This window comes from Lontra canadensis, unplaced genomic scaffold (assembly GCF_010015895.1).
Source record: "Lontra canadensis isolate GAN:19392208 unplaced genomic scaffold, GSC_riverotter_1.0 scaffold34, whole genome shotgun sequence".
In the NCBI taxonomy this organism is placed as follows: domain Eukaryota; kingdom Metazoa; phylum Chordata; class Mammalia; order Carnivora; family Mustelidae; genus Lontra; species Lontra canadensis.
The window spans coordinates 16,819,719-16,891,807 of NW_022631028.1; the positions used below are offsets into that span (position 1 = coordinate 16,819,719).

Genomic DNA, 72,089 nt, shown 5'->3' on the forward strand with positions numbered 1-72,089 from the left:
TGGTAGTGCAGTTTCCTTGCTCTCTGTCGGATCAGTCACTCTGAGGAAACTCACTGCCATGTCAGCAGGACACTCAAGTGACACTCCATTACTGTGGAGGCCCATCCAGTGAGGAAGGCGGCCTCCAGCCAACAGCCATATGAGTGACCTACTTTGGAGGCCAATCCCCCACCTGTTCTAGGCTTCAGGTGACTGCAGCTCCTGCCAACATCCTGCCTGCCACCCAGCTAGTACGTGGTGCACAAACTGGGAAATAGTCAATGTTTGTTTTGAGCTGTTGTGTTTTGGGTAATTTTTTATGCAGTGACAGAAAACCAATGCAGTCATCTTCACAGGTTTCTCCTCAGCATTGCTGCCTTCAGTGGCAGGGCAGTTGAAAGAGTCTTTGATGCATTAAAAAAAAAAAAAAAAAAGGTGCTATTCCTTTTTCCTTTTGGTGACCCACGGGTGTGATTTATTTTCTTTCTTTCTTTCCTTCCTTTCCTCCCTCCCTTCCTCCCTCCCCCCCTTTTTTTTTTTTAAGTTTTATTAATTTATTTTAGAGTGAGAGAGAGAGAATGAGTAGAAGCGGGGATCTCAAGCAGACTTCACATTGAGAACAGAGCCTGATGTGGGACTCAATCTCGTGACCCTCAGATCATGACCTGAGCTGAAACCAAGAGTCGGACTAGCCAACTGCACCACCCAGGCACCCTGGTGTGATTTCTAATGAAAGATAATGTCAAAGATTTTAATATATATGATAGCAACTTTACATTCCACTTCAGAATTGGTCTTCGTTTCTCTAAGGAAGAATGCTCTCACTAAGACAATGCAGTTGAATGCCAATCCAAAGGATTTCATAGTTCCCCTCGAGTGAACCAGAACTCTGAGAAAAGGCTAATAGTTATGTCTTAGGTGGAAGTTTGCAAGGTGGATACTGTTACTAGATTTGGAGATTACAAAAAAACAAACAAACAAACAAACAAAAAAAACCACCCAAAACAAAACCAATGAGGTTTCAGTTTCAGTAAACATTTAACAAAAACTTGATTACTCAATTAATTGAACTTTGTAGATAACAAATAGATCTGATTAAAATGTTGAACATGAAGAAATGGTTTTATGGTATATCAAGTAATACCTTGATGAGTTATTATGCAAATGTTAAAATTTCTAATGTGAAAAAATATAGCAACCTAGGAAAATGTGTGAAAATCATGCTAAATGAATAGGCTGAGAATAAAATTCTGGCCATATTAAGACTGTATTTTTTCGTTATTAAATATAAATATGGGTAAGGATGAAAAAGTAAAATTAAAGAGCTAATTTATTAGAGTAGCAGAATTCTACATGTTTGAACCTTGTACCTTTATTTTTTATTTTATTTTATTTTATTTTTTTAGATTTTTGTTTATTTATTTGACAGAGATCACAAGCAGGCAGAGGCAGGCAGAGAGAGAGGGGGGAAGCAGGCTCCCCACTGAGCAGAGAGCCTGATGCGGGGTTCAATCCCAGGGTCTTGGGATCATGACCTGAGCCAAAGGCAGAGGCTTTAACCCACTGAGTCACCCAGGCACCCCTGAACCTTGTACCTTTAATATCATTTGTATACTTTGAAAATATTGCGGGTGCCTGGGTGGCTCAGGTGGTTAAGTGTCTGACTCTTGATTTTGGCTCTGGTCCTGATCTCAATCTCTCGTGAGATTGAGCCCCATGTTGGGCTCCAAGCTGGTCATGGAACCTGCTTGAAAGTCTCTCAATCCTTATCCCTCTGCTCCTCCCCTATCTTCTTTCTCTCTCTGAAAAAAATATTGCATTCAAATTGGACTTCATTTTCCAGATGTGCACTCATCGGTAGGACCATTGCTTGTATTAATCTTAAAACTATAGTTAGATTAATGCAGTGTGAGTTTGGGATTCCTTGCTTTGCTACAAATTGTATGTATTTTGGGCATTTATATCCTTGGGTTACATTTCTGAAATTTAATGATGGGATTAAAGGGGCATGAATATTTTCATGTGTGTGAAATCTACTGCTTTGGCAAAAGGATTGAGTTTATTATTTTAAAAGTTTTTCGGTCTGGACTTTTCTAGATTTCTATTATCCTCAAGATTATGGCCACCATCAAGAACCAACTATGCTGCTATTAACGTAATATTTTTTCTTTATGTCGAGTAAGATGTTCACATGTTGTTGCCCCTTGATACCTCAGACATTGATAATCCATTGTGAAAACCCAGGTGATGATTTGGGATGTGGTCCCAAAATCTTTGTCCTCACAGGACTCCAGGGAACCACTTTTCCACGGAACCACTTTTTTCAAACTCTCTTCCAAAGGTAGCCATGAGAGTAGATGCCAATGAAATCTTAATGGATTGAGATAAATGAGCTTTTCTGTTAACCTTTAGTTCTGAGATAATCTGGTATTAAGCACTTTATGAAATGCAAGTGGAAATCTTTTATAAAAAGTTAACTGTATCTGGGTTATTTCCAAGTGAGGTCATCTTAGGTTGGCTTTATACCATTTGTCAAAGATCTTTGTATCTGCTCATTCATTGCTTTTTCAGTCAAGATGACTGCCTCTGTGCTAAATTTTCTCACAGTGCTTTGGAATGAAAATTTTGTCTGAGAAGTAGATTGGATTATTTCTCTCTGGATTCTTTGTTCTCTCCCAGTAAGATCATACTATATCTATCTGCACCTTTGCCACATAACTTTGGTGTCTCCTCAGAATGAGAGAAGAATGTTCTCCCATTGCGTCAATAGTAAACATGGCCATGTGACTTGCTTTGGTCTATAGAACTAAAAGAGAAGGTGAGAGAATGTGCCAGTAAGCAGAGCTTCAAATATACATGTGTAGCTTGGTTTGGCCTCTTGTGTTAGAACACATTTTGGGTAGCTGGTTCCAGGGGAATAAGGTGACATCAGGACGTGATCAGAATGTCGTTGACAACCGGAGGCAAATGTGGCCAAGCTCAGTAGACCCAGTCTACCTAGCAGACCCACAAGTGAGAAAAAAATGCTTATTTTTTTAGCTGATGAATTTAGGGTCTCTTTCTTACACAGCTACATTGCAGCAAAAGCTGACAAATACATTCACTAAATTCAGTTCTCTGAAAAGTGCAGTTTCTGTGCAAGACATCAAAGGGAGAAGTAAAAGAAATAGCCCTCAAAGAATTTTCAGAGGGAAATTATCAGAGGGAAAGAGGGAAAAGAGGAAGAGATGGAAGCCTGTTAACAAATAGGATAGAGATGGGAGTACTTGATTAAGGGGAGACCAATAGTAAGCTCTTACTGGATAAATAAATGTCTGTAGACAAAAAATGCAACTATAAGACTTTTCTTATGAGTATCCCTGGGCCTGCACTTGAAATATGAAGATCATACCAGTGTTTTCTTTCTACCAGCCTGAATATCCCAGGGAATATTGTCCTTGAGAGGTAGTCCCATCTCTACCTGTTGCTGATAGGATCCAGTGGCCAGTTGCTTCTCTAATAACGTACCTGAAATGCTGTTCCCAAATATGTCTTTAGAAATTAGTGTTATCCTGGGGCATCTGGGTGGCCCAGTTGTTTAAGCATCTGCCTTTGGCTCAGTTCATGATCCTAGGGTGCTGGGATTAAACCCGGCATCAGGCTCCTTACTTGGTAGGGAGCCTGCTTCTCCCTCTCCCTCCGCCTGCTGCTCCCCTGCTTTGCCCTCTCTCTCTCTCTGTGTCAAATAAATAAATCTTTAAAAAAAAAAAATTAGGGTTGTCCTAATAGGATAGAAAACTAGAAGAAAAAAAAAATATGCCATCTCTATTAATAGCAAGAAGGCAGTTTGGGTCCTGCTTGTTGTGGTTTTACATAGTACTCTATCTATCTTGAGTTGTCTAAATTTCATTCACTCAAAATTGTGGTCTATCATATAGTACCTGTGTTATTATCAGACATAATTTTCCCTTTGCACTGAATCATGACTTATGTTTTATTTAAGAGTAAATTTACTTTGCATTTTGGAAGAGGAAGTCCAGGCCCACTGTCTTTTTTTTTTTTTAATATTTAATTAACATATAATGTATTATTAGTCCCAGGAGTACAGGTCTGTGAATCGCCAGGTTTACACACTTCACAGCACTCACCATTGCACATACCTTCCCCAACGTCCATAACCCCACCACCCTTTCCCTAACCCCCTCCCCTCGGCAACCCTCAGTTTGTTTTGTGACATTAAGAGTCTCTTATGGTTTGTCTCCTTTCCAATTCCATCTTGTTTCATTTTTTCTTTTCCTACCCCCCCAGCCCCCACCACGTTGCCTCTCAACTTCCTCGTATCAGGGAGATCATGTGAAAATTGTCTTCCTCTGATTGACTTATTTCGCTCAGCATAATACTCTCTAGTTCTATCCACATTGTCTCAAATGGCAAGACTTCATTTCTTTTGATGGCTGCATAGTATTCCATTGTATATATGTACCACATCTTCTGTATCCATTCATCTGTTGATGGACGTCTAGGTTCTTTCCATACTTTGGCTATTGTGGACATTGCTGCTATAAACACTCAGGGGCACGTGTCCCTTCGGAGCACCATGTTTGTATCTTTAGGGTAAATACCCAGTAGTGCAATCGCTGGGTCATAGGGTAGCTCTATTTTCAACGTTTTGAGGAAACTTCATGCTGTTTTCCAGAAGGCCCACTGTCTTTTGTAAAGGCAGCCAGCTGTCCTCTAGTATTTTGATCTGTCTGTCCATGGTGTAGAATTGTTTCTGGCGTTATTCCATCAGGGACCACATTTCCCAGATTCCATTCTTTCTAGATGTGGCCCAAAGACTAGATCTCGCCAGTCAAGTGTGAGTGGAAGTGCAGTGTCCCTGCTGGGCCCACAGTGGTAAGAAGTGTGTGTATATCATACACACATTTACTCCTTTAGCCCGCTGGAAGGGGGACCCCAGGAACTTCGAGGAGATGGCAGAGCTATAGGTGGAAGTAGCTTGTTTTCCTAATTCACCAGGCGATGAGAAAAGGCCAACAATCCGGACTGCCCTCCACAGACTTTACCTGGGCAAGATGTGAACTTCTGTTAGGCTCAGGCTCCTGCTTTCTCAAGCTCATCTGTCAGAGCGGCAGCATCACCCTTATGACAACAGCTACAAAAATACTTAGTGAAAACGATGGGAACTTCATTCTCATGTCACCTTTCACCTCAGGTGCCACCCCTAGTGGTGCACGCCAGTATTGCACACTGGGGCTTGGTTGCACAGGTATGATGTCACCTGAGTGCTATTTTCTTTCTTGTTCCTTGGCTCTTGCTGCCAGTCCGTGGGAGTATGCATTATGGTTTTTTTTTTTTTTTCTTTTTTTAATGTTTGTGACCCACTGTTGAGATGTTGCTGACCTTGAAATGCTACCAAATCATGTCAGCGTTCCTTCTGATTCTCGGGAGGACAGCAGTCAAAGCACAAACACTCTGTTATTAATAAAAGGGAGTGACTGACAGGTCAAGTGAGACATGTTTCTCCTCAGCATGCTTTCAAAGTGTCACATTATTTAATTGAAAGGCTCTAGCTCGGCGTGCTTCCAAAGTGCTCGCCCGTTCTACGACCAAGCTGTGGTCACTGCTTCTGACCCAACATGCTCACCCAGGGGGACCTCCAGAAGGATTCTTCTAGACCCGCTCTGCTATTTCGTTTATGTTCCTATTGCGACTTTCAGAAAGGTACCTGAGGAGAAGGATTAAGGGCTGGGAATTTCTCTGTCGGGGTTACATGGCCTGTTAGGGTTAGTCACATTAATGGTGTAACATAAAAGTCCTTTTCAGTTTTCTGGTTGGGGGCCACCTTTTATAATGCATTCAGGATTACGCTGCTTCTCTCTTGTTGGCCTGTGCTCCTTGGGGGGCCGTTAAAGTCTCTTCCACTAAGTTGATGGGAGAGTGAAAGGGGGTTGTGGGTGGGAGGCCTCCTTCACAGTGATTTCATGATGAAGTTTTCGTAAAATAGTCCCTTAAAAGCCAATGTAGGCAGGTAATCAAGATGTACTTAGACTGTCTGGTAAATCCCCCCTTCACTTCCCTGTATTGCCATGACAGGATTTATGGTACAGCCCAAGTTCTGTGGGACCTGTTTCCAGCTGTTCTGTTATTCCAGAGGCCTCTCTGACTTTTTTCTTTTCCTTTTAAAGATTTTTATTTATTTATTTATTTGACACAGAGAGAAAGAGAGAGAGAGAGAGAGAGAGAGAGAGAGAGAGAAAGGCAGCCAGATGGAGAGAGGCAGCCAGATGGGGAGAAGTAGGCTCCCCACTTAGAGGGAGCCTGAAATGGGGCTTGATCCCAGGACCCTGGGATTATGGCCTGAGCCGAAGGCAGACGCTTAACCAACTGAGCCACACAGGTGCCCCCGACTTTTTAGTTTCATTATGAGACTGAGGCTGATGGGTTCTAGTGAACTGAGCCTTAGCTGAGACAATTATGATACAGGAAGTGCTTGCTTATTTTATTAACAATGGCCAATTACTTTGTTCAGTTGAACACTCAGAATGAATCTCTAATATGCACACACGTAGCCCATGATTGCCCTGGGCTCGTTACAACATGCTTTCTCATACAGGTGACACCAGGCTGCAGTTTTCTCTGTGCATAGGACATAGCATCTGCTTTTAGTGCTGAAGTTGGTGATTGGGGGTCAGTTAAAATAGGCTGTTGAGTGCTTGGTGGGGAGAGTCTTATGGGGGCCACATTTCCTACTGAGTTTTCTTCTATTAGAATTCTTCAGAGCTGAAAAATGAGAGAGGACCTGAGGTGTGAGTCTATAATACCTAAGCTCTTTGATGTTTGCTGAGATGCCACCGTAGCCTTGCGCATATGACCCCTTCATACCTGAAGGTTCTGAGATATACAAAAAATATATGTTCAAAGAATATTCTGTGTTTGTTTCTGAGATATACAAAAAAATGTATGTTCAAAGCGTATGTGTTCTGAGATACACAAAAAATATATGTTCAAAGCATATTCTGTGTTTGTTTCCGGACAAAGTGCTCCTTCCTTAGCTTGGGACCTTGTTGGTCTTTCTAGAGGCCTTTCTGACTCTTTTAGTTGAAAGAGCTTATTGGTGTAGATCATGGATTCTGAAACCACTCAGCCAGACTAAGGTCAAGGTACTGCTTACTGCTAGGATTTGGGACAAGTTTTTTTTTTTTTTTTTTTTTTTTTTTAACTTCGTGAACATCTTTCCCTTCCCTTTAAACTTCTTGAGATACGTTTCCTTATCAGCAGAGTGGAGACTGTAATATCTATCTTTCAAGGTTGTCCATGCAAAGCATGTCGCATATATTGGGCAGTGACGACATGTAGCATTATTATCGGTCGTGTTCTTGTCTGACTCATGATAGATCTCATGGCTGAGACTTCTTTTGGTTGGAATTTCATCTCTCTGCTATCATTCCAGGAATTCACAGTGTTAGGTTGGTGCTTTCTTGAATCAACCCAGAATATGGAATTTTCTTTCTCAATCACTCCCTCATTAGGACACTTGTTGATGGTGGTTAAAAAATAATGAAACCAATACCGAGCACTCTTCCCCCCAGTTTTATGGAGATATAATTGACATATAACATTGAATTAGTTGAAGGTGTGCAACATACTGATTTGATGTATGTGTATATTGCAAAATGACCATCATACTGTGTAGTTAACATCCATTACCTCCTGTAGAAACAATTTTTTCTTGTGGTGAGAACTTTTAAGATCTAGTGAAAGAATGGGTAGGAGTCATAAACCAGTTCTTGGTCTTCAAAAACCATCTTGCCTTTTCATCTCCTTGGCTGTCATGGTGAAGCCTGTACTGTATCAATCAGGAGACCCAAAGCATTCCAGGTGTCTCAGACTGAGAGGTGACAACCCAGGGGGTTGGTTTGGTGGTGGTGGAAGAATGAAAGAAGAAGGGGACATCTAAGTATCACGAAGTGGTAGCTGCACGAAGTGGTCACCATTCTAGGGGAAAAGTAATGCTACCAAGAGCTAGGTGCATTAGGGGGAGTGAGTGGCATGGTGCTTAGGGCTTGGTACTCAGACTTGGTGCTTGCCGTGTATCTGGTACTCAGCCCCCTTGGGGGGTCCCAGAGTGGGAATATTGTGGGTCTGCTGCCCTGAATTCTCAAAGACACAGGAGCTATCTGATGTTGTTGGAATAAGGTCAGTATGAGCTGAATATTGGAGGGAGTCACCGGCAATTCTCCAGTCCCTCCACCGCAGAGCCTAACTGTAGGTCGTCAGCAAGGGCACCTAAGAAACATTTGCAGACTCCCAGACCAACATCACACCGCAGAATGGAAAAACTGAGTTTGAGCTAAGCAGAAAAGGAAAATACCAGGCATAATCACCATTTTCATGGCTGACCTGTAGGTCCCAGGTGGATGTGATGGTAGGCATGTATTTTGAAGGTGTAAGTGGGCAGCTACCTGCAAAGAGAATGACCCTAGCCAGGGTAAATGCAGAGGGATTGACACCGTGCATCCGGATAACTCATCTTGTAATGATGGGTATGATTACAGCCAAATGCAGTCTTTCCACAGTGGTGGTCTTTTGTCTGTGTGCTCTTAGAGATGGAGGAGCACGTCAGCCTGCTGGGTCACTTCCTAGAGTAATTAGCTCTACCAAGCAGTTTTTCCTTTTAGCCACAAGTCATCCTAGTGCAAGTATAAGAAACTCTGTGGCTAGCCCATGTTCAATTTCCTGGGAGACTTTCCTTCCATGTGACTTATCCATTTATTTTTGTGAGAAAACGCTTTAGGTGGAGGAGGGGCTTGGCCCTGAAGAGGGGAGGGGAGAGAGCCTACCACTTGAAATGCTGAGTGGCAGTTTGGCCTCAGCCGGGGCTTGTCACAGGACTGATGAATGGTGTCCTCCCTCTTCAGTGCTTGCTGGTGATGTTAAACTCTCCTTCTGCTCCTAACCAGCACGCGCTCTCCCTGTCTGCGTCGGGGACGGTAGGTGGTGCTGTGGTGCTAAAGGATGCTGAAAACCAGGGGAGGAGAAGTACTGTGGAGAGCGGAGTGGTGGAAATGCAGGGGGTTGGGGAGAGGGGCTTATAGAAGGGCAAGAAACGCATTCTCATTCAGTGTCTTTGCAGTTCTGGAGAGCATTTTCCCTTTCAGATCTGGAGTTGCGTTGGAAAATCCAATTACAGTTGTAACCTCCGTTGGTCTCTTTCAAATCTAATTGCAGCCGAGTCAGCTGCTTCCCGCCGACTGAATGTACTGGGTACACTGCTAGTAGTAGAAGCTTGGCTTTTTCTTCCCTTCTCCCCTCTCTCTCTGTTTTTATTTTGTGGGGCAGGGGAGCAGAGGGAGACAGGGAGAGAGGATCTTAAGCAGGCTCCATGTTCAACACAGAGCCCCACACCAGGTTCTATCTTACAACCCTGAGATGATGACCTGAGCCGATGTCAAGAGTTGGTTGCTTAACCCACTGAGCCACCCAGGGGCCCCTCCCTACTGTTTTTACTTGGATTTCTTCTTTCTCTCTTCACTACCCCCCTTCTCTCTCATTTTCCATATGTCTTCTTCCCCTTTCTGATACCCGTTTGGTTCACTTGATTAACTATGGTACGTAGCAGTATTTTCTGAGACTCTTTGATGGGCCTGGCACAACAAAGGACAAAAAGAACATTCTCACTTTTATAGAAAGGAAATGACCACTACTTGAGGACATATGAAATCTAGGAACTGAGGAAGACCTTTTGACATTCACTTTATCTCATTTAACTTAAATAGTTAAATATTTATTCACTTATAGAATATTATAATTTTAACATACATATTATATGTACACATGTACATATAGCTTCATATATACATATGAAGGCATGTTAATATATAGATATTTATTCACTTATATAACCAGTGCTTCTGGAGTACTTACTGTGTCTTAGGAGACTTGGCCATTGTTAATGGGGAGACCAGAGCGTTAAGAAGCCTCTGACTTCATGTAACTTCTTTCCTATTTCAGGGTTTAGAATGTGATGGTTCAGCCACATATTTTGCATAGCTCCCTCCGACATCCTTGCTGTTCTGGAGTCAGACTGCCTGGATCTGAATTCTGACTCCACTACTTCCTAACTCTGAGAGGTGGGGCAAGTGACTTAATTTCTCAGCGTTACAATCTTTGATATGAGAAAATAAGATGATAGTTCCTACTCAGAGGAATAGTATTGAAAACTAAATGAGTAATGGATATAGAAAAATAACTGACACATAGTAAGTGTTCAGTAAACTTTAGATTTAATTATTATCCTCCCTATTTTCAAATGAACAGTTACTATCTTAGGAAGATGTAAAGTAGTAGCCTTGTCCCCTTCCCAGGTCCCCAACTATGCCTCTGAGGTAAGCACCAGATGAAAAGGGAAGAATCAGGGAGGCTTCATGGAAGAGGCTGAATTAGCGATACAGTCTCCTCTCAGGAAATTCACAGGTGAACTTCAGAACCCAGGAGTTCATATACACTACAGAGAATATGATGAGACCTATGTTCTTTGTGCCCTGTCAATTTCATGTATATGGACATTTTGCAAACAATTTCCCTGGGATTATATAATCCCTGAAGTCAGTATTTTCGGGACCATAAACCCATTTCAGGACTGCCAATTTAATATCATTGGCAGGTTGAACATTCTCTCCAACACCGTGAAATACTATAAGAGAGTGGAGCAGGTGCTGTGAGTGCCCCACCTAGAAGTCCCTTATCTCACCAGGACACCCCTCTCCCAGGTGTTATGGGTGTTGGCTTCAAATGGCTCATACTTGACTTCTTTGCTCAGGTTGTTGGCTGCTGTGAGTGCTAAGCCAGGAGGTGCATGCCTTTCCACCCCCCAACCTCCCCCTCATCACTCACTCACAGGAGTGGCCCTGAGCAGTGACTCACTGATGAAGGCATATCACAGCCCTCACACTGTTCCTTTGAATAGCTCAAATTCTGTGATACAATTTATGGGACCAGACTGAGATCTTTCCTGAAAGTATATTTTTGCCTAGCTTTTCCCTTACCCTACCCAAACTCCCTCATGCCCCTGTAGGTTTTCCTGAGAGCGCTCTTACAATAAAACATGTGTACAGAATCTCCTTCTGAGTCTCTACTTGAGGGGACCTGACCTAGGTTGGAGGGGAACTTGATACAGTGATATTGAGGGGCTAAAACAGGAGGTATGCAGTGGGTACAGAGGATTAGGGAGGAGAAGCTCTACTGAGACCCAGCTCCTTCCTTCCTCCCCATCTCTTCTGTCTCCTTCCTTATTCCCCACCGCTCCTATTGCTGTGTGATGTTCTGGTTGGTTCTAGATGCCTGGGATGCCTTTCTGGGGAGCTCACCTCCAGCAAGTGGCATAAGTGATCATTTTGGGGTTCCCTGATTTTAGACCAGAGTTTTTCTCTGAAGCTGTGAAGTCTCCCTGTGAAGATGACCGTCTAATAAGGCTGCTGAGCAGCAATGATTAGTGTATTAGGGCTGAGGAGCCCCTACCCTAGCAAGCAGTTTCTTTTGACAGACAGAGGAAGAACAAGGCAGATAAGGGAGAAAGTGTGGAATCACATTTTGGTGTATAATTTGGCAGCCCACAGATCATTTTAATTACTCTGAAATAATTATCTCTGGCACACAGCTGGGTTTGTCTTCATGTAGCTTGTGAGTCATTCTCCCACATTTGAATAAATCAAGCAAGTTGAAAGGAAGAGCTGGAGCCAAATGACATGTAAAAAAGATTCAGTGGTAAAGGTTCAGAAAATGGCAAACTTTGGACCTGAAAGAGAAGATTGACTTGGGACATCATGTTTTTGTGTCTGAGACAAACACCTCTGGGTATTGAAATCAGAAGCAGATGAATCTTGAGGCTGTCTTAGGAGTGCTGTTAGAGCGGAGTGGGTAGCATGAGTGGGTGGTGGACAAGGACAACCAATGAAGAACCTATAGCATAGGGGTCAAGAACATGGGTTTGGGGTCAGACAGATTGGTATTTGAATCTGTCATCTATTGCTTATCATTGTAGTTAATTTAGACAAAGTCATTTCATCTTTCAACATATAGGTTTTCTTATATTACAAAATTAGAAAACTTACCTTTGGTGCCATGTCACTTTCCTTCAATGAGTGCCTTCTGCCATGATTGCCAGATCATCCTGCTGCTGCAAAGGGTTTAAGGAGAAAATGGCATGTGGGCCATCTCTTAGCCATTGCCATGGCAGACATTACTAAGCAACCACAAATCTTCTATAACTGAGTCTGACTTTGACCTCAGAATCCTCAAATAGCACTTCTAGTAGCTACCCCTAGTCTATCCGAGCTGGCATGTTTATTGAAATAGTGACTTCCTATTGAAAACGGTCCTGTTTGATGTTTGATGCTCCCATCTATAAAATGAGGAGTTGGAAGAAGGTGATCACTAAAAAAATCTAACTTGTTCTAGGATTTTAAGATAAAGAGAAATGGATCCCTCAGATGTTGGTTATTTCATCTCCCAAGGCTTGTTGCTTTGATGCTCTATAGACAATCAATAACTCAGTTTGGAAAGCAGGGGCTGAGGACGAAGCCAGGACACTAGGGCTCAGGAAGCAGTGGATACTCTCATCACCAACCCCGCCTTGGCCCCATCTGACCTTTTATTTACTATATCCCCAGCCTCATATGCCAGCCCCTAGATAGTCCCACATGGTCCCATTCTGAGAACTAGGTCAAAGATGAAGGTCCCTATCAGAGTTAGGAGCTACCTCAATTTCCAAGTCCTATTGTGTTTGGATCCTGTTTGATGAGTCTGTCACTGGCTCCACTCTCTGGCCTTGAAATCTGAAAGCTATAACTGGTCTGAACCTGATAGGCCATCAGTGAGCCTTAAAGATCTTTCTAAGTTTTAAATTATATAGCTTATATGCTTTCATGGAAGTAAAATTAGAAAATATTAATAAACCAAAGACAAAGTTCGGTGTTAAAATGTGGTTGTATATTACCTGCCCATACTTTTTCTTAGTTTATGTGTATATTTAAGGAAATATTCTGTGAACATATTTCCATGTCTATAAATAGGTTCTACCATTCTGTTTACAATGCCATTATTCTGATTTGATTTGTTTCTTTTCTTGTACTTTCCTTCTGTTCAATTAAAGTTTTTTTGAACATTTATCTGCACTGGGTTTTTAGAGTCTCTGTGCTCCCTTGGAGCCAAGATCCAGGTAGTGGCAGGCAGACATGAAAGGGTGAATTACATCTCGATAAGCTATAGTAGAGATCTTTATAAAATTTTACAGGAATACAGTTTACTGAGGTCAGCCTAATAGGAAAAGAAGTCTTTTTAGTGGAGAAAGTTAGCAACCAGTATCTGTAAGGATGCATGTGCCTGTGAACAAACCTGGCTTGCTGAGGGTGGGGCATGCAGGAGGGCATGGGGCAGGAAAGCAAAGTAAGGATTCTACATGTTTTATTTATGGACTAGGTCCTCTCTTCTGTAGTAAGTCATCAACTAATGTTTGATGAGTGAATCAATATTCCTAGTCTTGATATTGTCCCCATCTCTTTCTGAGCCTTGACCTCAACATTCAAATGGGTAATTTCATGGACCCCACAGGGTCTGGTGACTTAGACTACCTGTGTGAAAGATTCTATGTCCCTCTTACAGCCCATTGGTTCTTCTCATTAACATTTATATGAGCCAGATTTCCAGTTGTTAGCTTCTGCTTCTCTTTGCCTGTGAGCTTCTGTGATGGTTTGAGTACACTTGGCTTAGGGTGTCAGAGAATTACTGCCCCCAGAGAACAGCCATCAGGCAGTGATTTACTGGAGTCTGTAAATATGCAGTTCCTTCATGCCTCAGGGGGATAACTTTGAGGTAGCCTGGCTCCTGGCGGTAATAATAAGTTCCAGTTACATCCGATAGCATATTGCCTTTTGTTGACTGTTTTTGTTTCCCTTTCTCATTCTCCATCCCCTCCTGGTGTGTTATAGGATTCTGTCCCAAATAAACTACTTGCATTTAAATCCTATCTCAAGGTCTGCTGCTTATGAAGTGATGGGACCATGTAACTCTATGGGGGTAAGCCAAAGACAGCGGACTGTCTTTGCTTTTCTAGAATTCTGTCTTAAAACAATCAGAACCAAGTTCACAAACTTGAAGTGTTTCCTACCAGACTACGTTATTTCTTGACTAAGAGCTCAGGATGAGCTAAGTTAATGAGCCTCCCTAGATGGGGTGTTGCAGAAATATTCCTGTTTCCATGCATCATAAGGTAAATTGATGTCATTAAAAGGCATTTGCTTGGATCCAGAGCAATAGTGAAGACTCTGTTTGCTTCTTACTGCATCTGCCAGGCTTTACTTTAAAAACAAACAAACAAACAAACAAACAATTCTTGAAGTAAAAATATTAGCTTATAACTATATCTAGTCTGGTTGGCCAAGAGGAGTATTTGATTTCCATAAAGGATGTAAATTCTAGGGGAAGAAAATGGTTCAGTGAGCTAAAGAAACAAAAGAAAAGGAAAATAGAAATTTACGTGTGAGACATTAAACATTGAAAATGTACTTTGTTTTCTTGTATTTTGTTACTGCAACAGTTGGAATTTTAATATCAAGGACCTGTGTGAGGACAGGTTAAAAACTGAAGAGTGTTTGGACCAGGAAGAACATGACCAAAATTTGTAAAAATCAGTGTGACAGTGTGTTCACATGAATAATCTCATTCAGTCCTCTCTAGCACACTGAGATAAATTGCATTTTTCCTACTGGCAAATGGAAAATGGAATTCAGTGAGCCTTTATTGAAGCTGGGAATTAAAGCCTAGTCTGTGTCACACTAATGCCTATGTTATGTCTACCTCATCTCAACAATTCCCCTAATACCTTAATAATGAGTTTTTAGATGTACATGCCTCACCGTTTGTATGTAGCACCCTTGGTGTAGAAAAGATAACAAAGTGGATGAACCAGTGTGACATACTCCCATTTATTTAATGTAGTTGTATTATGAGTATGTGGGGTTTTGTGGACTAAAGCAAAAATTTCAGTTTTCTTCCTAGTATAAAGAGGAAGGACTATTGAACTCTTTTGGAGGGGGAGATGGTCTGATCTATGTTTTTTAAAAAAGGGTTAATAAGCTCTGTTAAGAGCTGGATTGTGAGTATTTTAGGCTTTGCAGCCCATCCTGTCTCTGTTAAAACTACTCATTTCTGCTGCTGTACCATGAAGCAACCATAGACAATACTTAAATGTCTGTGTTCTAATAAAACTTTACTTATAAAACTAGGTGGCCAACTCAGGTTTTTAAAAAGTTGCTTTGACTGCTGGGTGGAGATTATAGAGGGAAAAGGAAAAGGATGGAAGCCTGAAACCAATAAGGAAGGTATTGTAGTAATTCTGGTTAAAAAAAAAAAAAAAATGGTAACTTGTGTCACAGTGGTAATATGTGAGCTAAGGAGAGAAGGATTAATTTGGGATATATATTTTGGAGGGCAGTGCTGAGGGCTGGCTTAAGGATTGGAAGTAAGAGTTGAAAAAAAAAGGATGATTGTTACTTTTGGAGTTCAGATGATTAGGTGATGGGTGCCATTCCCTGAGACAGTAAAGTTTGAAAGAGGAACAGGTGCTTTACCTCCAAAGTCAAATCCAGTTGGGGCTCTGGTCATACTTGTTGTGTCTAAAATGGAAAACCCCAAATTTCATGTGAATGACTTTGGACATGGCCTTATGGAAATATATTTGGATTGATTCCATAGGATCTTCAGATACGAGAGCACATTCCATTATGCTTTGATTCAGACATGCTTAGGCAGGTGTACCACTCCCTCTCCCGCCCAATGGGAGCCACTGGAGTGAAAAGAGCCCATTAATTTAGTGTTGGGTACCCCATAGCAGGTAGCACACTGCTATGTTTAAACAGATGCTCAGAAAAAAACGAACTGGTATGTACGTTTTTATGCCTTATTAGAGATCATTGGCTCTGATTTATATATAGTAGGTTTGGGGCTTAGGTTATCTTTGACTTTCTTTGTTCAATACATTCAAGATCAGTGTAATTAAAGCACTTCAAAGTATATTAGAAGTAAATAATTTCCTTTATTTCTCTTTCCTTGCGTGCATGTACTTACCTGCTCACCTGCATGCAGTGAGCTGACCAAAAAAAAAAAAAAAAAAAAAAAAAAAAAAAAAAAAACCTCAGGTGGTATGCAAAAATCCTTTAGGAAAAAACTTGTATCTAGACCTACGTACGTATATAGCTCAGATATTTCCTCACATTTCAGGAAAAAAAAAACCTGGGTGCAAAGTACACATGGTTTCATAATTCCTGGAATTAAAAGACATAGGTGCTTACAATCAGATCAAGGGATGATTGTTCAGTATTATAGTAAAGTTCTGTGACTTGATAGTGAAATTCCCTTGAATAGCAAGTACTATCCCTCCAGCTCATGATGTTGCTGAGATCTTTGAGTAGACTGTTACAAGTTAAAATATGACAGATATCCTATCATACACTGTTGCTGCACAACACTCCATATTCCATAGGAATCAAGGAATGAATGCTCTGGTTTGTTCCTTGATTCAGAAGAAGAAGGATCTACAAGGATTTTCTAAGAGCACTTTCGCAGGTTTCTTTCCAGTAGCTGGCTCTTCCACTATCCTAAAAACCGACAAAACTGAAGGGACAGAAGGCAAATTTTCTAGAGCAGCTTAGGTCAGAAACCTGTCCACATTTTTACTCTTTGTTCCTGCAGATGGTCCAGAACCGATCCCTTAGCACTCCCCATGCTGCACACTGGGAACTCTGAATTTCCTAGATTTTACATACCAGAGTGTAGGGGAGACATGTAGACTTCCCCTTCAACACTGAATACCCTGGGTTACACTTTATTTTTTATTTATTTTTTAAAAAGATTTTATTTATTTATTTATTTGACAGAGAGAGAGAGAGAGAGAGAGAGAGATATCAAAAGTAGGCAGAGAGGCAGGTAGAGAGAGAGGGGGAAGCAGGCTACCTGCTGAGCAGAGAGGCCGATGCGGGGCTCGATTCCAGGACCCTGAGATCATGACCTGAGCCGAAGGCAGAGGCTTAACACACTGAGCCACCCAGGCACCCGCCTCTTCCCCCGCCCCGGGTTACACTTTAACATACACCTTATAGTTCCTGCTTTCGAGAGTATAAATGAGCCTCGAGTCTAGAAGTATGTTTATTTCCAGATCTCTGCTAATACGATCAACTAGAAACAAACAAACAAAAATGCATAGATTTTCTGTAGCAAAGTACAATAAAGTGGAGACTGGGGAAGGAAAGGGGTGAAAGCTGAGTTATAAACCTTCATGCAATTAACATGAGTCTGCTATGTCACAAATAGCATGTGTCTTCTACCACCAATAATGACGTTTGGTGAGTTGCGTATTGATAATCATCAGATATTTAAGAAACTGGCACTCTGAAAAATGCTCTTTAGCAGTTGTCATCAATAAAGGAGCAAACTTTTTAGAATTTCTTAAAAAAAAAAAATGAGGGGCACCTGGGTGGCTCAGTCAGTTAAGCATCTGACTCCTGGTTTCAGCTCAGGTCCTGATCTCACAGTCCTGACATCAAGCCTTGTGTTAGGTTTAGGGTGGAGTCTGAGATTGATTCTCCCTCCCTCTCTGCCACCCATTACCACCCCCGGTTTCCGCTCTCTCTCTCTCTCTCAAATAAATGCATAAATAAAACCTTAAAAATGAAAGGATGAGAGTTTTATTTGAGCTTAAGTATAGAGAGCTGCCCTGGGTACACAATCTTTGCAAAGAAGAGGGTTCTCCAGAGAAGGAATGTTTTATACAGGGTTGTATGTGCTTTTTGTGACATCGGGAATTACACATCATCCTGACAAAGGACATTTCGGAATGTAACAGACTTCATCTTACGCTTCTAGTATGTGCAAGATTGCAAATGTTGGAGGTATGAGAATGGAACTCGGAGATTTTTCCTCTTATTTTTAATTTGAAATATTTCTTTTAGGTTATTTGCTAATGCAGCAGATGGAACCCGTGTGCTCAGGGCAGAAACAGAGCCCATGCTTTGAAGTTGGCTGAAGTCACTCTGACCTTGGTAAAAGTATAGCTTCCCTGCAAGCCCAGGAGCAGGGCCCACAAACATTAAAGTTGAAAATTGCCGAGTTTTGCAGTGACTCTGAAAGCGGCTCAACCAGCCATATTGTCAGCTCTTGGCTTATATGAGTACATTGGAAAGTTCATGAATTTCATGACTCTTAAAATTAATAAACTGTATTATTTCTTTAAACTTGAATTGATTTTTAGCATATTTTGGGCCTGGGTTACTCTATGCATTACATGATCAGATTTCTTCTTATTTTTCTCTCAAACTGAAGACTTCCCTGGGATTGAACTGCTAACCTTTTTTTGGTCTTGGTCCATAAATAGAAGTCCGGAACTAGCCAGGCCATTTGTTTGTTAGTATAAAGATATTATTTCTAAAGCACCTGGGTGACTCAGTCAGTTGAGTGTCTGACTCTTGGTGTCAGCTCTGGTCATGATGCTGTGGTTGTGGGATCAAGCCCCACATGGGGCTCTGCTTTCAGTGTGGAGTCTGCTTCAGATTTTTTCTCCTACTCCCTCGGCCCCTCACCTCTCATGTGCTTTCTTTCTTTCCAAAATAAATAAAATCTTTAAAAACAAATAAGTAAAAAACCGATTATTAACAGTTGTAAGAACACTTAACATGACCACTAATCCTCTTAACAAATTTTGTAGTGTGTCATAGTGTTGGTGGCTGTAGGTACGATATGTTCAGTAGCCATCTAGAGCTTACTCGTCTTGCTTACTGGCAGTGTTTTTAATCCCTGTTGACTAAGAGTTTCGACTTGGTTGAGCCAAACTCTTTCCATGTGACTTTTTTTAGGCACTTGCTGAGGATCTGTTGGTGGGACAGTCACCATTAGAGTCTCACCTCTGCAAAGATGTGCAGTGAGTCCTCCACACTCTAACCTGAACCACGAATCTGCCTATTCATATGTGTTTGTTTGTATTTATTTTGAACAAATACTATATTCACATGATTTTTAAAAGATTATGACATGTCAAACAGCAACATGTCCCCCTCTGTCTCTTTTTCTTTACCCCCAAATTAAGGTTTTTTGATGTCCTTATAGAAATTAAAAAAAAAAAAGATTTATTTATTGAGAGAGGGAGAGAAGAGAGAGCACAAGTGGTGGGGAAGGAGAAACAGGCTGCCCATGTGCAGGGAGCCCGATGTGCAGGGAGCCTGATGGGGGGCTCAATCCCAGGATCCTGGGATCAGGACCTGAGCTGAAGGCAGACTCTTAACCAATTGAGCCACCTAGGCTCCCCCTTGCAGAGAAGTTTTTATGTAGATAAAAGCAGATAAAAAATACTCCCCTTCTCTCACACAGTTGGTAACATTACTGTTTTAACATTGTTTTTATTTTTTCCACTCAAAACAGCCTGTATTTTTTGTTATAGTCAACATGTATGGATGGGCAGTATGTTCTCTGCACAGCTCTGAGAAATGTCATTCAAAGTGTGTTCCCCATAGATTAGTATATTTATGCTGATAATATGTACTATGCACATCATATATATTATATATAATCAGATAATACTTAAAATTGTATATCAATATATATTATGGTGTTCTACACTATATATTAGTATATATATAAGATATATAATATACACCCTATACATAGTATATTATCTAATACAATTATATATATTTTAAAGCCTACATATTATATATATGTTATATATAATAAAACATATATATTATGACAAATTTCCAACATTTGTTGTCAAGTATCTTGAGAATGGGCTGTCTTTTTGCTATTTGCAGTAACACAAAATAGAGATTAGTAGAGGCCTTGTTCTTTGTATTAAAGAAAATGTGAGCAAGATAGGAATTGATAAACTGTATTCTCGGACTGCCATCTGTTATCATTTCCACTAGGGCTTCAAGCAATAAGCACAGCACTGTGTTGCTGTTCTTGCCCTACACATGCAAGGGAAATTCTGGTTTATTGTCCTTAAGATACTTTTAAAGTCTAAATATATTTTCTACTTCTCTTTAGTGACATATCTGTGGACAAGGTCGTTTTATGTTAATCTCTTATTATCGTCCATGATAGTCCCCTTGGTCAGAGCTGTGGGGACTGTGCTATGTGCTGGGTCCCGTGTTTAAGACTGGGTGACTAGTTGACCCTAGAGTTGGGCGTCCATATCTGGGTTTTCTGTTCTGTTCCATTGATCTGTGTGTCTTCTTTCAAGCCAGTACCTTAACGTTTTAATGATCACAGCTTTGTAATAGAGCTTGAAGTCTTGAATTGTGATGCCACCAACTTTGGTTTTCTTTTTCAGCATTCTTCTGGCTATTCAGGGTCTTTTCTGGTTCCAAAAAATTTAAAGATTATTTGTTCCAGCTCTGTGAAGAATGTTGATGATATTTTGATAGGCATTGCATTGAATGTGTAGATTGTTCTGGGTGCTATAGACATTTTAACAATATTTGTTCTTCCAATCCGTGAGCATGGAATGTTTTTCCATCTCTTTGTCTCTTCCTTAATTTCTTTCATAAGTGTTCTATAGTTGTCTGAGTACAAATCCATTGCCTCTTTGGTTAGGTTTATTTCTCAGCATCTTGTGGTTTTGGGTACAACTATGAATGGGATTGATTCCTTAATTTCTTTTTTTTTTCCCTGTCTCGTTGTTATGTGTAGAAATGCAACTGATTTATGTGCATTGATTTTTATATCCTTCCATGTTGATGAGATCTAGCAGTTTTGTGGTGGAGTCTTTGGGTTTTCCACAATACAAATGTTGTGATACTAAGGGATACCTGCACCCAATGTTTATAGCAGTAGTATCCACAATAGCCAAACTTTGGCAAGAGCCCAGATGTCCATCAACAGATGAATGGATAAAGAAGATGTGGTATATGTACACAATGGAATATTACTCAGCCATCAAAAGATGAACTCTTACCTTTTGCAATACTGTGGATAGAACTAGAGGGTATTATTCTAAGCAGAATAGGTCGAAGAAAGAAAATTAGCATGGTTTCACTCATATGTGGAATTTAAGAAACAAAACAAAGGATCATAGGGTAAGAGAGGGAAAAATAAAATAAGATGAAATTGGAGAGGGAGACAAACTATAAGAGACTCTTAACTATAGGAAACAAAGAGGGTTGCTGGAGGGGAGATGAGGGGATAGGGTAACTGGGTGATGGGCATTAAGGAGGGCAGGTGCTGTAATGAACACTGGGTGTTACATGCAATTGATGAATCATTAAACTCTACCTCTGAAACTAATAATGTACTATAACACTATATATTAATTAAATGAATTTAAATAAAATTAAAAGGACTGAGTGAGTTCTGTATGTGCTTGACATCTAGGAATTCATCAACAATGTTGATCAGTGCTGCAGTATACATAAGCATGGAGCACATAGGGGAGCCAGAGCAGCATCCCAGAAAGTCTGCTATTTGAATGGCAAGGTCTTTAAGTTGTTTCCTTTTCTTTCTTTTTTTCTTCTTCTTCTTCTTCTTTTTTTTTTTTTTTTTTTTGGCTTTCTTTAAATTCAAGTTAGTTAACATATAGTGTATTATTAGTCTCAGATCATTGGATTTTGCTGTCAAAGTGTAAGAGAGAAAAGCCAAGTAGCTGAATTAGGGCAATGACAGTGGGCCAAGAAATAGGGGACCAGTTCAAAAGACAATTCTGAGGAAGAAGAATCATAAGTCTCAATGATATTGGCAGTACATATACATTAAAAAGAAGTTAACCTCTGGAGTGGGTCCCCTAAGGGGCACTGGATTTTTTTGAAGTTCTTCTGCCTTACCATACTGAGCACACAATTTTCAATTCTATTGTCAAAGTTTATTTTTATTTTTATTTATTTTTTAATAAAGATTTTATTTATTTTGTGAGAGAGAGTAAGTGAGCGAGCACTTAAACAGGGGGAGCAACAGGCAGAGGAAGAAGCAGGTTCCCCACTGAGCAAGGAGCCCAATGTGGGACTTGATTCCAGGACCTCAGGATCATGACCTGAACCAAAAGCAGATACTTAACCAATTGAGCCACCGAGGCATCCCAAGAAGTTATTTTTAAGTGGTTTGTGCCATTTTGTCATTTTTTCTTTACAGATTATGTTTGAGGGCTCACACTCATGGTGTCTTAGAATATTTTAAATATACTATCCAAAGTCATGGATACCAAAGCAATCCCAATAAAAACGCCACCTAATTCTTTTAAGGAGTTGGCCAAGTTGCTACTAAAGCTCCCATGAAAAAAAATAACATGCACTTATGGGAAGGAAAACACTGAAAAGAACAACTATGCAGGGGGAGTAAGCACCAGGAGAGATGGAAACATTCTCTGTGTTCTCGATAATTAAGACAGTGTGTTACTAGCACATGAATGGATAAACAGACGAATGTAATAGAACAGAAACTCCAGAATTAGACCCAAATACATATGGAAACTTAGGATATGACAAAGATGGCATCTTAAATCAGGAACATAAAGATAGATCTTTTGGCAAATGGTGCTGGAACAACTGGGTAGCTCTTTAGAAAACAGACACAGTCCCATCTCACACCATATACAAGAATAAACTACAAATAGATGAGGAACCTAAATGTCAAATATGAAACCATGCAAGTACTAGAAGAAAATGTAGGTGAATTCCTTTTTAATCATAGTGTAGGAAAGGACTTTTTAAGAATGGAAATATATTTAATGTATAACATTGTGTAAATTTAAGGTGTACAAAATGTTAATTTGATTCATTTATATATTATGATTGTTATTGTAGCAAAAACTAGCAACTCTATCCAGTTGCATAATTATCATTTCCTTTTAGTGTCTGGAATAATTAAGAGTTGGTTTCTTTGCAGATTTGATAATGATACAATATTGTTTATATCACTATACTCTGCATTAGACCTCTACGACTATTTACTACTCATTGTGAGTTTGTATCCTTAAAAACCATCTGTAGGAGGACACCAAAATGGAATACACCACTAGCATATGCACCTATCTGTATTACAAATGAATTATGTGAATAGGATGGAAATAAAAACAACTAACACAAATCAGTTTGAAAACAATATCTTGACTGGATACTGTGAAGATAAGGACAAAAATAATGTCACGTAAATGCTGCCGTCTAGTTAGTAAATGTGTTTCTTAACGGGGGATTGGTTGGCAGTTCTGAAACTACTTTATGTGCATATTGAAATTGGAATATGAAGTATTATTATGAACTCCTGATTTTGATTATATTTACAGATGGATGGAGAAGTGTAGATGTGTGTGAATGTGTTGGTTAGTTCCCATACATGAACTGCCTAGTTCTGCCTTTGGGAAGGCCTAGATGCAGTATCACCCCAGTAACAATGGACACAACTGGTGCCCAGACCTTGGCTTCTAAGTATCATTCTTTACAAAAAAAGAGCAAGGGCTCCTTGGAGAGCATTTATTCTAGGGTTGAGGTAGAGAAAAATACAAGACAAGCTTGTAACATTATGTGGTGTCAAAAAGTAAGGAAATGCTCAGAGGAACATGGGGCTTTTTAGAAGCACACAGGAGAAGCTGAAGGAGTTGTCGCTGGCTGAAGCTGGAAGAGTTTGAGTAGAAAACTATGATAATACTGAATCATAATCCATAGAATCAATATTTATGAGTATATACTTTTATGAATAATTGATGAAAGGTATAAATAGAGGAGAAAGAATAGCTTTTCCTTTATGGCAAAATTTTAATTATATAGATGAAAAAGAAATAGAAAATCAGCATGACACAAACATCACAAGAGATAACACCTACTGTTGGTTGCTAAAATCAGTGAGGGGACATTTGAGTGTGGGACTTCTATAAAGTATCTTTCCTCAAGGTGATTAGCAACTGCAGAGGGAAGTATAAAAACTTTATGGAGGAGAGAATAGCAAGACATCAATTTAACAAAGTGATTAAACATCCATTAAAAGATACCAGCATCTTAAGTCTCTTGATATGATGCAGAGAAGGACAGTAATATTATGTGGTATGTGGGATGTATAAGCTCAGTACGATCATGAGAAAACATCAGTGAAACCCAATCTGAGGGATTTTCAGAGAAACAATTGATCATAACTCTTTGGAAGCACCAAAATCACAAAAGACAAAGAAAGATTCAGAAACTGTTACCAATTATGGGAGCCTAAGGAGAAGTAGAAACTAAATAGAATGTGGGATTCTTGTGTAGATAAAGGACAATATTGGAAAAAGTGATGGAAGTTCTATTTTATAGTAGCGTACCAATACCATGTGTCTGAATTGTACTACATATAATTGGACAACTGTAAATTCTTAGAAGTTGGATAAGGAATAGGTGGAGATGGCGCTGTATTTCACAACTTATCTGAAGTCTAAAATTAACTTAAAATACAAAGTTAAAAAGCTTGTGGTACAAATTGAACTTCAAAGTTCCATTTATTTCTTTTGTTAATCAACTACACTAGAAGCACCATATTGCCAAAAGTCAAAAACTCATTGGAACCCTGGGGAAATTGCACACATCAGTCCTTTCTGAAATAAATCTACAGAAAAATAAATCTACAGATAAATTATAAGGGTAACATCCATTTTGCTATGTATTTCAGTAGAGTCTCTAGGCATCCAGAAATTCAGGAAATTAGTAAGATTGTACCAGTAGCAGAAGCAAAAATTTATTGTAGAGAGGGTAATTCAATCATCTAGTTCTTTGGCTATTACGGGGTGTCAACGTGAAGAGTGTTTCTCCTTGTAATTCAAAGAATTATTGAGTAAGGCGCTTAAGGTGGAGATGGGCCACAGTGAAAGGAGATGAGGACAACTGAATGGATTAGCTTTCTTGTTAAGTTAGTAAAGCTCACCCAAAGAGCAAACAAGTTGTGTAAGCATTTGTCTTCTCTTTGAGAACAGCTATGGGTTGACCATGTCGGACAATTAGGGAGAAATACTGAACTGTTTCCTGGGAAAGCAAGAATACCCAGCATTGTATGATTGCATATCTTTAGTTTTGAATACCAGGTCCCCTTGTAATTGAACCTGTGACCTTGGACAAGTCACTTAGCCTTTTAGAATATTAATTTGTACCATATTACATAAAGGAGTTGAACTAGTTTTTTTTTTTATATATAGTTGACATAAAATTATGTAAGTTTAAGGAATGTAACATGTTGATTTGATAGATTTATATATTTCAATATGATTATCACCATGTCATATCACATAAGTACCTTTTTTGGGGCAACGGGGAGAAAACAAACTCTATTCTTGTAGCTACTTTGAAATATATAATATAGCATTGTTGACTATGGTTGCTATGCTGTGCATTAGATCTCCAGTACTTATTTACCTATTTATTGCAAGTTTTTACCTTTATTTTAGCTTTTATTTTTATATATTTATTTTTATTTTTTTAAATGATTTTATTTATTTGGGAGAGAGGGAGGACAAGCAGGGGGAGCAGTAGGCAGAGGGAGAGAGAGAAGCAGGCTCCCTGCTGAGCAAGGAGCCCAATGTGGGACCCTATCCCGGGTCCCTGGGATCATAGCCTGAGCCAAAGGCAGACGCTTAACTGACTGATCCACCCAGGCACCCCACAGGTTTGTACCTCTAACCCACATCTCCGTAATTCTCTCAGCCTCTAGTAACCACTATTCCACTCTGTTTTTATGAGTTTGGCTGTTTTAGATTCCAGGTATAAGTGATAACCTGCAGCATTTGTATTTTTCTGTCTGACTTATCTCACTTAAGAGATAGCCCTCAAGTTCCTTCCATGTTGTCACAAATACCAGGGTTTCCTTTCTTCTCATGCCTGAGTAGGGGAATTGAATTGATTGAAGATGTTCTTTCAACTCAAATAGTCCATATTTTTACTATCCAATTTTTTATCCCTGCTGGTAGTATAAACAGGTTATGACTTGAGATATGGGGATGAAAGAGATTCAGGAACATAAAGTGGGATTATTTGACCATTTGTAAATCCGCATGGGTAGCAAAACTGTGCCTGTTTAATTCATCTTAATTTATCAAGTATTTATTGTGTACTTACTGTATTCTAAGTCCTGTTACAGGCATGGGGTTTGGGATGAAGATTAAAACTATATGGATCATGCAGCATAATGTGTAATTTTAGCCCAAGTTAACTCATATTCCATAAATCCAGTGATGCTTCTATGCCTGGTACCATACAGAAGATTGTGGGGGCTGTAACAGATGATTATAATACAGCTTGGTCCTCTCAGCATTTACCCTTGACACAATAGAGTGTTTACAAACCAGCACAAGCAGGTATCCTCTATAAGAAAAGTTTATGTGATACAGAAGAAGGGTCTCCTAGGGCTGATTTGTAGATCAGTGGGCGGCTTTAAAAGATACAGATCTGCAAATTACATTCTGATTCACTAGTTTTAAAATGGGTCCTCCTGGGCACCTAAATTTTAAAAATGTTCTTCAGGTAATTTGAATGCATAGCACATAAATATGTCCCAAAGAAGTACAGGTCTTCGAAGACTTTTATGGACTAGGGAAGTCAGACTTGGTTTACTATGCTGAAATTTGCATTGGTCTTTGATAGATTGGTAAAAATCAAATTTAATGGGTGAGGAAAGGGAGAAGGTGTTCATAGGTGATAGAAACGCCATGCACAGAGGTTTATGAGGCTGTGGGAAAGGGATGCTTTAAATATGAGTGACGAGACTGAGAGAAGAAAGTACATGCATAGAGCAGTGGCGACAAGGTTGAGAGGAGGCTGATGATTCATTCCGAAAATACTTTTCAAATATATGTGCCAGTCACTGTGTGATGCTTGGGGTCAGAGTATAGAGGCCATAAAGCAGAATCCTACGCCCTTTCCAGCCCTTTGTAATTATTGTTGTTTTGCATGCTTACTTTTTAAAGATTTATTTATTTACTTTAGAGAGAGAGCGAGAGCATGAGCATTAGTGGGAGAAGGGGCAGAGGGAAAAATACCCAAGCAGACTTCTGCTGAGGGCAGAGCCCGATTCGGGCTTGATCCTATGATCTGAGGATCAGGAACTGAGCCGAAACCAAGAGTCAGGTGTTAAACCTACTGAGCCACCCAGGTGCCCCTGAATGCTTACTTTTTAGCAAAACATCTAGGATACTGGACTGTAGTTTCCTTTTCTTGTAATGTCCATATACAGTGTCAGGGTAATGCTGGCCTTGTAGAATGAGTTTGGGAGTATTCCCTCCTCTTCAGATTTTTAGAAGAGTTTGAAATAGATCAGCATCAACTCTTCTTTAAATGTTTGGTAGAATTTATCAGTGAAACAATCTGAATCTGAGCTTTTCTTTTTGGGCAGTTTTTGATTACTGATTAAATCTCCTTACTCGGGGCTCCTGGGTGGCTCAGTGGGTTAAGCCTCTGCCTTCGGCTCAGGTCATGATCCCGGGGTCCTGGGATCGAGCCCCACATCGGGCTCTCTGCTCAGCAGGGAGCCTGCTTCCCCCTCTCTCTCTGCCTGCTGCTCTGCCTACTTGTGATCTCTGTCTGTCAAATAAATAAAATCTTTGAAAAGAAAAAAATCTCCTTACTCATTATTGGTCTCTCCACATTTTATTTTATTTTTCATGATTCACTTTTGGTATCTTGTATATGTCTATGAATTTATCTGTCTTCTAAATTTATTGTTGGCATATAATTTTTCCAAGTCTCTTAGATCTTTGCTGTTTGAATGGTATCATTCATTGTATTATCTGCTCTTTGACTTGTGATTCTGAGTCTTACTCTTTTTTTTTTCCTAATCAAGCTAAAAGTTTGTCAGTTTTGCTTATCTTTTCAAAATACCAGCTGGATTCATTGAATTTCTATGTTCTTCCGGTTTCTATTTTATTTATTTTTGCTCTGATATTTGTTGTTTTCTTTGTTCTGTTAACTTTGGGCTTAGTTCATTCTTTTTCTAATTCCTTCAGGTGTACATAGGTTTTTTTGAGATCTTTGTTTTTTTGATCTAAGCATTTATTGCTATAAATATCCATCTAAGAACTACTTTGACCACATCCCATAAATTTTGGGATGCTGTGTTTCCATTTTCATTTTCTTCAAGATTTTTATTTTTCTTATTCATTATTGGTCTCTCTACATATTTCCATTCATTTTTACCTGTTGGCCTTGCTTTGTACTGTTTAGAAACTGCTCTTCATATGTATTTAACTATTTCTCCATTTAAAAAGGATTTAAAGCAATGCTTCAAAGATAACCTGTGCAGTAAAGGTGGTTTGTACCATATCTAATTCTTGCTCTATATCTTTAGGCAGTAACATAATGGAATTTTATGTTGGATGTGAAAAAATGTGACTGTTTTACAATGCAACTTTCATTGCCAAAAATATGTTAAGTTCAACATCCCTAAAAGGGTACTAAAATATTATGGCCATTGAAAAGTGGGATTTCATGTAATTAAAGAAGACACATGGGCATTACTCAGGGGAGAGTGAAAGTATAGTGAAAGTATGTACTTTAGAGTTAGGAAGAGCTGGGTATCAACATCTCTTTTTCATGTCCTAGCTACATGAGCACTGGCAAGGTTCTTAGATTCTCTGAGCTTCTGTAAATGGGGAGAAGGAGGGAAAGAGGATTAATTAATTGATTAAAAATTTCCCAAGAGTCCCCTGTATAGCAGCTATTATTTTAGACATATTTAGTCTGCCCACATGGAATTAAAAGTCTAGCATGGAGACAAATGAAAAATAAATTTTACACAATTAAAATTGTGATAGGTGCTATCGAGGAAAACAATAACATGGATTGAGAGCAAAACTAACAGAGTGGTCATGTGTGGCAAGAACTCAAATATGTGTGTGAGTGAAAGGCAATAAAGCCTCTTTTGGGGTTAGATTTTGGAAAAAATGTTTAAACAGCATAGTGGCTTGAGTATCAGATTTTAAGGTGCTACTATTAACAGTGCTGTGCTGATGCCTGGGTGGCTCAGTGGGTTAAAGCCTCTGCCTTCAGCTCGGGTCATGATCCCAGGGTCCTGGGATCGAGCCCCCGCATCAGTCTCTCTGCTCAGCGGGGAGCCTGCTTCCCCCTCTCTCTCTCTGCCTGCCTCTCTGCCTACTTGTGATTTCTGTCTGTCAAATAAATAAATAAATAAAATCTTTAAAAAAAAATGGTGCAGAGTGGGGGTGCCTGGGTGGCTCAGTGGGTTAAAGTCTCTGCCTTTGGCTCAGGTCATGATCCTGGGGTCCTGGGATCGAGCCCCACATTGGGCTCTCTGCTCAGCGGGGACCTGCTTCCTCCTCTCACTCTCTGCCTGCCTCTCTGCCTACTTGTGATCTCTGTCTGTCAAATAAATAAATAAAATCTTAAAAAAAATAAAAATGGTGCAGAGTGAATGCTGAGTAATGGTTTGGATGTGAGATACACTGTGGGGGAAAAAAATCCTGGTAACATACTCACTTTTCAGTTGTTGCTGTGACTAGCCTGTTCCTTTCTTCTCTGCTGTCAATGATGGTGATTCATGGGACACATTATGGTTCCTGATTAAGGCATTCCTATTAAGTTCTCCGATGAATTAAAGCCAGCACTAAAGAATATGTTTAAGTGGGAGCTAGGGAAATCCTCCCTAGATAGCTTAAGCCACAACAGGGACTCTATTAGAAAATACACAGATCTGAATCATGAGGTGGTGCTGGAAACAGGTATGGCAAAGGTGTTTGTCACCAAAGGAACATCTTTGTCTCCTCTATCTGTATTGTCTTCCATCTCTGCTTTCTTCTTTTCTCGTAGTGAGAACCTTTCTTTGTAGGTTACAGGAGGTTCCAGCCAACTGCAGTCACTAATTAGCTCATGTCTCCCAGGAGGAATAGTTTCATCAGTCCTGCTTTCATCAGGTATTCACCCAACTGCTATCCATTCTGGTGAAGAGGTTGGGATCACGTAATACCACGCAACTCACACCACCTGGAGAGTAACTTCTGGACTTCATTCATCTGTATAGTGGGAATAAGAACAGTACACACTTCATCAGGAATGTTGTGAAGATTAGATGAAATAATCCATAGTGCCTGTCACATAATAAGTAGCGGTAAATGTCAGGCATGAGCACTGTTTCTCTTGCTGCCATTTGATGTATTATTTTAAGCTTTTAAGAGATGTTTCTGCTCACAATCATTGGAACCATTTCAGGAAGTTTAGAATAAAAGGCTTATTCTGTAACCAACTCTTGAGCAAATTTAGGACTGTGAGCCTGAATGTGTCCTCATTAGTACAGTATCAGTCTTAGAAACATGGCTCACGTAATTAAATTTGTTATACTCTTTTCTTTATCATTTTGTTGAAGCGAGCCAGATGGGAAGAAGTCAAATAACAAAGCTTATCATTACCAAGTGTAAAAAAAAATATTCAAGCTAGCTGCTTAGATGTTTCTCAACTTCTAATGAATAAAATAGGCATTAATAGTAATATAATTGTTGGTACACATTGAAGTTTGCAGTTATTAAAGCAGTAATAAAAAGAAACTTATCATAGCCATTACATGATTTTCCCCATTTTGATAGGCATTTGCTTCTCCAGATAATTAAGGCATGCCCATTAAATTCTCAGATGAATAAAGTTAATGTAAATGAACATTTCTAAGTCAATACCTGGTGGCCAAATTTTTTTTTTCCTTTTTCCTATTTTCTCACATTTTTGGCTGATTGGAGAAACCTCTTGAGTTGGACAGTCTACTAAGGTAAAAAGTTTTGGCCTATTTGTGGTGTTTTCACATTCAGTAATTAAAGATAGATAAAATTATCTTTTGGCAGTTAGGTGAAAGTGGTTTTCACTCTTCTTAGTAATGAGATGATTGGGACTAGGGTCCTTCAGCAGGCATGTGTGAAGCCAGGTTTGCTGTCATTTGAGCCCTTGCACTGGTTGTCTTTCTGCCTGGTGCACAACTGTCCTATATCCATATCTGCCTGGCTCATGCCTCCTTTCGTGGCTTTGCTCAACTATTACGTTCTCAGTGGCAACTGCTCTGGCTAGCCTGTTACAAATTGCCTTTTGCCAACCCAGAATTCCTCAATCTCCTTATCTTGCTGAATTTTTTTTTTTTTTCAAAGAGCTTATTACATAGTAACATGTTGGGTAGTTTATTTATTTATAATGTTTATTTTAGGTCTTAATGTTGCTTTTATCTGTTTTCCCTGATAGATCTTCAGAATCTCAAACCAAGCCAGGCACAGAGTACACCTTCCATAAATATCTAATGCATGACATATATAATTCATATACAAATATCATACACATACATATATATATATAAGTTAGTAGGGCTAAAATATTTCAATGTATGTTTTCATAGTACTATTTTTTTTAAGCTTTCTTCCTTCATCTATCCATTCATCTATCTATTAATATAGAAAACTTTTCCCTGGAGCTTTGTTTTCTTGGGTGGGATGGAGGAGAAGGAAAGGAAGGAGGACATGATTCCTGTCTTGACTGAGTTTATGATATAGTTGTGGCAAGAGACGACTAAATATTTTCTGTAAAATGGGATCAGAGCTATTACAGAAGACTTGGATGCTGTGGGCGAAGATAACAGAGGGTAACAGGAGCTTAGGGTTCTTTACAGGGGAGACCTGAATGCTGGGAGAGAGTCCCAGCAAAGGAGCTTGTGAAGGGTTTGGATGTGTGACAGGCAGAGAAATAGTACGTACGCAGGCTTAGTGGTAGGAGAGACGGAGAAGCTTAGAAGCAAAGGAAGCTTAATACTATCAACTGGAGAGACAGAATGAGGAGAAAGAGAAAGAGACGCCATGTCTTCAAACACCTTGTAAGCTGAAACTTGTCCTAAGCCATTTGTGGATTTTAAGCACCAGGGAGTGAGGCAACACAGTTTCCATGCAGGGTGATGGCACCAAATGTATATCGCACCCTCCATCTGTGAATGCCACAGATCTTACCTTAAGATCAACTTTGGTGTCAAGTTTGGCCTATAAAAGCTGTCACTTGGAAACCATTTAGTATACATTTGCTGTCTTTGCTTGCCCGGATTTCTTCCTTCGCTGGTCATAGAAGCCAGTTTCCTTTGGGGGGCTCTTCATTCCTGCTTGTTAGTCCTTGTTTTGGTGGGGCTCCACTCCTGATGCCCAAGGCAGACCTCATGAGCCTGACCTATCACAGCCCTATATCCCCATGTCCGCACTAACTGGTCCAGGTGTGGGCACATGACCCAGTCCCAGATCCTTCTCTAGCCTTAGTCATTAGTTCAAGACGGCCAAATTAGTTTAATTAAAGTGAGTTCAGCAGTTACTGGGAGGAAAAGCCGTTTTGTATACTGAATTTGAACCTTGGAAGCTGCAGTAGCCTGGAGCTGCTGGCAGCCATCTTGGCACTGCCTGGGGCTTGAGAGTTGAGCCAAGGTGGAGAAGAACAGTGGGGCAAGATAGGGATACTGGGTCTTGATGACATTACCCAAGGCCTCGATCAAGTTTCATATAAAGCCAGAAAAAACCCAGCAATTTCAGAAATCTGTTATTTTTGGTTTCATTTTCATTTTTGCTTATGCAGTTTGAGAGATTTTTCCGTCTTTGCAGAGGTAAGCATCCTGACTAATAGTGACTGCAAAAGATTTTCCTGCTGGAGACTCCGGTACTGCAATTTGCTTAAATGGGGTGTTGACACTGCTTGTTGACCATTATCAACACTGGAAGTGAGCTGTTTCCATACAGTGACTTGAACCCCCTCTTGTTCTATGCAATTAATCATGGCTAATGGGAAGAAATACGTTCTTCGTCTCATCCATTTTTCAAACACAGTTCAAATTGTTTGAATTTCACCTGCTCCATACTTACTTTCTCAGATGATTATTTGAGAAAATTCCAGATAACATAAATAGTTCCTTGCTTTTTCTTGGAACAGAAAGGATAGCATCGTGTTGAATTCTGATGGTCCTGCCTCAAGCCCCAACTCAAGATAGAATATTAATCTCTGTTAGATGTGTGCATTGTTTTACAGAAAAATTCCCAGCATCTCCAAAGCTCCAACACAGACTACAGTTGACTATAACCAAACCAGTATCTTCCCAGCCATATTGGAGTCAATTTATAAAGAAGTCTATTTGTTGGATATTGATTATATTCATGTCAGTTTTTCAAAAGAAGTTTGTTTCAGGCAATTGTGAGTTTCATTCTTTCTGAAAATGAATACATTTGATTTCATTGCTCATTACTTTTAGTATGAAAATGCAGCTGTAATTTATACACATAGTTCACTTCAGAGTAATCTCTGAAATTATGTGCTTAGCCATTCATTCGTTCTTGCATCCATGCATTTATTCATTCATTCAGCAAATGCTTGTTGATCATCCGGTTATTGCTCTTAGTATTAGAGATATGGGGAAAATTGATTATGCTCCTTCTTCTTAAGCAGCGCATGTGGGTTGAATTTTAGTGCTTGTTTTAAAACTAGCAATAGAACTCTAAGGACAGTTTTATTTTATTTTAATGTGATTACATTGTACAGTGAGTCCTTTTGACAGACATTGGATAACAGTAGTGGTTCTCAGGCTTGAAATTCCAGGATCCACACTTAGATAAAGCTGAGGAATGAGGGCCAAAAATCTGAATTTCCAAGGAGCTTCCTAGGGGTTCTATTCTAGATGGTCAGCTACTCACACTTTAAGAATCATAGTTTTGGAGGATTATAGCTATATTGGAAATCAGAACTTAAGAGAGAAATGTACAAAGACATTAGACCAGAGGAGAGATAAGGGCAAAACCTCTAGCTAGAATCCAAGGCCATGGATAATATGACCTAAGCTTTCAAGTCTAGTTCATCTCTTACTGCATCCCCAGACAGTTCTTTGGTTTAAGTAAATTAGCTGCTAAGGACCTTCCCGTAGTGTGGTTTTTTAAACTCACTTTCCCTTCTCTCCCTGGCCATGGAATGCCCATTGTCTGCATCTTTTTCCCTGAGTATCTGAATTTTGCATGTCACCGAAAACCCATCTAGCAAAGTGTTCTTCAAACTTTAATTGGCACACATAACATCCAGGAGTATTATTAAAATAGAAATTTTGGGGGGTGCCTGGTGGCTCAGTCGGCTGAGCATCTGACTCGTGGTTTCAGCCTGGGTCATGATCTCAGGGTTGTGAGGTCAAGCTGGGTGTTTGGGTCCATGCTCAGTGGGGAGTGTTCTTGAGGTTTTCTCCCTCTGGCCCCGCCCTGCTCACATGCTGTCTCCCTAAAATAAATAAATCTTTAAAATATATATATTTAAATATATATACTTATATATTATATTATATATAATATATGTTATATATATATATATATATATAGATAGATAGATAGATAGATAAATTTTGACTCAGTACTGGAGCAGGTCTTGAATTCTGCATTTCTGACAAGATCCCAGGTGATGCTGCTGCTGGTCCACAGACCACACTTAGAGTAGCAAGGTTCTAGCCTATGGAAAAGATCTTTCTTCTCAGAATCCTTCCTGCTCTGGTAAATGTCCAATCCTCTATTTCCTCATATATATACCTTTTCCATATATATACCTTTCCTATCTAAGGGTACAAATACTTACTATTTGCCTACTAAACGCTAGGCATTTCACATGTATTATCTTCATTCTCTCAAGCACCCTGATTAGATGGTACTATTGCTCCCACTTTATAGATTGCAAAATAGACTGAGAGATTAAGAGCTAGTTTACCCCAAATCACACCATCTCCTAAAAGTTGTTGAGGGTATGATCTATGTTTCATACATCTTCAACTCCATTACAATACACAGCACAGGGTTGACATGATACAGGAGTTGAATAGACTCTCAGTATCAGTGAATGAATCCTTCAAATCATAATCTTGAGTATTTGTGATGAGTCAGAAAATATTCACAATATAATAGTAAAAAATCAGGATCTAAAATTATCAGACCATCCTAATTGTGTCAAAAGTATACTTGTACATATAGGACAAAAGTGTTTGAAAGAAAGTAATCAAACACCGTACATACTGGTTATTTGGGGAAGGAAAGTTGGTAGTGTGGGGTGTCTGCTTTTATGGGGGGCTGTTTTTCATATGATTTGGGTAGGCAGTGAATAGGTATTAGATGACCAGGAAAACCAGTAGACATAATCAGGTATAATGAATCTATTGCTAGGATGAGGACCAGACTTGTCCGAGATGGAACACTGGGAGCCACATCAGTGATGGATGTCTGGCCCATTCCATGGTGGTGAAACTGACACACAGGTGGGGACAACCTTTAGACACAAGCACAGTGTTTGTTTTAAAGGGAATTCTAATTTTTTTAAGACTTAGGAATGACATTTATTACATTTGAAACTTATTTTCACTGAGGTATAATATATGCTGCAGAAAAATGAACATAGCCTAAGTGTGCTCTTGCATGGATTTCTACAAATCAGACACATCCATGTGGGCAGCATCCAGATAAAGAGGCAGAAGACTGCAAGCATGCTCAGATCCCACTTGTGCACCTTCCTCACCCCCCACCTCACCTCACGTGCCCTACGGCTGCCAGGATTATTGTCATCCTGACTTCTGACAGCATGGCTTAGCTTTGCCTGTTTGTACCATATAAACCTGGATTCACATGTTAAGTACTATTTGGTGCCTGATTTCTTTTATGCCATGTTAATGTTTGTGAGATTTCAGAACATGACATGTTTTTGTAGGTCTTTTGTTTTCATTGCCGTATGGTATTCCCTTATTCTTGACCAGCATTTGGTGGGATTTCCAGATTTTGGTTATTATGTATAATGCTGTTATAAATATTCTAGTACAGATTTTGAACAATGTTTTGTAATGTTCTGACAATTAAAATGGGTTCTTTTGATGGATTTTGGTGAAGAGTGGTATCCTGAGACTTTAAGGGTACCTGAGGAATTATGGAGAAGATTCCAGAGATTTTGAGGCAAGACTCTGGAATCTGTATTTTAACCAGGTGTTCTGTGGATCATATTTTTGAGAAACTACCTTTTTGGAAAGAAAGGATACAGGACCGAGAGAAGCCATGATATTTATCTTGTTTTCCCACTTACTAACATGGTTTTGGGGGAAACTATACAACCTTGGTAAATTTGTTTCCCCACTGTAGTAGTGTATCCCCATGTTGACTGTCTAGTTCCCATGAAGGCAAATAGATGAAAATGCTCCATAAAACATTCTGTAAGTAAGATACTCTTGCTTTATCCCCAAACCTATGCAGGTAGAAAGAAAAAGTATGTAGTTAGTAATAATACCATATGTTGAGGTGACATATCTTGAAGTTTTTTTTTTTTTTTTTTTAATGAAATCATACTATTGCTGTAAAACTTGTGAGTGCACAGAGAACTGCTTCCTACAGGGACATGATACCTTTGATCTCAGGGTATTAAGCCTTTTGGAAAAGACACCATGTTCATGGATAGGTTCACAATACAGTGAGTGAGATGGCCAGTTTCAGCTTGGTCAAAGAAATAAGGAAGAAAGCCCCAAAGTAGACTGAATTAATGTATCTTTTTTTCATATTCCTCTAACTCTACAAAAAGGCAGGATTTACACATGATAGGAGTTGATAAATTCATATTGATCAGTTGATAAACAATGAACCCTCCCAGATTCTGAATTCCCTGCCTTCCCTCTACCCTTTCTGTGCTTTAGCCTCATTGAACTGCTTTCAGAGTCCTAAATGTTCCATGTTCATTTCAGCTTCAGCACTTTTGCACATAACCTTTACCCGGAACATTCTTCTCTTCTGTTCTCTGCCTAGCAAATACTTTCTTACCTATTTAATAGAAGTTCTGAATAGGGGGAGGGCATTTCCCTGCCCTTGAAGTGGGGTCTCTGGCTCTCATGTTAGTCTGTAGCACCCTGAATGTCTTCATTAGAGCACCCGTTACACTGCTGATTTTTTGTAGCTGACTTATCATGGAACTATAAGCTCCATGAGAGAAAAAACAATGCTTACCTCATTGACTACAATAATCTCAACAGCCCAGAGCCCAGCACGTAACAGAAGCTCAGTAATTATTTTTTGCACCACTGCCCCCTCCTTTTAAAGCCAAGAAAGAACAGACCCTTCAAATCTATTGATGAGAATACCCAAGAGCAATAGTACTTCACAACTACTCCTGCTTCCATCCAAGCATCCCATGCCTGAGGGCATAGGATTTCCATTCCTATTTGCTTTTGATACTTCACATTTCTATATTTCTTCCCTCCCTTCCTCCCTCCCTCCATCCCTCTCTCCCTCCTTTCTTCCCTTTCTCCCCTTTCCTCCCTCCCTCCCTCCCTTCCTCCTTCCCTTCCCTCCCTCCCATTCTTTCTTCCTTCCTTTCCTCCTTTCTTATCAGAGGAGGCCCATGTGTCTGTTTATTGCAAATATCTGGGCAGGCCTCAGAGAGCTGCTGGAAAGGTATCCTTGCAAGTAAATCTTAACTTTCATCATAATTTCAGAACTCCTTCCAAAAGAAAGGGATCAGAACTAGCATTCTGCTTAAGGCAGAGTGACTCACATCAGGTCATGAACTCACTGACTCACCCATGGATATACACAGTGTTGTGTTTTGAACTCAAAATGGCCATTGAGAGCGCAGCCAGAAGGAAAATAATGTTTCGAGGGATTATTACTATTTAGCTCTATGAACCAAAGCCCGCCAGCCTTTTTTTTTTTTCCCCTGTCCTTTACTATTTACACTCAACCTTTAACTTTTTAGACTGAGCGGCAGGGATGGGAGCTGTTAGAGGTGGATTTTTGGGTTGCTTATGAATCATCCACCCACGTTCCTGTCACTACGTAGATGCTTACCCACCTATGGAGTTACACATCCAGGCTGCTGAGTTGGGAAGGGGCCTTATGTCTATTTCAGAGTTTCTTAAGTCCTCAAATCTGTGCAAAGCACAGTGATGAAAAGGGTGGCTAGGCAAGGAAGAGAAAGGGCAGAAGTGCTCTGAGATTCAAAGCAGGGAGGCACCTGGGCGGCTCAGTCGTTAAGGATCTACCTTTGGCTCTGGTCACAACCCCAGGGACCTGGGATTGAGCCCTGCTTTGGGCTCCCTGCTCAGCAGGAAGCCTGCTTCTCCCTCACCCCCTGCTTGTGTTCCCTCTCTCACTGTGTCTCTGTCAAGAAAAAAAAAAGATTCAAAGCAGAAATTTTTTTAAAAAGATTTTATTTATTTATTTGACAGATCACAAGTAGGCAGAGAGGCAGGCAGAGAGAGAGAGGGGGAAGCAGGCTCCCCGCTGAGCAGAGAGCCCATAGCAGGGCTCCTTCCCAGAACCCTGAGATCATGACCTGAGCCAAAGGCAGAGGCTTAACCCACTGAGCCACCCAGGCACCCCCAAAGTAGGACTTTTTATATCATTGGGAACCTAGAATGTTTAGATTGAAAGGATCCTTAAAATCTCTCAATTTTGCCCTATGTTACATTCATTTTCTTTCTTGCTTGTTAGTCAGTCAGCTTAGTGGTTCATTGCTGGGACTCTGGGTTTGGCTGCTCGGGTTTGAGTCTGGCATCACCTGTTGCTGGACTTATGTAAGTGGTCAAGGTGTTCAACAATTAGATGTTTCAGTTTGCGTGTCTGTAAAATGACAAAAATAAGAAGGAATATTTTGTTTTGTTTTAAGGATTAAATGGGATAATGGATGTAAAGGGCTTAAAGCTCTGTGCCTAGCACATAATGAACACTCAGTACATGTTGCTGTTTGTTGTTCATTAAAGACTTTCATTGCCACTGTGTGCTAGACACTGGGCTGGTACCGAGAATGAAGTTCAATTCCCTTATTTATGATATTTCCTGTCTAATAAGAGAGGGGAAAATACCCCACAAATGATTATCTAATGTTATGATAAGCCCTACCATGGACAACAAATGGGACAAAGTGTGTTGTCAAGTCTGAGGATGGAGCAACCATATTTGATATTTGGTTCTATATGGACTTGGTAAAAGAGAGGTGTAGTGATATGTTTATCGTCAAAGAGAATGGCTCATAGGGATTTAGAGCTCTGGAATGATCTGGAAAGTTGGATGTGGCTGGCTCAGAGGTATGTATGGGCAGGCAGGTGGGAAATTCAAAATTCCCATTAGGTGGAAAGTGATCACCCTGCCTGCAAGGCTGTGTGTTACCTCTGGTTGCTCTATGAGTTCCTATATTCCTAACATTTTTGGTGTTTGTTTTGAATGTATCTTGGGGTGTGTTGACTATTGTTTAGAAGGTCTTACTTTATATTTTACATGTATTTCAGTTTCTGAAGGTTGAGAAGCGAGATGTGTGTGAAATGTGGTTCTGTCCTACCGTTGCTTTAGCGAAGTTGGCTGGTCCAGTGCCATCATCTGACACCATTTATCATGGGTCTCAAAAAAAAAAAAAAAAAGCATTTTCTGTCTTAACAGTCAGAGAGCACTTTAAAAAGCAACTCCTCTGGGCAAAAAGTTGAGAGAGTTAACATTAAACACACTGATTTGTTTTTCTTCCTTTCTATTCCCCTCTCTGCTGACCATCCCAATCTTACACCCCTGTTTTCTCTTCCATTTTAATTTCCCTTTTAAGGAGACTCTCCATATTCTTTTTCATTTTCTGCCATCACTATCATCTCAAACTCCTCCGTTTTCCAGCTTCTCTTAGGATTGTGGTGTCACACCGGGGTCCCCCCCACCCATTTTGGGGTTCTGTGGAGTTAACCAGGCCTGGTGGAATTCCCAAATTTGTACTCCGGCTTCCACCTTACTTCTCTGACTTTATATATTGAGTTTCTAAGTAAGATTTTGTTTGGAGATAGAGTTCTGGGGTTACAGAAAGTTTAATATTATGGCCTTAGGGTTGAGAGTCATACTTCATTTCTCATTTACTTTAACAACTTCATAAATAGTAAAACAGATTTGAGTGGGGCCCTTTTCAAATAAATGTCTGTGTGTTTTTTTTATTTTTCACAGTTGCTCTCTTGAACTATTCTTTTCCTTTATTATTTTGCTTACAAATGGTGCTATTTGGTGTGCTTTTTGTGGGGTAATGTGTTGGAATGTTGTTTTATAATCTTTCTCTGAATTATACAAGTCAGAATGGCATTCTTGAATCTTGCTCTTTAAAAACTGTTGCTGAGTAGTATTATGAAACCCTTATACCAATGGCATATAAGGTTCAGATGGCATGATAATATGCATATTGATAAACTTTTCTTAGGTTGAATAAAAGACACATTCCATAAGGCAGGCACATTCATGTTTCTTCCCTCTGTTGAGTGTGAGGCGGGTCTACCTGTCCCACAGTCCACATTCAGAAGAAACAGAATCAGAAAGAAGAGGAGGAGACAGTAATTTGATATTTTTTAGATTGTGAAACTCTGTAGCTAAATGATAATCCCATGTCATTTTTTACACCTGCTCTCTGGTTTATCCCAGCTAGTTTAGAGCAGTGGAAAGTGTAGATAAGACTCATTCATGACCTAGAAGATGACTCTTCCTCCTCCTTTCTTAGTGATGATAAATAATTAAGTCTGATATTAATGGGCCAAGACTAGGGGAGGAAGACTTGGGTGAAATGTGTTGTAGGACCTTCTTTTTAAGAGTTTTGTTAAGCAAATAGATACAATGCAAGATAAAGCAAATGTCTTTTCTATTCTGATGTTTACTTCTCCAAAGCTTAGAGGCTGTTCAAATTTCTTTCTTTACTTATAACCGAGCCAAGCTATACATATGTATTAGTTTTAGGTCTTTCCCTGTAAATCCGATCCTCAGACATTTTGTTCCTTTTCTGAGCCATACTGCATTTGTCTGCATCATTCTCGCCTTTAACACGAAATTATCAGATTCCTTATAGGTTCTGTTCTTCCCTTGTGCTAAAATATACCTCCCAAAATTGTTTGATCCAAATATATTCTGTCATTGTCTAAAAGAGGTTTGAATCTTATTTCTTTTTGAATATATGTGTGTGTGTATGTGTGAAGAAATTCTGAATCTGATAATCCCAGTTTTGTGGAGATTTAAGATTTAAGTACTTTTTACAGTGAAATATAATTTCAGAGAGTTCTTTATATTCAAAGAACCAAAATGGTTTCTTTGGGGAATTTAGCTTGAGGAACTAACTCAAAACATGGACAAAACTGAGCACTAAAAAATGTTTGTTGCAGATAAATTCCTAAAGGCAAAAAATTGTAAACAACCTAACAATGGACTTAATGGTGTTTTCCAGGTGGGTGTAATCCACGCAGTGAAATACCATTGGATCCATTGGATGAGGACTCTGAAGATGGCACAGCACCGTGAATAAACCACCATGTGACAGCACCTGTGTACTGCGATTATGAGTGAGTCAAATTATTTAGAGGAAAACTGGCAGGGATTGTGCTGAGATACTAACGCTTGTGTGGCAAGAAGGACAGGAGTAATAAAACCCTCTTTCTGTCTCCCATTTGCCGACGGTCTCTTATGTGCCAGAAATTACGAGAAGTGCCTCCCTGAACTAACTCACACTGCTTTCCTATCGCTGTCATTGTCTATGGCCATACCTCCCTGGATGAGCCCGATCTCATACAGCTGTCATGATCCCCATTTGCAAAGGAGGAATTCAGAGGTTCACATAGGTTAAGTGATTTGCCCCAAGTCATACTTGCTCTGACTGGTGGGGTTGGGCTTCAAAGAGAAGGCCTTAGGTATTTTACATATTTATTTATTGCATGCATTTTAGCAAGAGAATAGAGAAGAGAAAACTGAAGTAGTGGTCATACAACCTGAATTCAAACATCAGTCCTCCCGCCAATAGATGGTTTGAGCTTGATCTGCCATTCCTCATTTGTAATCAGAGGTGCATTGAAAGTGAATATCCACAGGGAGCGTTCCTGTGTCAAAATTCTTGTGCGTGGTTTTCTAGTTGACTGGCATGTATCTCTTACTCAAAAAATAAGGTCATTCTGTGAGACTTGGATGAATCGATTTTGCTGTAGTTTCTCATTTCAGACCCTCCGTATGTTAACAAAGATTGTCTATCTTACAGAGATGCAAGTATTACTACCAAAAGGTAGTGTGGTTGGTGTGCATATTGAGGGGAAAAGGACTCATGAGGTTCAGGCCTCTTTGCATTTGTTTGCCTAAATCAAGGGAAAGGAGCACACAAGGGGTGACATGATTGATGGGGAGCTTCAGAGCTCTGGCTGCTGCTTGAGTATGGCTCATAAATTTCTGAAAAGATTTCCCATTTAGCTGGGTGCATAGCCTCATGGCAGACAGCTGTCTGCACAGCTGGGGCATCAACCCTCACTCATCATGTGAGATACAATAGGAATGGCTCCTAGCTGGTAATATTCATGCCCATCTGTTGAGATAACAGGGTGCTCTTGTGAACACTGGTCAACTTCCTCCTTCTCTACCCCCCTCGAAACTCTTCCCTCCAACCTCCCATCCATCTCTAGCCATGCGCATTTCTATCTTCTTTTCAGATGTCCTTTCTATTTGGATAGTATTTTGTTAGTCCCTACAGTCTGAGGAAATTGTCATCAAACTTGAATGTACACACATACCACTTGGGGATCTTATGTAAAGTCATATCATAATTCGCTTGATGTGAAGCAGGGCTAGATATTCTGCACTTCTAACAAGCTCTAAGATGGTGCTTTTGTTGCAGCCATGGATAGATGGCTTTATTCTTCACTGTGCATTTTCTTATCTTGGAAGCTTAAATCAGTGGAAGGTAATTAGACACCCATGTAGTCCATGAATGTTGAATATTGCCTTCCTGTTGAACATCTTGGTCAAGATCTGTACTTGTACTTGAAGGCATGTAGGGAAATCATAAGACATAACCAGAACATGATTGGGTTTGCCATTTCCTGATCATTGAAGGAAGCAGTCTAATGCTTAGGACCTGGAACTCCTATAGAGTGTATATGCAGATAAATGGGGATAAAATGAAGGAGAGTGGGGCTGTCAGTTCTCACCTGTTCTTGGTCATTTCCTGATCTCAGATAAGAAGCTCCCAAACTCATTAAATCTTAGATTTAGTCCCATCCGCAGAGGAAGACCTGCAGGAGAGGTGACTGCCTAGTAAATACCAAGGCTCCAAGGTGATGGGGCATCACTGCCAGTAACATCATGTACAGAGAGAAAACTTTGGAGGAAATGGCAGTGACTCACCATGAGATCATCATGTTTATAAAAGAGAAGAAGGGAGAAAAGGTAATGTCCTACCAGATCCTTTGAAGCAGTCCTATTTTGCCTGAGTCAACGTAGTCTAAAGGAAACTCAACAAAAGAAAAGAATGAGGAAAAAAAAGTGTGTATCACATCAGCCCAACCTACCAAGCAGCTTCTGGACCAATTTTTTCCTTGGCACCATAGGACATTTTGATTTTCCAGAGACTAAGTGTTATATATTATATGCATAAAATATATATAAAATAGAGGTTGAAGAGCCCTGAAAAATGCTTTTAGAGAAAGAAAAAATATTTTGAGTTTTTTGTATTTTTTAATTCACGGAGGCAAAGCAGGGATAGAGAGCAGTTTTGATCGAAAGATTAGTTGTGATGGGTTCCTGCCTTCTCCTGGATGGACTCTTGAGGGTAGAATCAATTAATTCCTCTTTATAAATAATTTTAATTCCCATGCTTCATAATTCTAGATAATTCCAGATAAACAGCAGATTAGGATAGACATGTGGGTAGAACCTTTTCCACACACTGGGAAAATTGGTATTTTCCCATTTAACTTACGTGATGGAAAAGAAATTTTTGCAATATGAAAAGAAACAACCTGATGATCTCTGTATTCCAAAATCTAGGCTTTCTGAACTTCAAAGCAAGCTCATAAAAATGACTTGAGAGCAGTACAGAGCTGTCCATACAGTATACTTTTCCTACATTACATCCATCTCCTCTTCTACAGCTACCTTACCCTCTATCCCTGCTGAAATATTTCTCATTCCTGAAACCCATCATATTCTTTCACTTCTCAGGATCTTTGTTTATCTGGTAAAATCTCATCATTAAAAAATTCTAGCTCACCAAATGCAATTCTTATACAGCTACTGGAAAAGCTTTTGTCTTTTTTTAAATAAAGTGTAACACGTATTTACCAAATGATTCAGGAATTCCACTCCTAGATATAGGATACACACACACACACACACACACACACACACATCTAATAGGAGTGGAATAGATTTTGTGTGTGTGTGTGTGTGTGTGTGTGTGAGATATATATATATATATATATATATATATATATGAATATGAAAACAGGTCCAGACAAAGATCTGTACTGGAATGTTCATAGCAGCTTTATTCATAATAGCCCTAAACTGGAAACATTCCAAATGTTCATCATCTGGTGAATGGCTAAACATGTTGTGGTACATCCATATAATTGAATACTATTCAGCAATAAGAAGAAACAAATGACTGATATATGCCACAAATTGGATGAAAATCAAAAACTCTATGCTAAGTCACAAAAGCTAATACCAAAGACTATATACGATATTATTCCATTTAGATAGTTTTGTAAAAGGCGAAATTATAGGGACAGAAAGATCTGTGATTTCTAGGGCCTGGGGTTATGGGGAGGATATAGACAACAATAGGGCACAAAGACAAATTTTGGGGTGGCCACTCTTTTTAACTTTGGTAGCACTGGTGCTTACATGACTCTCTTTGTCAAAACCATCAACCTGTGGTTTTGAAAAGGATGAGTTTTACTATAAGAAACTGTTCCTCAAATCTCACTTGAGAAATTCTGGCTCACAAATCAGTTTCTCCTCTGATCTCTTTTAGATACAGCCAGTTGTAGCCATAAGTTCTAATATACCATTCACCACCTTAAACTTGAATATACACATGGACACATCACCTGGGGATTATGTTAAAATATAAAACACAATTCCCTAGCTCTGGAGTTGGGCTGGAAATGCTACACTTTTTTTTTTTTTAAAGATTATTTATTTGAGAGAGTGAGCACATGAGTGGGGGAGGGGCAGAGGGCAAAAAGGGAGAAGCAGACTGCCCACTGACTGCAGAGAACAACAGGGTTCAATCCCACGATCTGAGCTGAAGGCAGATGCTTAACTGACTGAGCCACCCAGGCGCCCCTGGAAATACTGCATTTGTAATAAGTTCCAAGGCGATGCTTGAACTTAGGGCTGCAGACCACCCTTAGAGTAGATGGCTTTATACTACATCATGAAGTTTCCTATCTTGGAACTTAGTAGATGACTGGGTTGCCCATGTGTCTTTGGTGTTGAGTATTGCCATTCTCTTAAGCAATGTAATCAAGGCTGGTGTTCTCCATGAGGGCGTGTAAGAAAGTCACAGAATATAATATTTTTCTGTACCTCTTTCCACTGGGAGCTTCTCAAAAACCAAGTCTGTGTATTGTTTACCATTTGTTTTTTTTTTAACACCTGACCATTGGCTCCTAATATATACTCAGAAAAACTTTGTGGAATGGATGGATGGATGTAGCAATGCCATAAATGATAAGCAGTGAGGTTCCTCTTCTGAAGAGTGACAACTGGAAGAATACCAGGCTTTTGAGCAGAAGCAGAGTCCATTTAAAGTGCAGGGATCAAGTCAAGAGACCAGACAGTAGAATGAGTACATACCAGAAGTTAACTTATACTTGCCTTCTGTAGGCCTTTGTATTCCCTAAAGTCCTGTCCTTTCTCTGGCAGAATCTGACCCATTGGCTTCTCTTCCATGCTCCTGGCCCATTGCCTGGTGTCTGTCATTGCCACAGTGCTATAGATTATCGAGATTAATCTGTCTTGCTGTTGTACTAATGACCCCATTTTCAAGCTGGATCCCTGGAGTTGTAGGAATAGCTGATAATTGGTGTACAGGGAGCTCTCTGCTAGAGGGATTTAAAGGCAAGCCTAGTGAGTATTGGAGCTTGTTTAACAGTTCCTGGTCAACAAACCTAAGTTTCAGATGTGGTTTCATCATTATCTGTTTTTGTGATCTGACCAAGTCACATATTCCATGCCTTCATCTGGAAAATAGGAAATGGGGTAAGACAGGCAAACCTATTCTTCATCCTGTTCTTCATCCCCCAATTTTGAGGTTTGTGACTCCCAAAACCTTACTGCTTCTGCTCTATTATGAGGATTTAAAAATATCTTAAATCCTTGTTATTTAACTGGATGAAACCCAAGTCCAGATGGTTGGTGTTCCCTGAGTGATGTACTCTTTACATATGAGAACTTGATTTGCCAAGTTACCCCACTATTTTCATCTCACATTCGTGCCCAACAGATTTATTTAAGAGGGAAAAGCTTATATGAAAATAACCTCAAAATAAGGGCACTTGTTGGAACTTTTCTGATCATGCTAATTATTGACTTCAACCTTGTATGGTTTCAAATGGACAGCTGTGTATAAATATTAATTTTTCTTTGAGGGCTTTCACAAAGATTTTCTTCAGTAGTTTTGTTTTCACAACACAATCAAGAGAATTAGTGGTTCTGACGAAACAGCAATTAAATGTGTGCCACATCTCAGCTTGTAAAGTGACACACAGTCTCTGGAAACAGGACATCATTTTAAATGGAATTAGTTTCCTTTGTCATATTATTGATTGAAACAATTATGATCTCAGCTATTTGCTCTTTTCAAACAATTTCACTTCAGAATCTTTTTTTTCTCATCTTCTTTCAAAGCAACCACTTGAAGTGGCCAAGATAGTCTTTTTGTCGATTGTCCTGACTTCTTACTAACAGATACTAATTTTTCCCAGCTTTATTCTGATGTCTGTCCTTCATTTCTCTTTCACATGTTGGATTATTTGTAGATCTTGTCATTGCAATTTTCCATACCATCTGGTTAGGATGTGTGGCCAGTATATCACCTGACCCCCAAAGCTTCATGGTCCCTTTCCAGCTGGTAACTGGTTTCCTCCCAGAACTACATTTCCCAGCACCCTTTGCATCTGGCAAGACTCTAAGACTAGTTCTGGCCAATGGAATGTGAGTGTGGAAGTGGTGTGTCACTTCTTAAAGAGACAAAGAAGCAGGCTTGCCTTCTCCATGGTCTTTCTTTATCTGTCACCTCAATGGGTAGAGGACCATGCTGAGGACTGTCAGACACACTAACATTGGGTATCCTTGAAAAGGAAATAAATTTCTATCATGTGGCATCACTGAGGTTTCAGGGTTGATCTGCTTTGGCAGCTAATTTTTTTTTTTAATTTTTTATTTCTTTTCAGCGTAACAGTATTCATTATTTTTGCACCACACCCAGTGCTCCATGCAATACGTGCCCTCCCTAATACCCACCCCCTGCCCCTTCAAAACCCTCAGATTATTTTTCAGAGTCCGTAGTCTGTTACCTTAAGTAACACAAAATGTTATCGGATCTGCATCTTTAATGTCAGGTTTTCATCTCTTGTTTTCAGCATGGTATCTTCTAGGACTTTTGAAACAACATTTTTTTTTTTCTAGCTTACTTTATTGTAAGAATACAGTGTCTAATACATATAAGATGCAAAATACCTGTTATTTGGCTCTTAATGTTACTGCTAAGGCTTCCAGTCAACAGTGGGCTATGAATAGTTAAGCTTTTGGGAAGTCACAAGTTACACTAAGATTTGTGACTGGGTGTGGTCAGGGAATGGCAGCCCTAACCCCCACATTGTTCAAGTGTCACCTCTATTGGGAAATTGGCAAAGAATTAAACAGACCGAATTGGGTAGGTGGCAGAGTGTACTGGGACGATTTGTTACAGTCTTCTATTGAAGAAGGGCCTAGAGGATTCAACATTGATGGAATTTTTAGGAGACAAGTTTGGATCTTGCTATTCTCAGGTGTGTCCCAGTTTTGCTCAGGTGGTAAAGGCTTCGGGGTTATTTTGGATTTGCGGGGAGTGGGTAAAGCAGATAATAGCAGGACAGTGTATTGTGTGGGAGCAGCAGAGTGAAATGCAGAGTTGGATGAAAAGAAAGAGATTCCAGATCTGCTCTGCCCCTCTGCTTCTATAACATTGGTCGGTTATTTAATCAATGCCTCAATTTCCTTACCTGTAAAATTGGTATAATGGCACTTTTCTTGTGGTAATAACACAGAACAGAAGATAAATTACTTAAGTGCTCAACACAGAACCTGGAACATTGTGTCAAATGTGAACAATTTATCACTCTCCTTGCTTTTAAACATAACTGATACATTATGATAAACTCGTTCACTGCTGGGTCCTCAGCATCTACAACAGTGCCTAGTACTCAGGGGCTCAATAAATAATGGTTATCTCAAAGAACAAATACAGTTTTTATTCTGTTTTCCTTTTCCTGTACTATTGTAAGCATTCTCTGTAAGTTATTTGCAAAAACAGGATTTTAGAATTGTTGCTGTGATCAATATTTAATAAACACATTTAGAACTCATATATCCAATTGTGAGCTTCTCTTCAGTGTTGTCAGCAAGTAATCACTTTTTCTAAAGATGCTGATCTTGAGCAATATATTTTTGCAATTTCTCTTAGGGTAATATATCTGGAGTCTGCGGCATATTCTTTGAACACTGACAAGGGTGGCAAATTGTCAACCTTTGCAGGTGAATTAAATTACTGGAAATAGTCACAAGTCATTCCTGACTGCGTTGTTGAGTATGAAGAATGATTTGCCATGATAAAAATGTAGAGCTTAATGTTGCACAAATTTTTAAATGACTCTCATTGCACAAAGAAAATCTCCAAAATTGTACCAACCCAAAGAATTCATGTTGGAACAACTAGGTAATCATACAAGCTTGCTGTTAAAAACAAAAACAAAAACAAAAACCAACCAACCAACCAAACAAACAAACAAAAAAAACCAAACAACCCCCCCCCCAACCCATCTGAAGGTGTTTCTTTCACTTTAAAATCCTATGTCTGTTCAGAGGAAAATATTCAGTTTTTAAGAGGTCTTTCTTGGTCCAACTTTTACAACATTTGCCTCTGAAAATAAAAATCCTTGCTTTGGCTTTTTTGGCTAAAGAGATTGAAGGGAAGTCTATTAAGATTTGAATATGGAAAGTCTTTCTCAGTACTTTCTCATTTCCAGAAGGTTAAATAATTGAGCAAATTACAGTACAGCCGAGTAAAGACTTTGAAGATATTTGGGTTCCTGCTATTTGATAGTTGGTCCTACAGTGGTATGAAACAGGTGGTAAGACCTTAACTTTCTGGGAAGTAAAAACTTGAAGAGAGAAGGGCAATATAATTTTCCATATGTAATGCCTTAAAATAAATTTTAAGGGTTTGGGGAGACAACCTGGTAGGGTTATCCCATTGCCTGATAGTAATCGCCATCTTTAGAGGGTGATACGATTATTTTATTATTATTTTATATTCTTTAATATCATATTATATATTATATAATACTTATATAATATTAACTATATTATAAATAATATACATACAGATATATATTATATATTTTATATATATTATTTTATAATATTATTAAAACACTTTATTGTTTACAGAACAATGTCAGATACTGTGTTCTCTTTGATTCTCCCAACATGCTAAGTGGGCATGATTATCTCTAATTTCCAAATGAAGTAACCCAAGGCTGAAGGAGCCTGTGACTTGCCTGAGGCCAATTAAATAGTGAGTGAGCTGGGACACTAAAACAAGTTTGCAGTGCTTCCCTCCCTCCCCCCACCCCCTGCCTTTGGAAACATCTGGTTATTTTGATTTATTGTGAGTTTTATTTTTTATTTTTTATTTATTTTAATTTTTTATAAAATGGGCTTCAAAGTGCAGAGTGTCAGCTGAACCATGCTTAGAAAAGTAACAAAATAAAAACAATTGTTGCTTTGCTTGAGTGCTAACTTTATGGAAGTACAAGTACTTAGGTTTGGTAACACAGGCAGGGGATCCAACCTTTCTCATTTTATGATTGGGAATTTAAAAGTCTTGGTGATGCTAAAATTTACCTCCTCTCCATGTTAGATATATTGTATGATATCACCAGATGAAACTAACTTATTTTTTTTTCCACTGAAATTTTCGAGGGGCACATTAGAAAATGGGATACTTTAAAATGGCATGTTTTTGTACAGATGGAGAGAGACGTTCCCCTTCCCACCCCCATGCAACCATTATGTTTCATTGGTGAGGCTACTGAGCCACACACGTGACTGTGCACTGGCCTGTCTTTCAGCCTGTCCCCAGCTTTTTATTAATCTCTACTCTCCCTTCTAAGAACACTTACACAGCCCAGTCATTTTGTGAGCATGCAGTACTTTTTAAAATGTGGGAAATGGAGTAGTATCTAAATTTTCTCATGGTAGAGCTAAAGCCATTTTATTGGTTCTGTTGGGAACCAGTAGCTGTTCCCGTCAAGACATGATTTTGACAGCAGTGGAAGCCTCTCTCTCTGTTTCAGTGCTTGATGACAGCTACATTCCTTTCACCAGGCCCTGTTGTTTTAAGAATATTGTGACAAATTTTTCTTTGCCTTGCATTCTTGGTTTTAAAACATCACCTCTCCACAGAGGACTTCAACTGTATCCAAAATACTCGATTCCTTGGAAAATAAACCAGAAGTAAATACAGAAAGACCCTGTAATTAAGTCATTCTTATAGTAAATACATGATTGTGATATTTACATAATACACAACAATTTTTTTGAAATGTAATTTTTTCCCTACAAAATTAGTTTTTATTGTGAAGAATGATGTTAATCCAAACACCCACAAATGAGCTAAGAGTATAAAACCCATAATTTAAATACCTTAACATCACAGTGTTTTCATGGGGGTGGCAGTTCTGATAGTCTTTTAGGTACGTATGTGTTTGCATAATTTAAAAAAATATACTGTACTTTCTGATTTCACATGTAAGCATTTCTCCATTTTTCTGGATCGTTTTTATAAACCTCCATTTAGATGGCTGAGGAATAGGCATGCTGTGTGGTTCTCTGTACCATTCCCTGAGTATTTCTTGTTGCTGTATTTGTGCTTCTTCATAGTCACAAGGAATGTTGCCATAGGGACCTGAATAGTGGTTTCCTGTGTTCATGATTATTTTCTTAGCACTTTTATTTCTTCCTTCCCAAAACTTATTACATCATAATTATTCTTTCTCTTGAGAAATTGTCTAAGCAGCTGCCTTGAGGTGGGGGCCAGTGTACTCTCTGTTCTCTCAGCTTAGGAAAATTTTCACCTTAAAAACAGCCAGACCAACGACCCACCATCATTGTAGAATTTACCTCAAATGTCACTCCTGCAAAGAGCTTTTCTCTCTCAGTTTATTATCAGTGGAATTGTGGCCCCGCCCACACCCTCCACTACCAGTGCCCTCTGAAGGTACATCAAAGTCCTAACCTCCAGTTCCTTTGAATGTAACTTCATTTAGAAATAAGGTCTTTATAGATGTCATCAAATTGAGATGAGTTCATTAAGGTTGGGCCTGATCCAATGACGGGTGTCTTTTTGTAAGACAAGGGAAATCTGGGCAGAGATGCACACAGGGAGGATAACTGTGTGAAGATGGAGGCAGATATGGAAGTTACACTCTCAAAAAATGCTCAAGCCAAGAAATGCTTGGGGCTACCAGAAGTTGGAAAAGGTAAGAAAGGAACCTCTGCTAGAGGTTGTAGAAGGAACATGACCCCACCAATACTTTGTTTTTAACCTCTGGCCTCCAGAACTGTGAAAGAATACATTTCTGTTATTTCAGATGCCCCAGCATTTGGGACATTGTTACAGTGGTTTTAGGAAACAGGTACATCCTTCTTTTTGAAGTAGTATCCACACCTCCCTTGCCCCACCATGTTGGTTTCTATCCCATTACCCTGGTTTATTGTTTTCATAACAGTTTGTGAAATTCTTGTGTTCATTTTTGGCTTCCTATGTTTATTTTTTAATTAATGTGTAGTTTTTAGCTTCTTTGCTTAACATCCCTCCCTGTTCTTCACCAAAATACAAGCTCCTTAGAGAACTGGGGACCTTGTCTGTCACTCTCGATTGTGCCTGGAGAACACATGTGATTTACCTGTTTTTGGCATTCTAGTGGCCTTACCCCTCCATCTGATCAGGAGACTGCATACCTTCCTTTGGAGCTGAGAATGGTGTTGGTTTTGAAGTGATAACTGATACCTGAAGGGTTAATTCTGAAAACTTTTATAGCCACTGGGCTCTGTAGAATCTGGTGCTTCAGTTGTAGAAGCTGGTGCCCTAGATCAAGGGGCCAAAGGTGGCAGGAACAGAGATCAAGTTATATCCAGAGAAAGCAGTGGAAGAGCACTTTCTTATCCCTTATCTTCTAAGACACAAAAATACAGATGATCCAGACTGACATAGAGGCCCTTGTGCCTTTATTGCTATACTTGATTTTGATTCTAGTGTGATAGGATCAATATTAATTAGGATGTTTCCATGCCAACTGCTATCCAGAGAACCTCCTTGGAGTCTGTTCCTTCACATACAGAACTGAGTTGTCCTCGGTGGACTAGGTGGGCATCACATGTGACTATCAGACTGCAAAGAAGGTGTTGTCCAAGAATGGGACAGAACCATTTTGGTGCATTCTTTAAGTAGAGTTTCCTAATCCTGAAGAAGATGTGATGTATGGGAAGGAGAAGTAATGACAAGTGGGATACTTGTGAAGAGTCCCCCCACCCCTTGCCCTCCAAGAATTTGGATGTTCCAGAATTAATGCCAGGAAGCTGCACGGAAGTGTGGGTACACAGTTATCTTTATCCTTAAGAACCTCTGATCGCCTTTGGTCTAGCTGCATTTGCCCACATTGTTTTCTGCCCAGTCTCTTCCTAGGTTCCCATCTGACTCATGCTAGGACAACCCCCTTTCGGAGGCTAGCCACACTGAGGATGGCATGAAGAGAAAGCCTTGTTGCTGACCAAGGTGAGAGTATGCAGAATCTCCTTGATATTACCCATTGAACTACAACGTCAGCAAAAATCACCTTGGATATCATAGTATCTTAATTTCCTTAATAAGTTCTATAAAACATCCACATGTACATTTTAGTTATCATCTGATTCCTGGCTTATAGGTACTTTATAAATACTTTTTGTATGCATGAGTGGTTATTATATTCTCGAGGTTTGTTGCATTCTTGGGTGCTTTAGAAATGAGGAATGATTTTGTGCTGATGTGATCTCACTTGGGAACTCATTCCATTTGGAAACCAATGGTGTACATTTAAAAGACAAGTTCCTAGGGCAAAGAGAAGGACTGAGGAGTATTGCAAAGCCAATGGGGCAGCCAGGATAGAGCCTGTGGTCCTTCGCTTCTGTGGTCCTAATGTGAAAACCTGGCACATTTCTTCAAGTCATTCTTTACAAGGAAGCTGACATCACAGTTCAAGATATTTGTCAGACTGTTTGTCACTTGATTAAACTCACAAAATGGTTTCCCAGCCCACTTGAAATAATACCAGTGTTCTTACCATGTTCTAGAAGCCTAGATGATTTGGTTCCTGCCTAAATCCTGTCTCATCTTTGACCTTTTCCTTTTCCATACTAGCTTTTCTTTTGTGTCTTGAACCGAGAGCTCTTTCTTGCCTTCTAGCTCTCATATCTGCTTTTCTTTGTGCGTGCTCCTGGGTGCCATTGCAAAGTTTCAAGTTAGAAAGTGACATGTTTGTTTGATAAATGAATTCACAGTGACTGAAGGTGGCTGGGAGTGGTAGAGGCATAGCTCTTCTAGCCCTTGCTTTACACATTTTCGCTTAAAATACCCCCACATCATCATTCGTTAAACCAATCCTCTTGGAGGAGCTTGGATCTTATGTCCAGAGAAATTTTCCTGGGAATGTCATCTTAGAAAAAAAGAGCTTTCTGGTGGCTATTGAAGTATGCTTGGTTCACGGTCATGTTGAATGGAACTTAAAAACACCATGACTCAGTGCTAAAGCAGTTTGTATCAGGGACTGTCCTTCCCACATGTGTGTTGCATTAAGAAACTGCCAGAAAGACAGTTTCAATACAGGCTTGAAAGACAGGAAGAGATTTCAGGAATCTTAGGGGGTGGAGCACCAAGAGAATCATACTTTGGAAGTACATTCAGGGTCCTCTCTACCTGGCCCCTCATTCGGTGTTAGGAAGCATAGAATTCGATAAGAATAGTCCAGACAAGCTCTTCCTAAAGAAACAGTGAAAGATTTCACCATTTAACTGGGGTTGTTAAATTGCTATGACACTGACTACAGATCAGAGATACCTGTTCATTATAACTGCACATGGCTTTGTATTTAATGGGTCATTCCTCAGCTGTCAGACCTAGCTTTGTGTGGCGTCAGATCTGGTAACTAACTCCAGATCATGATTTCAGGTCTTGGGAAGGGCTTTCTCTTCATGACCCAGCAAAATACTTTGCCTGCCTGCTCAGTGGGTTAGAAAATTATTTTAAGAGCAGACAGATTTATGATAGACATTTGCAGTGAAATTCTGTAGATTGAGAATGATGTTGATTTATATTTAATGGTGTGAAAATATACCCAAAATATATTATTAACTGGAAAGCAAAACTAAAAGTACATATAGTTTTATTAAAAAGTTTTATAAAAATTATAGAAAATGATGTATTTTCTCTGGCTTTATTGAGATATAATTGACATAAACATTATACAAGTTTAAGGTCTGATAATGGGATATGTGAATTTGTTGCAAAATGTTTGCTATAATAAGGTTAATTAATGCATTCTTTGCCTCACATAATTACCATTTAGCTGTTGTTAAGGTGAAAATATCAAAGCCCTATTCTCATAGCAACTTTTAAGTATGTGATACACCATTGTTAACTGTAGTCACCATGCAGTACCTCAGATCCCCCGAACTTACTATCTTATAATTGAAAGTTTGTACTCTTTGACCAGCGTCTCCCCATTACCCTCAGCTCCTGGCAACCACCATTCTATTCTTTGTGTCTTTGAGTTCAGTGTTTTTAGTTTCTACATATAAGTGAGATCACACAGTATTTGTCTCTCTTTGAGTTATATTTCACTTAGCACAATGTTCTCGAGGTCTATTTATATATTTTTGAAAAGGTTGCAAAGGAAATAAGCTTGACTGTTATATACTCACATGTTAGCAGGGGTGATTTCTGGATCATGGAATTACCTGTACCTCCCTCCAAGGGCAGGTCCTAGTGGGTGGTAATGCATCAGAAAGACACCTCTGTATGTGGTCATTTTCAAATTCCAAATATTATCAGTGGTGCCCTCTTTTCAAATCAAATATTGTACGAAGTGCCAATATGTAAGACAGATGAAGAATAAAACTGTCTTCACCAAAATCGAGGAGAAGCAGAGCAGGTCTTTTCATACCCCCTTTTCCTCCAACTCCCCTGCAGTGGTTCCCAGGTACCCCAAGGGAGCAAAGGATCCAGGGAACACAGTTTAGATACCACTCCCCTGAGGTGTGGAGAACAAGCCTGGATGTTGGATTTTGAGACAACTAGCCTAATATCAGTCATCCATGTAATGCAAATCCAGCTAACCTGGACTGCATTACCTCGAGTATGCTGTCATCACAACAGTCATGGTATTAAACAAAAACATTAAGCAAGTGTCAAAGAATCCTTGATCGACTAGGGCTTAGTATCTTTGCATTCCTTAGGTGCTGTGAAATTTTAACGTTATCGTGCATAGATTCAAAAAGCCTCACAATCATGATCACACAGGATTTTGTGTAGCTGTTACTCACAAGCACAGAAGCTGTCCCTCAGAATCTGCAACACATGATTATTCATCACCTGTGGGGGTAGGGAGTGGGGGAGAGGACCTTAGCATAAGCTTTCAAGGACCTGGGCAGAATTTGTTGTTGTTGTAGAAAAGATTTTTATTTGCAGAGCTTCCAGTGTGGTGGCTGCTGAGTTCTCTTCCAGGAGCTCACAGGTCCCTGAGGCTGTCCTTGCAGGGACAGAAGATTGACAGCCTCTACACTCTGGGTGCTGACCCCACCTTTGAATAGACCATTAATGTTTCCATTTTATATGTTGCTATTCTATTTAAGGCTTCATTTGGGAAAAAAAAAACAAAAACAAAAACAAAAAACCCAACTGTAGCAAAGTGCAAGTTTGAAAAGTACTGCTTAATGTATCAATCAGTGTGTGCTAAAATTGAAAGTGTTTTACCATCCAGTTGCTCCAGTGCTTATTTCTGGGAACTCAAAATCGATAAACTTGAAACAAATATTTTTATCCATGAGAAGGAAAGGGAACATTTTGTACACTAACCTTTTGCCTTAGTTGGGATCATTTCTTTGTCTCAAGTGAAGGAAGATACAATTAAAATGTTTTTTAAAAAATTGTTTTGGGTAAATCGTGGAATGTTTGAAAAATACCCATATGCATGAAGACAAAAGCAATTTATCCCCACATGATTATTCCCACAGCCTGAGAAAACAACCATGAATATTAATGGTCTATTTCTTCTGAGTCTCTTTTCTGTACACCTGTGCCTGTGCGGGCATAACTGGTGTTGCAGTGTGTGTAAAGCTTTATTTTCTCTTCTTTTTGTTTTATGGTATATTTTGAGCCTTTTTTTCCCTGTCATTAACAATTGTATTGTGTGGATGTTCCATCGCTTCCTTTACTCCTTTGTTCCTTTTGGAGGTTTAGGTTGTTTTAAATTACTTTTAAGAATATTGTTGGGCGCCACTTGGTAAAAGAATATTTAATATCGCATTTTTTTTTTCAAATCAGAAAGAAGCCTAGAAATATGGTTGCTGACTATGGGGTAGAAAAGCATATCTTTAAAGCTCCTCAGACACAGTGCCAACTTCAAGCCAATGTATCCACGATCTCCAGTGCAAGTGCTCAGTACTACTGCTCCCTGCTCAGCAGCGCCCCCTTGCATTACTGCTTGTTTTCTTTTTCTCTGGGCAACATGATCCGTCTATTTAAGAGATATTTATTATGTACCTGTTATGTTTGAGACCCTGTCCTTAAAAAAGGAGGGCGTGGTATGGTAGGAAGAAGACAAAGTTCTTGCTTGCAATGAACTTATATTCTAACAGGGAAAGTGACAATCAACAAATAAATGTGTACCTTATGTCAGTTTAACTGGTGAAAAGCTTCAGTGCACAGAGCTGATGTTGCCTCAGCATTGGCAGAGAGGCATGCCAGGGGCTTCTGGTTCTGGTGAAATCTACCAGTTCCTCTGAGGCCCCTTGCAGGCTCTGGGGTTAAATGGACTATTTATTTGGGTCACTTTATTCTATTTTGTAGCTGACTGTATTCTTTGACCAGTTTATTGTTTTTGTCTATGTAATCCGTTTGGATTTGTAGTCCTTTATCATAGGTGTTCAAATTGGTGAGGCATTTTTACTCTTTTATCATTTCAAAGAGTATAATAATTTATATGCCACAGATGCTTTTTGTTTTCAGGCAAACGAAGATGGAGTTTGGGGACAGTCACAATTACGTGAGATTTTTGCGTGCCTTTTTTTCTGTCTTTGCTGTGTGTTTTTGGTTAAGGAATAGTAAAGAAGCAATAGTACCTTTATGCTATCTTTAACAATTTCACTGTGTGGTTAGAAAAGAAAAATTAGATATCTGGAAATGTTAAGTGCTTCAAATATTCAGAGCATATATTTGAAATAACAGGTATAATTAAAGATCTTTCTCTCTAACTTGATAGTCAGCAATGAGTGCTGTTCTAACTGATGTTAGAGATGTGTAATAGTTTCTGCAGGTGCTCTTGGGCAAGGCAGAGAGGCACACAAAATGTTCTGATGTGTTTGTAAGAATGCGCTGTGGAGCCAGTCTGCCGGGTACAAATCAGGGCTCTACCTAGAACAGCTTCATGACCTTGGGCAAGTTACTTCGTCTCTCTTGGCCTCTGGAAAGCCCCCATTTTATAGATTGTAAAGATTAAAGGAGTTAATATATGTAAAATTCTTTTTTAAAAAAGAGAATTAATTAATTAATTAATTAATTAATTAATTTGCGAGAGCACACAAGTGGAGAGAGGAGTAGAGAGAGAGAGGGACATGAGCAGACTCTACCCTGAGTGCAGAGGGTCATGTTGTAGTGGGCAGGGGTGGGAGGGGCTTGATTTCACGACCCTGAGATGATGACCTGAATGGAAATCAACAGTCCAATGCTTAACCAACCAATCCACCCAGGTGCCCCAGTGTATGTAAAGTTCTTAAAATTGTGCCTGGCTCATTAAAAAGGCCCAGAAAGTTTTAGTTATTATTTTTATTATTAACATTATTATTATTTTGCTTTATCGCTGTATTTTTAAGAACTCCAACATCCTTGGGCCAGATGAGGTTTGTATTGAGGTCACTATCTTACTCAATTTTGTAGCTAAACGCATTCATCTAATAAGTCTGTTGTGAAACTTACCGGGAGATCTGATTTTGGTCTTCTCTTTTCTTTCTTAGAATCTTCACTTAATACCATTTGACCTGACTATGGCACTATCTTCCTTCCATACCCTAAAACAGGTGAGTGTTACACTCACACACTCATAGTCGTTACTCTTCACAACTGTCCTAATTCAGTGTCCACCTGGTAAACTTTACTGTGTGGCCCGTGGCCTCATGCAGTGTTGCAAATGAGATCTGCTGAGATGGTCTTCTCTTGTGCCTAGGCTATCTCACAGGATTATAATATTTTGTGAACCCCACCAATATCAGCATCCTTCACCGGTTTTCCAGTTATTCAGTGGTTAGAAACACTTTTGACACATGTAACATTATTTTGGTTAATGAACATTGGATATATTGGGAAAAATATCCCTCATCTTAGGCTCATGCATAAAATTTCCCAGGTGTTTGTATTTATTTCCCTTTCCTCTCTTGTACACATTCCATGCTGGACAAATCTCAGAAATGTGGGCAGGCCGAGTCAGCCCATGAACTGGTGATTCTCACCTTGTCTGAATCTCAGAATCACTTCCAGGAGTTTAAAAGATGGTGGAATTGAAGTCCCAGCCTCAAAGATGTGGATTTAACTGGTCAGGGGGTGGGGGGGCATTTGTTATTAAGGTATGGTTTTCCATGTTTTAATATTATTTATTATTTATGTATTATTTTCCATGTTTTAATAAGCCTTCCGGTTTATTATTTATTATTATCTGATGCATGTTAAAAGAACCATTGAACTTGGATGTATAACCTGATCAGGGGGCCTTTTAATGATTGTTCTAACGATGCAGTGATTGTTCTAATGAGCAGCCCATACTGAGAACCATTGCAGTGGCTTCCTCTGGATGATGTAGTCTTAGAGATGTAAGCTTTTAAAGATTAGTCGACCTTTTAATGAAGAGGGTTCTGTATAAATAAAAGTAAAGTTTTCTTCCATTTGTAAGCTCCTACTAGTGGACGTATGATAGGTTGAGTTACCAAATTGTCTCTGAGGGAAGCTCAGCTTTCAATTTTTAAGATAAGACAGCTTTATTATTGATCCTTTGTGTCTTCCTTTGGAAAATTGTCTATTATTGGTAAAGCTTTGGCATGGGATATTGAGTTGGGCCTATTCTTGCATTTCACTGAGCTCCTAATTAAACCAGTTTATATGGAAGGCTTGACAGACGAGACTTGGAGTTAAATGTATTGATTTGCATATTGATTTTCTTTGAATCTGGAGGTTGCCACTATATATCACACCCAACCAGAATCTGCTTTGTTTTGATAAGAAAGATAATTCAGGCAGTTGGGTTTATTGCTTAAGCTATTAAACTGCAAAATAAAATAAAAGTTGTCAACCGTTTTCTCTTATGGCTGTTGGAGGAAAGGTTCAGATTAAAGTCACTAGGCTGATGTTGGTAGGGTGTATCTATTTTTCCTGGGTTCAACAGCACTGTTCATCTTTAAACATCCCTAGATAGTTCTATAGCAGTGCTTCCTTACTTTAATATACTTAGAATCAACTGGAGAGTTCGTGAAAGCACAGATCCCTGGGCCCCACTCTAGAGTTTCTGTTTCGGTATGTTAAGACTGGGACCTGAGAATTTGTGTCTGACAACTTCCCAGGTGACGGACAAGGCTGCTTTTGATGGTGTTGGTTGGGGAGACACTGAGAACTGTACCAGAGCATTTAAATTGTATTTCATGGTACAGTATTACATAGGGCATATATAAGAGCAAAAAAATGGTAAAAATTACTCTTACAAAGATTACTTGGCAGTTTGTTCCTTTCTAGGGAGTAGAAGTATTCTAGAATAATTTTAGAGTATTTACTCTAAATATAGGTTTCATACTTTCCTAATTCTGTCTGTAGCTCTGGGGCCCAGAGTAATACATGGAAAACATAGATCTACCTGTCTCAGATTTGTAAAGCTTTTCTGACCTCATAGCATCTATTCATGTAATGGGAATATTCTCTGCAATGTTAAAAGCTTAATTCAAAGGGTAAATATTTCAGGAAGATGATGTTAGTGCAGCCCTGGGTCCACATGATGGTATCTTTTCTGAATCTCCTTCTAGTTTATATGCCCAAAGATTTATATTCATAGTAAATATCTATGCCTCTTTTTCTGGATCCTTGACCTCTATGCTAGGGTACCAAAAATTGGGTTGTAAAAATTTCTGTTGCAACTCAATGCTTCCAGCTTTTAGATGTCCAAGTATATCATTACAAGCCTACACATTACCTAACAACCGGCATTTATACATACAAATTCTAAGTTACTTAACTCCTTTAAGATAGAAAAAAGGAGATCCTTCTATCTTACATACTAACTCCAGAGAGCCTACAAATGAAGGAAATTTCCAGAAGGAAATGCAGTGTCTCCAAGACTGTTAAGATCCCACTTTACAGAAGGCAAATATCCACCATGAATGTGTCTCTAATAAGCCTTAGTTAAGGATATAGAGAACTTAAGGTAAAGATATCTTACAGAGTGAGGCAGGTTTATGTATCCCGCTTGTTGGGACATAATTCTGTATGGGTCTGTCATGTTTCTGCATGCTTGTACATGTCTACGTCTTGCACTTAACTATTCCAGATTGACAGTTCATGGATATTTGAATAGTGGCCAGCTTTGGAAGAAAGAGAAAATGTCTCCCCCTGGACCAAGGGGCAAGAATACTTCTTGCCCATTATAAAAGATGTGGGTTCCCTAAACTCAGCAGTCGTGCTTTATGTTAAAAGCTACCATATGGGCAGGTGTCACTGGACTGTCTTCATATCACTCTTTTGGAATTGGGGCTTAGGGAAATGGGGCAAAAATGCTGATGTTCTGTCTCTTGCTGTGAGTAATAAGCTGTTCTTCACCTCTGACCTTGGAAACCTGTCTTCTACCAGCATCCATATAGCTGTGGCAGGCTAAGTTGTAATGTGCAAGCAAGGAAAATATCAGACCTTTTATAATTCTTGGCACTTCTTTCCCTATCATAGTTCAGTCATTCTATTACATGCTCTCTTGGAGCTGTATTCTTTGCTTTCAGAGCAATTATTTTTGTAATTGTATATTCTGCACATTCATTAGTATGAGTATTTGATTCAGATTTATCTTCTTCACTAGGCTTCATGAAACAAGGGCTGTATACTTTGTTTTAATTTATTTTGTTCACTTTTGAAACTTGAGTGCCCTGCAGAGAGCCTGGCACATGGTCAGAGTTTAACCAATATTTACTGAATGAAGGAAGGAATTAGGTCTTCTTTGGTTCTTGCTATGCATTGGATTCTCTGGAAGGAGACAGTGAGACAAATGGTGTTTATTAGGATCAATACCAGTAGAAGGAAGGTGAGGAAAGAAGGACTGGGCAAAAGGATTCATTCTCATCAAATTCTCACCTAGTCTATGAGAAGCTTCCTTCAGTATTCAGTATTGCGCTGAGTTGAGGCAAGGGGTCAGGGCCTTCATAGCGCCTCACTGACCATCTCTATTGGATGTGAGCTTCTCTGCATAGGGGGTATGGCTCTGGATGAGGACAGTTTTCAAAGAAAACTGACAGTCCTGGATCATCTTCTAGTAACATTCCAGCATCCAGGTGAATAATCATTTCACCAGTGAAGGAGATCTAGGAGCCCCATCATGTAGTCCACCACAGACCCTTTCAATGTGTACATATTTTTGATATAAGAGAGACTGTAGAGATGGTCTTTCTCTAACTATTGTTTTTGTGTGGCTCTTGTGAACTGTTCAAGGGTGGATAAGGTCTCTTATTCATTTTTGCAATCTTTTGTGTATTTCAAGAAGCTCACTCTTTTTCCCATGGAATGTGAAGTGGCACATTTATCCCAAAATGCTTGTTGGGCATCGTTACAATAGTCTTCTATTTAAGAACATGCCATTCAAGTTTTTTAAGACCACTGTTGTAGAGGATAGTTTTGACATAAAGGGAAAAGTACTTGAACATTCATTTCTACTTCTCCTTCACATGAACTCTATGTTCCAAATGCCTTGAAATCCCTAGAGAATATCTGGCTTTTTCTTGCATTTAAACTCTTGCATGGGCTCTTTCCTTGGACTGAAATGTCAGCGTCTCTGTCTTTCCATCCAAACTCTTTTCTATCCACTTCTAAACATGTTTTGGGACTGAACTCAAATGTTGCATCTTTTGCCCAATATATTCTGAATTCTCCCTGACTCTCCCCTCAGGCTTGTTTGTGCTCTCAGTGTTTTATAGACATTTCCTCTTAGCAGTTTTCACTTTGCTGTAATTTCCTTATGTCTCTCTTTATTATGGGACTGAGAGCTGCTTCTGAGCAGAGACTAGATTTTATTCATGTATCCACACCTTATCACAAGTCTCAGCACCAGTACTGTGGCTCATAATAACTTGTGAGTGCTAAATGTTAAATATGTAAGGAATTTTGAAAGGAGGTTGTTAAATAGAACAATTACTAAAAACTAAATTACACAAAACTGTAATTAAATTCAAAGACAAATAAAACAAATACTCGAAAATCACCACTTCTTATTGTTTTTCTACCTTTTGCTGTTATCCATGCTCTTGAAATTATTTGTGTGTCTATGTTGCTTGTAGTGGGGATACCCTAATACAGTGAAGTGCATGGAGATTCTCTTTCCAATTTCATGTTCAGTGGCTTTCCATTCTTAGCTTGAAATTGGCCATGATGGAGGAATTCATCATGGAATTTGGCAAATGCTACAAACCAAGGTTTTGCAGGGTTTTCAGCCAGACTTGGTTTTTGAACATTCCCAAACAAACCACTACCTGGTCTAAAGGTGGTGCTTGATAAACATCAACCGAACTTAGGGGTAAAGGATTTTGGAAGACTTCATTAAAGGTGGGCATGAGATTGGCAGTTATGGACGTCCAGGTGAAGATGTGAAGAAGCCCATGTGTATCTGGAACAGGTAAGGATTGCTTCTAGAGGGATGAGATCATTGTTGGCCATTATAATGACTGTTTTCATCCTACCTGCAGAATTTTCTTGCAGTCAGCCATGTGTGGGACCTTTTAAAAACACATTCTTGAGGGTTGCCACGTGATATTTAGCTTCTTAGTTACTTCAGGAAGCTGGTGATACCTGCCATGGGATGTTAACTGAGGGAGAAGGAAATTGACTTTTTTTGGGTCTGTTTGTTTTTAACTGAAACCTCAAGACACAGGCCCGGAGCGACTGTATGAAATTTTAATTGCAAATATGATTCATTTTGATTGCCATGTGGCTGTTCATGGTATACATTTCTTTTTTCTAAATCTTTGAGTGTGAATGTTGTAAGATGACAGATATGGTTTGTGGCGCTGCTGTTTACATCACTGGAGAGGCATGTTTTCCTAAAATAGACATCAAGGGTTGCATCTGCAGAGCCCAGTGAACTGGGGGGAATAAGAGCAATTATTTATGATTCTGACCAAAATGTCAGGGTCTGAAGAGGAGGGGCTGGTGCATGTGGCTAAAGTGGTGCCTGGGTCTCTGATTCATTTGAAGATGGGACTTTTCCATCTTCCCCTGTATTGGGTCAAAGGAGACATTCTATTTTATTTTTAAAATGAGAAGAGCTTTTTATTTTCTTATTATAATATAATCCATACTCCTTATAAAATAAAATGATAAAGACAATATGGAAGGGAATAAAAAAAAGTAGAAAAATAAGTCACCTGATAATCCTACTACTTTGAGATAACTCTTTAAACATTTTGCTATTTATCTTCACCAATTTGAAATCTATCATTGGTCCTACCAGTCAGAAAGATTGGGTTGAATTTTATTTTGCATAATTTACATATAAAAACATTAGATTTCCTTGCAGTTCCTACATAAACATTAAGGGACTAGCCTCACAGAGGTTCTGATGTGGTGCTTAACTCCACTGAAATGCATAGTTCATGATTTGAGAGACTTACAAGCTAATATGGAACCATGACTACCCTTGGTATCATTGAATGTTGTGAAGAGGGTAGGAAAATGTGGGGCCATTGGTCCTTAACTGTTGTAGGGTTCTTCTGAGATGAAAATGAAGCTAGAAGTCTGGGCGAGGGCTTTATTCTTCAGCCTCTTCTTCGGACAGACATCTGCACTGACTCTGTGTCAAGCACTGGTGTCCCAAAGGTGAATAAGACACATGCACTGCTCACATTCTAGTTATGGACACAGCTGTCTAGATAATGACAGGACATTGTAATTGCTCTTTTGGGGATTTTAAGAAGAGAATTGTGGGACAATAAAATAGTGATTAATTCTTTTTTGGGAGGCACTAGGAAAATATGTCAGATCTTTCTGTTGGTAAATAAAAACTCAAGAAAAACAAAGTCCAGGGACTCAAATACTATCATTAGAAATGGGCTTGTTGAGATGCCTGGGTGGCTCAGTCAGTTAAGCTTTGGCCTTTGGCTCAGGTCATGATCCCAGGGTTCTGGAATTGAGTCCCACATTGGGCTCTTTGCTCAACAGGGAGCCTGCTTCCCCCTCTGCCTGCTGCTCTCCCTGCTTGTGCTCTCTCTCTCTCTCTCTCTTTCTCTCTGACAAATAAAAAATGAAGAAGAAGAAAGAAACAGGCCTGTTATTCCTGTTTTGATTATCGCTTTCTCAGTGAAGACTTTACACTTCCGCAGCCTCTTCCCATATGATGGCAAAAATGATCTACACAGCAGGGTGACTCTTCATTGGGTTTTAAAAATTCATGCCTATTTCCTAATAGTGTGGAGGAGTCCTGGATGAAATGTATTCTGGCCCAGCTGATGTCACATGTCCATTTGTGAACCCGTCTCTGGGTCCAGGATGATGCCATTGTCATTGGCCAGGCTTAGGTCATGTGAGCTCTCACACAGCCTCTCCTGAGCCCTCTGTCCTGAGAGTGGAGGATGGATGTGTCTTGAACCAGGAGGAATGAATGCTAGCAGATGACCACAATAGGAAGAGCTCACTGGGGAGGTGACACTTTGACTCATGCCCTTTGTAGCATGAGTAGTCATTTACCAGATAAAGAAGAATGGAATGTTATGTAAAAAATCCAGGTGTTGTTAAAAGATTTGAATAACAGGGAAAGACGTAGGTATCTGAATTAAGGTATAGAAAAGCAAAGGGGGGTGAGGAGAGGCCAGAAATGGAGGTGACATAAGTCCAAATTGTGAAAGGACTTCTAGACTAAACTAAGGAATTGGTATTTATTCGTCTAGGTATGAATGAGCCAATGAAAGCTCTTAATATGGCTGAACAATATGGTTGGATTTGACTTTTAGGAAGAAAACTTTGGTGTAATGGTGGAGATGGATTCCAATGGGGTGTATATAGTTTTATCAGAAAAAAGGTAGGAGTCTCTTGGCTGAGGGTGGCACACTATGCTTGTCAGCTCCAAAATGGCAGCCTGGGGCAACTGGCTGAGGACTGTAGAGGAAGGAATTCCAGTGGGTCAGTAATATCTGTCATATGAATGGGATGGAGCATGGTGGCACACAGGCTATGTATTTGATGACTCTGATCAAACTATGGCTAATGAGGGATTATTAAATTCCCCCCCCTTTCCTTTCCAAAAAGAATTAATAGCTTGCGTATCCCTTATTTACTTATTTACTTTGTTACTCATTTTTTTTAAAGATTTTTTTTTTTTCTTTTTGACAGAGACACAGTGAGAGAGGGGACACAAGCAGGGGCAGAGGGAGAGGGAGAGGAAGAAGCAGGCCTCCCACTGAGCAGGGAGCCTGAGGCAGGGCTCTATCCAAGGACCCTGGAACCATGACCTGAGCCGAAGGCGGACATTTAACTACTGAGCCTCCCAGGTACCCCTTTCTTACTCATTTATTGTCACCATCATCATATTATTTGTTGATAGTTGACTGGAGTGTCACATTTTAACATGGCTTCTTTTATCAGTGAAGCAATAAAACACTGTTATTTGATCTAATATAAATGTAACACAGTTTTTTTAAGTAGTTTTTTTAAGTAGAGAATTCCCGCCTTCAAGTGTCTTCCTAAGGGTGTTCTGGAAACTGAATATTGCATAGTATTCCCTGTGGTCACAGCTGTCGCTAACCCCCTGGTCCTCTGTCTTGGGTTATAAATTTTCATCTCATTTCTCTGAGCTTGAGTTTTAAGGCACAATAATAGATGGTGTTAGATTGAACTGCCTCTTTTTAGGTTTTTTACTCTTAGTATATGGATGAATAGATTAATTTATAGTGCTATTAATCTGTTACCCTTCACTAGCCATAAATTCAATTTCATATATTAAGGTATGACTCTAGAGGGGATAGGATAAGGAGATCTCAGGCCATGAATAACAAGTTATTAAAGATGGAGATGAATGTGTGAACCACTGTGAGGAACAAAATTAACTAATGGGTTTTCATGGGTATTTTTAAATAGACAGTCAATTAGCACCCTCTTTAAATGCGTGAAATAAGAAAGCAGTATAAACAGGTTCTTTGAGACCTGATCCCTGCCTAGATTTTGAGCTTCTTGTCTTGATATCAGTTTACTTCTACTTTATGCCCCTGGAATCCCAAGATCTATTCATAGCTCTTTCAGGAGCCATACTGCTTCAGAACTTTGTTTTTATTCATGCTGTTGCCTCCCTCTGGTGAGAGTTTCTCACCTACTTTGTCCATGTTCATTTTCTAAAGCCCAACTGGTTTTTTACTTCTAGGAAGCATTCCTCAATGCCCCTCTCCTTTCTTACTTTCTTATACCTTAAATACCTATTGTTTCTTTTCTTTTCTTTTCTTTTTTAAAGATTGTATTTATTTATTTGACAGAGAGATAGAGAGTGAGAGAGATAGTGAGCGAGCCCAAGCAGGGGGAGCAGAAGAGGGAGAAGCAGGCTCCTTGATGAGCAGGGAGTCTGATGTGGGGCTCATTCCCAGGACCCTGGGATCATGACCTGAGCTGAAGGAAGACGCTTAACTGACTGAGCCTCCCAGGCACTCCAAGATTCACTGTTTCACTCCTCCTGCTTTATTGCAATTACCTGTTCATACAGCTGTCTCCCTAGTTGGCTGTGAGCTCATTCAAAACTGGATCATATTCTATCTTGGTGAGCTGGTATGTAGTGAAAGATCAATAAGGGTCTGCTGGATTGATTTGAATTTCAATGTCACAGGTATCTCAGAAGACTCATAAGCCTGAGTACACAGGGTAAGGAAAAAATTGAGATTAGCTCCACTTTCCCAGCCTTCTGATGCCAGAGGCATGAAAGACCATACAATATGAAAAGGTTTCTAATTTGAGATGTTTCAGTGGAGTCCATTTTCCTCTTAATTATTTTTGGCTGAGTTGAAAAAAGCTCAGTTACTTCTGAAATCGAATGGAAGATCAAGAGTGTGTTATTCACTTACGAAAACATCTTTCTTTTCCTAAGTATCTGGGAACATGTGCTATCTTTGCTTCTCATTTCAGTGGTGGCCCAGGGTCAGAGCCTTTCATTTCTGATGCTCAGTGTATAGCCTCCAGCTGATCACGTTCTGCTTGCTCTTCCCGACAATGTTTTATTCATTAGGGTGTTGCCAAATGGAAATTACCTTTTGACTATTAACAAGCTGTACTACCGTGAGCCTTTTTATAGAAAAAATCAGCTAGCCCAAACCAAGGTGCAGTGATAGAGCCATTCAATTCTCCACTTGTCTGCAGAATAGTGCTGGACAGAGCTCCTGCTTGGGGGCACGTCCCAGTAATCAGCACTTCCCTGCTCCCCCTGTGTAGAGTAGCTCCCCATCATTCTCTAATCCTTGACCTGCTTGACTTTGCTTCATGGCTCTTATCACTACCTGACAGACTGATTTGTTAGGTTATCATCAATCTTTTTCTACTAGAATATTAGCAACATGAGAACGACAACTATTCACTGCTGTATCAAAGCTCCTAGAACCATGCATTGCACAGAGTAGGTGCTTAATAAATAACGGTCAAGTGAATGGAGGGTATGACTTCTCAGCAGTATTCATAAAGCTCGCCATGTGCCCAGCAATGTGGTGAGCATTTGGTAGATATTACTTCCACCCAGTAATGTGTTATGCCATTTCCACTTACCCTGAACTTAGATCCAGCAAGGTGCCCACAGTTTCACCGCTGTGAACTGGTGAAGCTGAACATTGTCAGAGCCTGTGTGTTTAACCATGTGGTAACTCCAGGTTCTCAGCCCGGTCACTGGAGTTAGGTGGTGCCTGCACAATAGTCTGTCATTTAGGGCCTTGGGATGCTCTGCATCTTATCCCATGTCATTCAGTTTAGTCTGTTCCCCCATCAAAATCATAATTGCTAAGATTTAAACATTTTAAGGAACTTAAATTTTAGGGATTTTATCAAGTCCTGTGTCTGGGTGACCCAATCTGATCGCCACCGCTCAGAGCAGATGTTACTATTTCACTTGCACGGATGCAGGGAGGAGATTCGGACAGGTCAAGGGACACACCCAAAGCCACATTGCAGATAAATGGCATAGCTGGATCCTCCTCTCAGCTTTCCTGTTTCCCGTGTCCACTTGCTGACCTATAACCCTATACTGTTTAACCAGATGTTCCCGGTGTGACATATAAATGACTAGAAGAAAAGATGAGTGCATCCCTGAGCCATATATTCAGAAATTGTCTGTTCAGTGGGAAGAAAGACCCTCAGGGAACTTTGTCATGGTTGAACCTTCTGTGGGGAAATGTGTCCATGCATGGGAGAGACACATTTTAAAGGGAAAGAAGCCAAACCAGAGAGCATGCTATGAAGACGGTGGGATGAGGAACTTAGTAGCCCTTTATTCGAAGATTTCTTGGGCAAGGTAGAGATAGTTACCATGTAGAAGGGACAGTGTTGGCTGGGGCACATGATGATTCAGAGATGGGGTGTGAAGTGGGGTTGGCAGCGGAGGAGGGGGCTGCCTTGCTGTTAACTGGGAGGAAGCTTATCAAGGTGGCTATACGCCTAGGTCCTGGGCTTCAATTGTCTAGGTTTATATCCCAGTTTATCCTTCTACTAGGTGCTGTGCTTGGGCAACTTATTTCACTTCTGCATCTTTTGTCTTATCTATTAAATGTGGACAGTCTTACTTCTCTTACTGTGTTGAAATGATAATTGAGACAACACATAGAAAGCTCTTAGCATGGTGCCCAGCACATAGTAAAACACCATTCAGTGTTGGCTGTCATCACTGTTGACAGCTGTGGCTTCAAAGTATGAAAGGAGAGCTTCCTGTGACGGATTCAGGCTCTTGGCATGACAGTGCTGTTGGGGGACTTCTCAGTTATCTTTTTCTCTTCTTTTCTTTTTTTCTCTATGTGCAAGTCTATGTATTCACTCATGAATTTATTCTTTAAGTAAACATTTTATTTTATTTTTAAAAATTTTTATTGTTTTTGATGCAGTGTTCCAAGATCCATTGTTTATGCACCACACCCAGTGCTCCATGCAATACGTGCTCTCCTTAATGCCCACCACCAGGCTCACCCATTCCCCCATCCCCTCCCCTCTTAAACCCTCAGCTTGTTTCTCAGAGTCCACAGTCTCTCATGATTCGTCTCCCCCTCCAATTCCACCCCCTTCACTTTTCCTTTCCTTCTCCTAGTGTTCTCCATGTTATTCCTTATGTTCCACAAGTAGGTGAAACCATATGATAATTAACTTTCTCTGCTTGACTTATTTCACTCAGCATAATCTCTTCCACTCCTGTCCATGTTGATGCAAAAGTTGGGTATTCATCCTTTCTGATGGCTGAGTAATATTCCATTGCATATATGGACCACATTTTCTTTATCCATTCATCTTTTGAAGGGCATCTTGGCTCTTTCTACAGTTTGGCGACTGTGGCCATTGCTGCTATGAACATTGGGGTACAGATGGCCCTTCTTTTCATTACATCTGTGTCTTTGGGGTAAATACCCAGTAGTGTAATTGCTGGGTCATAGGGTAGTTCTATTTTTAATTTTTTGAGGAATCTCCACACTGTTTTCCAAAGTGGCTGCACCAACTTTCATTCCTACCAACAGTGTAAGAGGGTTCCCATTTCTCCACATCCTCTCCTACATTTGTTGTTTCCTGCCTTGTTAATTTTTGCCATTCTGACTGGCGTAAGGTGGTATCTTTTTCACTGGCTTCATTCTGCAAAGAAATACCTGAACCTCAATGAGGAGAAAGTTCCATCTTGAGATTGTATAGGGAGTTATCTGCAGGACTAAGTCTGTTATTCAGCTCTTGTAACAAACACTGAGGTGTTTGTTGTTTGTTTTTTAAATAGGGCTGCTGGTTGTACTAACTACCAGAGCTAGTACAGGAATGGGGAGTGATGCACTGTTAGCCTCAGGGAGTATGCCTTTGGTTAGGCCTACATCACCCCTCTGTCAGCACCTAAAATGTTCTCTGATGGAGGCAGGTAAAGTATCAACTCATTGAAGCTTGTCTTGCTAATTCCACCATTAACTATATCCAGAATCTGACCATTTATCCCCACCTCCCTTGCTGTCACCCTAGTTCTTGCCACCAACATCTGCACGATAGCAATAACCTGCAGACTGGCCTTCCCTGAAGCTACTTTTGCTTCCACAATCTATTCTCCAGGCAGCAGCCAGAGAGATCTTGTGACATGGAAATTTAATCATGCTTCCCACCCCCACCCTGCTTAATTTCTTCCAACTGGCTCCTCTTGCACTTAGAACGGAACCCAAACAACTCACCATTGCCTGCCAAACCTTCTAGGATTTGCCCCTGCCTTTTTCTCTGATGTCATCTCCTTTCATTCCCACTCACTCCTAGGCTCCAGTCACATTGGCATTTTTTCCTTTTCTCAAAAATACCAAGCTAGTTCCTACCACAGGACTTTTGCCTATGTTCTTCTACCAGATATTTGAACGGATGGCTTCTGTTTATCAGTTATGTTTCAGCCTAACTGCCCCTTCTTAGAGAGGCTGTTTGTATCTATGGTGGCCCTGTCCTTCTCTCTCTCATCCTGCTTTATTGTCTTCGTGGCACAGACCCTCTTTCTAAAATGATCCTTAAGTTATATGTATTTTCTAAGCAAATGTTTTTACGCTGGGGTCTTTTTACTTTTTTGCTGCTATATCATCATTGCCAAAATGATACCTGAGTTTTTGTATTTGCACTTAAAATATTTGGTAATGAATGAATGAACTCCTTATAAATGAGGGTTTACTTCACCACAAGGAAGTTCTGTTCATAATATGAACATAGAAGGCCATGTCAGGGGAAGGAACTTTGGGCCTAAACTCAGCTTTTATGGAGATTTATTTTCTCCACGAGGGAGGAGAAAGGTAGATCCTTTTAAGCTTGGGATGCAGGGGTCTGTTATTAGGGGCCAGGGGGCGGGGGACATTATAGCTAAATGTAGTGGGAATCCACATATCAGCAGCTAGAGTTTGAGGTGAAGTGAAGGGAAAGTCAGAGAGGGGTCAGGGAGGCAGTTAATTTATTGTCTCTGCTAATATTTGAGAACCCACCATTATCAGCCCCCTGCTCTTCCTTTGTATGCTCCTTTTCCTTTTCCCTTTCTGGTATCTTAAAGTGGCAAAAAATGAGTTTGGCTTCTGGAACCTAATCTCGCATAGTTAATATCTGAGGCAAGGTCTTGACTTCTCATGTGCCTTTGGGGCCAGAGAGAAGAGCAGAAATGTATGAATTTATGTTTGTTGGAGTGTGGTGGGGCAGGTGAACTAGAGAGTATGTGTCTGCCACAAGCGTGTTCAATATAGCGGAGTCGGTAGCCAGGGTTGGTACTGGCTGGCCAGCTTGAGGATCCATTTTAAGAACATTGTTCCTCCTGATTGTATGACAGTGTTTGTTTGTTTTTTGAATTGAACTAGCCAGTACTTTTTGGATATGTAA

The 72,089-nt window shown here is 39.7% G+C and overlaps 1 long non-coding RNA gene across 1 annotated transcript; it reads left to right on the plus strand.

Moving 5' to 3' along the window:
• The first annotated feature begins 9,982 nt into the window (after positions 1-9,982).
• LOC116873618 lies at positions 9,983-52,795 on the plus strand. The gene is made up of 3 exons (XR_004383862.1): positions 9,983-10,091; positions 41,166-41,280; positions 52,705-52,795. It is a non-coding gene; the product is annotated as an uncharacterized LOC116873618 (long non-coding RNA).
• The last annotated feature ends 19,294 nt before the right edge of the window (positions 52,796-72,089 follow it).